Source organism: Vitis vinifera, chromosome 11, assembly GCF_030704535.1.
Source record: "Vitis vinifera cultivar Pinot Noir 40024 chromosome 11, ASM3070453v1".
Lineage (NCBI taxonomy): Eukaryota > Viridiplantae > Streptophyta > Magnoliopsida > Vitales > Vitaceae > Vitis > Vitis vinifera.
Window position 1 is genome coordinate 18810025 of NC_081815.1, and position 72089 is coordinate 18882113.

The 72089-nt window shown below is 34.5% G+C and overlaps 5 protein-coding genes across 6 annotated transcripts in view; 2 read left to right on the forward strand and 3 right to left on the reverse strand.

Annotated features, from left to right (window-relative positions):
* The window catches only part of LOC100252969 (uncharacterized), a 5315-nt gene extending 3576 nt beyond the window's left edge, over positions 1–1739 (reverse strand). Inside the window, exons 1-3 of one of the 2 annotated variants that reach the window (XM_059740504.1) lie at positions 1493–1739; positions 774–888; positions 1–639 (exon numbers count right to left, since the gene is read on the reverse strand). The exon at positions 1–639 is cut by the window's left edge and continues 36 nt beyond it. In XM_059740504.1, coding sequence (XP_059596487.1) covers positions 1–639; positions 774–888; positions 1493–1575 — 837 coding nt within the window. In that variant the 5' untranslated portion in view covers positions 1576–1739. The remainder of the gene's footprint in view (positions 640–773; positions 889–1492) is intronic. The other variant, XM_059740503.1, reaches the window with a different exon arrangement.
* An 18796-nt stretch (positions 1740–20535) lies between these two features.
* On the reverse strand, positions 20536–22797 carry LOC100246245 (AAA-ATPase At5g57480). Its single transcript, XM_002268977.5, has one exon. The coding sequence runs from the start codon at positions 22388–22390 to the stop codon at positions 20846–20848; it is 1545 nt and encodes a 514-aa protein (XP_002269013.2). The 5' UTR covers positions 22391–22797; the 3' UTR covers positions 20536–20845.
* Positions 22798–35281: 12484 nt separating this feature from the next.
* Positions 35282–52432, reverse strand: LOC100247852 (protein YIP4b). The gene is made up of 3 exons (XM_002271715.5): positions 51812–52432; positions 35993–36067; positions 35282–35753 (listed from the first exon to the last, which is right to left on the reverse strand). The coding sequence occupies exons 1-3, from the start codon at positions 52322–52324 to the stop codon at positions 35493–35495; spliced, it is 849 nt and encodes a 282-aa protein (XP_002271751.1). The 5' UTR covers positions 52325–52432; the 3' UTR covers positions 35282–35492.
* On the forward strand, positions 52367–57598 carry LOC100241123 (glutamate receptor 2.2-like). Its single transcript, XM_059740570.1, has 7 exons — positions 52367–52382; positions 54360–55696; positions 56042–56322; positions 56436–56611; positions 56670–56821; positions 56976–57042; positions 57498–57598. Exons 1-7 carry the CDS (start codon positions 52367–52369, stop codon positions 57596–57598), a joined length of 2130 nt encoding a protein of 709 aa, XP_059596553.1.
* Positions 57599–65856: 8258 nt separating this feature from the next.
* LOC132254646 (uncharacterized) lies at positions 65857–69713 on the forward strand. The gene is made up of 4 exons (XM_059740816.1): positions 65857–66886; positions 67121–67705; positions 67829–68961; positions 69062–69713. The coding sequence occupies exons 2-4, from the start codon at positions 67147–67149 to the stop codon at positions 69593–69595; spliced, it is 2226 nt and encodes a 741-aa protein (XP_059596799.1). The 5' UTR covers positions 65857–66886; positions 67121–67146; the 3' UTR covers positions 69596–69713.
* Positions 69714–72089: the final 2376 nt, after the last annotated feature.

The following is a 72089-nucleotide window of genomic DNA, read 5'->3' on the forward strand; positions in this document are numbered from 1 at the left end:
ATGTTCTCCCCACCTTTGCTTCCAGAGGACTGCTTTGGATCCCTTCCCCTTCGGTGTGGCCTCAATACTTGGCACCAGTTTCTTGCTGTGTTCATCTTCATCAGCAATTACAATCTTCCAAGAACCAGGAGGTGAGTTCCCTGTTCTCCTTGTACCAGTTGTTCTATCTGCTTGACAGTTTATATCATCCCTTGTTCCAGGAGCTTCTTTTGCTTCTAGTTCTATGATATATGTAGCATCCTTATTAATTGTAACAACATCTTTAAAACCTTTGATTTCATCAGGCATATCTCTGTTGCAGGCAGCATTAAGATTAAAATCCGTCTCTTTTCTCTTGTAATGATTCTCCCTAGGAGAGCCCTTCATGGAATGTCCAAGCTCTACATGCTCTTCCTTTGCATTTTGCAAGGTCCCGGAAGTGCCAGAGAGAAACAATGCCAAATCATCCCGTTCTTCTTGATCCAAATTTACCCATTGAGGGGGTTGCTTACCTTCCTCATTAAAGGATTCCCTTAATGCTTCTTCAACATGAGAAATTTGGTTTTCTATGGCAGCAATGAATTGCCTATGCCTTGCTGTTGTATTATCATCACAGCGTTGCCTGTGACTCAACCTAACAGCTCTTTCGAACTCTTCCAACTGATTGAACAACCCAATTTCAACAATACAAAACCACTATGTCAAAAAAAGGGAAGTCCTTAATTAAGAAAAAAAAAATTGAGGTTTTCCAATTATCACATGAAGTATTAAGAGAAACAAAAGCAGTAACCTACCTGCCATTTTGCTGTACCCAAAGCAGTTTTCAGCTCTCTATAGAGTTCATCCAAATCCTCATGTGTTAGTCCTTCTCTCCTCTCTCTTACCCATGTCCTATATGCTGATTCCATTCTGAAAAAAGGGAAAATCAAAGAACCGCTTAAACCTCTGAATTATATATCACACAAATTACTTTTCTAGATTTTCAAATCCCACAACCACCCATTCCTTCCTAACCAGTTGTATAGTTCCATAGTTTCTCAGAGTTTTCCTCCCTTTTCTGGGCAACCAAAAGAAAGCATAAAAGAAAACCTAAAATCTCATCACTCATTCAACGGCCAAAAGAAAAACTCACCAATACCCAGAAAAATCTATTGAAATAGCACAAAATATTAACAAAAAAAAAAGGGCAGAAAGTTGCAAAATCCGAACCAGAAATGAACCAAATTCAGCCGAAACACTTCAACAACAAGAACACCAACCCAAAATTAAGCCCACCAATCGCCCCAAAACCAGAAAAATGAAAGCAGAAAAAACATACACGTACAAAAACCAAATGGACCCAGAAAAATCAACGCATAAACAACAGAAAGGTTGAACAAAAACCGCTAAAAAATTACTCAAGACAGACCCCCACTGAAGAAAATTCAACACAAACACCCCAATTAGATGAAACCCAACGCAAAATAATCCACACCCTCGTCCCAAAATCCCATAACATGACAAACAAACATACATATCTGCAGATTCCTGAACCTCCTCAGCTGCAGAAAAGAATGCATCTTTTTGCCATAGATCAAAACTATTTGCAACCATCATCTTCACCACCACCAACACAGCAAATAGAACAAAAAATCCTTTCCAAAAACCTCTGTATAAGCTTACGCACTCCTCTTCTCTTCTCTGCCAAGGAGAAGCAAAGAAGGAAGAGAGAGAAAGGAAAGAGAAGGAGAGAGAGAGACGTATTAGCTATCCTTCCCTGTATTATATCAAATTTTATTCGCTTGCCTTAAAGCCTCTTGCGTGTGAAACATTCACACGGATTCAAGCAATGAATTTCTGCCACGTCGTCACTCTCTTAATTTAGAATTTATCATGATATTAGCATGGTAATATAACATAATTAATCAATTTATTATTTATTTTCCTCAAAATATGATAAATAAAATGTATATTTCAAATTATCTATACATTTACTACTACCTTTTTTTTTTTTTTTCATATTGTCACTTTTAATATAAAATTTTTTGAGAAAAATATATTTTCATACATCCATATTAAAAAAATCATAAAATAAAAACTTAAATTTATAAAATAAAAGTTTCAAGTAATTATTTAAAAATAATTAACATTTTATACACTTTTTGATCAAAGATAATATCATTGACCATTAAGATACTATTTTTTAATAATATATATACTTTGACGATATAAAATTTGAATTATTTTTTATTTTTAAAGAATTTCTATTTTATGATTATTTTTAAATTCCAAAATTTTCCATCTCAAACAACAAATCATAAATCATTAATATGGGTTTAGGATCATTTTTCTTAAATATTTTTCAAATTTTCTAAAAATAAGTAATCACAAGAAGTTAACTTTATCTTCTTACACCTTTAAATGTATGAAAATTAAATTTAATTATTAAATTTAGTAATTAATTAAGATTGATTATTTTGGAAAATAAAAGTACAATTACCCAATAATTGATATAAATTTAAATATAATATCTTGTTTTTGTTCCATCCATACAAAAACTTAGCAAATAAGTAATTAGATTTTAGAAGTTTTCTATAAATTGTTATACAAAATCTAAGTGGCTTTTTGGGTGAGATAATGATTTTGTCAAATCAATATTGATTAAGGAAATGAATGATTAGTTTCCATGACTTTTCTATGAATTAGTATGTAAATTTAATGGTAGTGCTTTGGGATGAGTCATCGAATAATATATCATATCAACATGCACTAAAACCTAATATTTTGTTTTGAACTACTTTGTGTTGCTTAATGTGGGTTCAACAAAATTCCTTTTTAGTACATATGAATTTTGTATGCATTATTATTTAATCCTCTCAGTTTTATTTGAATTATTTTAGAAAAATGAAAACTTTTTTTGAACGTTTTATAATAGTTTATGGGTCAATTTGGTAATTATTTTTTAAAACAGTTTTTAGAACCATTTTCAAAAATTGTTTTGTAAACTTAAAATGTTTTTTTGTATTTTTTAAATATGTTTTAAAAATGACTTTTATATATAGTATTTTATTTTTAAAATCTATATAATTATTTTTAAAAATAATTTTCAATAAATAAATAAAATTAATTTAAAATGTTCTTCGAAAACACTATGATCTTATTTAGTAATAGTTTTAAAAAATAGTTCTGAAAAATACTTTTTGAGAAAAACTTTTGAAAATTATTGTTTGATGTTTTGTAAAACAAAACCTAAAATATTTTTAATGTTTTAAAAATAATTTTTATAAGAATTGTTTTATTTTTAATCCTTTTACATTTGTATAATTATTTTTTAAAATAATTTTTTGAAAATAAGTGAAAATAATTAAATATAACTAAAAATGTTATTTAAAAAGACCATATTTTTTTTTGTTTTTAAGAATAAAAAACCATTTTAAAAATTAATTGTCAAACACAACCTTTATTTCTTATTTTTAAAAACAAAAAATTATTTTTTTGTTTATATCAACCATGTTTTATTATTATTATTATTTTTTTTGTTTTGAAGAAAAAAAATATATCTTGGAAGACAATTACTAAATAGGGTCTATATTCCCATTTAACTAAATCTATTAAAAAAGAAAAGAAAAAGAAAACTAATGTTTTGATGTCACGGGGGAAGGGAGTTTGATTGGGTGTGTAAAGTAGGAAGAAGTGAAGGCATTCACATGAGATGATGAGTCCCAAAAAAGTATAAGGACAAAGAACGCAAAAATCGTCGGCAGTCACAGTCTCACAGAGAGAGAGAGAGAGAGAGAAGACGACAAAGAAGGTGGGTTGGACATTAAGCTGAGCTAGCCACCCACTTTTTGTGGGTCTCATCAGCCACCACCGCCCAATTATTATTTCTTTTTAAATTTTCACGAGTTCGGTGGGATATGCGTGTACCAACAGCCTAATTTTATAAACTATAATAATCATAATGAGAAGGGCCTCGCCATGGACCATGGTACGAAAAGGTTGAAAAGCTCCCAAATTAAGGCCGTCTAACATGGAATTTTGTATTTTGAGCTCAATTTTGTTTTTTTGGTCACATGATGTCCAATGTGGCTAACCTTTCAAATTTAAGTAGTTTCATAATTTGAAATTGCGGCTTCATTGCAAAATATGAAGCCATATTTTCAAAATGCAACTGCAATTTAAATTAAAAAACCTCATTTAAAAAAAATGTAGTTTCAATCTAATTAAAAAATAAATAAGAACAAGTGGCTCTCGAATATGCAAAAAAGTAACTTTAAATATAAGTTTGAGACGGTATTTAAAATTGATGTTTGTTTTACTGTAAATGTCATTTTGTTTTTAAAACTGAGATTTTCAATCAAATTCGTTTCGATATAATAAATATAGGTTTGAGAAACTATCATAATTATTCATAAAATTATGATACCGATTTAATAACATATTAAACACATGATTTAAACCGTTTGAATATATTATAAAATTAGAATCATTGAAGGGTACAACTGTGATATCTCACATAAGATGGACAATAAAATTTTTATTATTACATAAGTATGAATTCTTCTTAATTTTATAGGTATGTTTTAAAAGTTGTCAAAGTCTCTTTGGGGCATAAGTATACAATATTTACATAATTGGGTATGAGTCGTTACAAATGATATTAGAGTTAATTTTCAATCAACCCTAGTGTAGGAGTTTATTTGATCGTGTGAACTGTGAAGATATGTATTTACAATCACATGAACACACAATGAAGACCTTATGTTTGACACTATATAAGTATAAGTTCCTCTTAACATTATAGAAATATTTTTTAAAAATAAAATAAAAAATAATTATGAATATAATATGTCTCGTAATTGACACTACTTTTTTTCTAGAACCGAGTAGCTAAATCCCTAAGAATAAAATAATAATATGAAGATAGATTATAAAATTGAAAACATGGAAGGAAAGATGTAACATCAGTGATATCATCCTTTCCCAATCTTACGTGACTCCCATTATAGTCACCTAGTGGTTGCTTGTTCATCAATTTTAGTTGTTTCTTCCCCTTTGGAAAGTATAATCCTTCTCCATCACCCATTGTTGTTGCTTCATTTTTTGCAACTTTACTTCTTCATTTCTAGACATAGCTTCTGTTGGAACCAATTGGTTTTTTTTGCCTTTGTTGTCTTCCAATAGATGCAGTGGAGGATTCTTAAAATAGAAAAAAACAAAAAATACAAAAATCTCTTCATTGCTTACCAAGTAATGAATCAAAGAAAACATATAGCTTTCTGGATTTTTAAAAAAAGGATTAATTGATTAAAATTGATAAAAATATCTCAAGTTTGTAAAATTAACCTTTCTTATTTTTGAATTGAAAAAGTAACCTATTTTTTATATAAATACTCTCAATAGTTTTATTATTTACATGTGTGTTTTAAAATAAAATGTTATTTTTATAAGAAAAAAATGAGGGCATTTTTTTTTGTATAAAATAGATATGTTTTTGGGTAAAAAAATTGGAAGATTAGATTTACAATTATGTTTTTTTTTTTGTTTCTTTTAATCGGTTATCGCTAAAAAAAATTGAAAAAGGGCATTTTTGCTTAAGAAAAAAAAATTATATTTGATATTTTTAGAATATAAAGATTATTCTTTCAAATATATTATTATTTTATCTATTTTATTAAAGAATTTTATTAAAAAATTATAATTTTTCAAAGAATTTAAGGACAACTCTATGTTGGACTCAATTCAAAGGGCTAGTTAATGATAATGAAAAAGAATTGGAAGGATTTCATAACTTGATATTAGGGTTCCTAAAACTATCAAAGTCATTGCTTGTAATGATTTTTTCTTTAATTTTTTTTCCTTTTTGTCTATGCACTTAGATTTACAAATGCAGCATTTCTATTTTGTTTCGACACTAAGGTATCCATCTTGAGTTTATTTAACTCAATGTTTCTGATAATCTTTATCTTATAGAAAAAAATGCAGAAGCAATCCACCATCGTCGAGAATAATCTTTGATATTGAAAAAACACTTTTTGGTATCATATATAATATTCTTATTTAATGAATATAAATAAAGTAAAAAGTGGTCATAATATGTACAAGAATATGATGAATGAACGAAATTTCGGTATGACACATTTCTAATATATCATTGAATTTTCTATATGTAAATGATTTTATTAAAAATGTCTCTAAATTTAAAAACAAGCAAACATAGAAGTAATAACAATATTCTTTGCCGTGACAAGCCTACTTGACTTATATAAAAAATTGTTTCATGCTTAATAAAATTTTATAAACACGATTCCCTTTTTGAAATCATTGCTTCTATTAGAGCTTTACTTTTTCATAAAAACCCAAAATAATAATAATAATAACATTAAAGAATAAATAAAAGAGCCTAACTAAAGTTTAGAGTTATTTCAATTGATCTACAAGAAGATCATTAGTCATATACTTGTAGGTTTATAAATCCTCGAGTGGATGGTATAATTAAAACAAATGGGGTTGTCTTGAAAAAGACCTCCAAGTTGGCCCATGGCCTACCATTCCACCAAGAGACATTTGAAGCTGCCATGGCCTCTCTTGATGGCATAGGCCAACCAATTTTTATGGTAGTACTTTGCTTATATGCTAGCCCTTGGGAAGGACTGTTTGGCTTGCCCCATCTTTGTTGTGTTTGGGCGACAATGCATTCAGTGCATAGAGGCCAAACTTAATCAATCACAACCTTGGCATGAAGTTTTATTTCCATACACCTAAAAATTAGGTATTTGAATTTTTTAAAAAGATGTAGAGAATCACTTAATTTTCAAACCATTTAATTAATGCAATTTTCTCATTCACCAATAAACATTTGACACCTAATCCCAAAAATTTAATTCTATTTAGTCCATCCAATGATTAGGCAATGACTTTTAATTTTATCTACTTCCCATTTTTCCTTTTTATTTTATATTTTTAATTTTTCAAGTCCATATAGCACATGGGGTGTGATGATGATGATACTAAAAAGTCAACAACTCCCAATCATACACTTAAAACTGCTAAAACCTTCTCAAGATCATGTAGAGACAGTAGCCTTGCAGTCAAAATGTAGAATCCCATTAAAATAATAATAATTAAAAATAAATAAATAAATAAGCCAAGAGCATAATTCCATAATAGACTAAGGCAATTAATTGATAGTTGGGGGTCAAATTTTGGTATCTATACCTTATCTCAAAAGCTTACTAAAAGATTATTTTGACCACTCCTTTAAAGGAAATAGGTATGCCTTTCCTTAAGGCCACTACTTTATTTGGAGAATCAAATGAAAAGACAAATCAATCAAGTATATGTATCAAATAGAAGTCAGTGGACATCATCCACTACATTTAATTATACTATAATTCATTTTATAATTCAAGTAAAATTATAAAATTAATGTGTTAAAGTCACATACATTATCATAAAGATTGAATCAAGAGGATAACATGATTGGATGTGGTGGGTGATGCTTAAATAAAAATGTTATAGAGATGAGCGATTATTAACTTTTTAGGTTATGTTTGATTCGAAAAATTTAGGAAAAAATTGTGAGGGGAAGTAAACATAGATAAAAAGTATAAGAAAAGAAAAAGAAAAAGAAAAAAAATACAAAAAAATTTAAAGTTAATAAATTAATTTTTATATATTTCTTTAAACTCATTTCATTTACTTTTCTTTATTATATAAAGATTAAATAATTTTAAAATACATCAATTTTTAATCAATTTTAATTATATTAGATTTTTTCTGTATTTTTTATAATGAAACTAAATATAAAAAAATCATTTTTCTTAATTTTTTTTTCTTAACATTTTCTAGGAGCCAAACATAACCTTAGAATAATAGAAAATATTGGAAAACGAAAAAAAAAAAAAAAGAAAAAAAAAAGGGAGAGGAATTTGAAATCCTCTTATTTAGTTTGTTATAAAAAACAATAGAAGTTATTTAAAATGTTACCCACATTATTTAGAAGCTTGTGTAATTTCAAAAGTTTCATTTTATCTAAAAGGGAATATTTTAGTACAATTTCTAGATTTTTACTTTTATTTTTTTTTACTTTTTTATATTTTCTGATTTTTTTTCTTTGTCTTCTTTTAAGAAAAAGTATAAGAGGAAGAAGATAAAAAGAAATAAAACGAGAAAAAAAAGAGTAAAAACTTAATGGGTATTTAGTAAAAAACTTAATAGTTTAATTTGAGTCATTAGACAAATTAAGTATGTTTGATAAAATAATTTAATAGAATGATTTAAAATAAAAATAATTTTAAATAATAAATAAAAACATTATATTAAAATTTGAAAATATATAAACTTTTCTATAATTTTTCATTATATTAAAATTTTCTTTTACTTTCCACGTAATTATTATGCCGATATTATTTCCTCTAGGACAGATATTGTTTCCACTAAAACCAAACCCTAATGACTTTAAAATAGATTCACACAGGTCCATTACTTTATATTTTGACCAAACAATTAAAAAAGAGGCAATGAGCATGCCTTTCTTAGGGCCACTAATTTATACTTTGTTGAAAACAAAGTGGAAAAGGTTGTCACTAATGAAGAAGGTACTATTAAATTGCCTGGGAACCTAATGACAACTCAAAAGCAAATTATATTCTATGTTCCATGCTCCATGCTACTTTTAATAAACATAAAAAAAAAAAAAATTAAAAAAAAATGCAAAAAACCTCCACCATGGCTGAAATAGATCCAAGGTACGTTTCTACATCCTTCAATCTATGCATTGTTCACAGTGGAAGTTACAAAAGGCCATTTTCATGGCTTAAACAATGAAAAAAATGGTATTTCCCTTGCCATACAAATTTCGATAAGAAGAGATAGTTTGATGCTAATATGATTCAAATTTCACAGATTTTTTATTTTTTATTTTTTATTTTATTTTTTTTATGGATTTGGATAAAATTTATGTTAACTTATAATATGTTGCTTTCGAGTAATAATAAAAATATTGGTAATTACGGATATATCGATACTTCAATTTTATGGATATATAAAAGATATATCAATGAATATTTTGACATAAAATATCAATGGACTTAAAATTGATCATAACCTATAGAAATGTAAAAAAAAAAACTTAAAAATGAAATTAGAAGTATAATAGATTTTTTATTCAAAAAATTGATATATGTATAACATAATTTATCATATTTCATAATGACATTATATATGTTGATATAAAAAATATAAATTTCATAAATATATATTTATTATTAAATTATATCAAATATTATTCGATAATAATGTTGTGATATTTGATTATACTTTGTCTAATTTAAAAATATATTTAATATTAAAATTATAATTCATTTAATATATGTATAATTTTTAATATTTAATTAATATATTAATAATATTAAAAACACTATGAAGAAAATTATAATGATAATTTTTATATTTTTGGTAATCAATTAAATGAAAAATTTTCATTTAATTATAAAATAATTATAATTAATTTGTTCATTAAAATATTATTTTAATATTATGTTTATATGATGAGTTTTAGGTTATATATGTTTTCATGTGGAATATATATTACCTTCAAATGTTGATTCTAGCATTTAAGAAAATCTCCCATAAAGCTTTTCACTATATATGTTTTAAAAATAACCAAGCAAAGATTTATTTGAAAACATTTTCAAAAATCATTATAAAAAAACAATTCATGAAAATAAGTTTAAAAAATATATTTAATTGTTTTTGGGAACAAAATTATTTGAAAATTTAAATATAAAAAGTAGTTTTCTTGACTTATTTATATAAAGTTAGGGGTTGATTGGTAAAACTTAATTTTTATTACTTAATAATTTAAATTTACTTTAAGTTAAATTATAGTTAAGTTATTGAGTTAAAACTATTACTTAATTTTTATTTTAAGCATTAAAGTTGTTTGATAAAATTAACTTAAAATTTATTCTAAATTATCAAATTGATATATTTATCCTCATGAATTATAATTAGGAAAAAGAAAATCAAGCAACAATAGAGGTTAACAAAAAAGATTGTAAAGTTAATTAGGGTAAATGAGGATAAAAAGTTAAAATGAAGAGGTAGAATTAAAAAAAAAAGTTAATTGTTTTTACTTATTACTTAAAGTTATTTTTTACTTTAAGTTATTTCATTAAGTTATATGCCTGAACATACTTAATTTATTTAATAACTTAAATTAAGTTATAAAGTCACTTTCAGTTATTAAGTTGATTTACCAAAGATTCACTTATTGTCTTCTTATGTATAGTATAAATAAGAAAATGAAATTGATCACCAAATTAAGTTAATGATGATTTTTTTTTGGATAGGAAATGAATAATAACTCACATATTTGAATCACAAAAAAAAAAAAATTAAATATAATAAAACTTAATTACAAATTTATGTATTTTTAAATTCTTCATGTTCTATGGAAAACAAATAAATGGGAGAAATAGGGAAAGTCAAAGGAGAAAATTTTATTAAGTTTAAATATATTATTTATTTTTCTTTCCATTTTTCCTCTTTTATTTTTGTTTTCTCTTAAACCTTTCCTCAAATTCTCAAGATCCAAACAGAACCTAAATAGAATTGTTGCAATACTCTCCATAAGTACATTGCCATGCCCCTCATTGCAGTTATGGATAAGAGGTTGGGCCTATTAATCTTCAGGTTGGGTTGGGCTTGAGCACGACCCAAACTGTATTGGGCCTCAATTAGCGAGTCCAAACCTCAGGCCCATAACATAGAATAATTGTTAACCCAAAGTCCATCTATCTTGGAAATATAAGCCATAATAATCAGTGAATGGGCTTGATAATTTTTTTGGGCCAAAGCCCATTCCTTCCTTACTTTCTTCATCCTCCATGTATCTAGTCTAGTGAGCTGGATAAATTTGCATTGAATATTAGAATTTATTATAATTAATTAATCGTTCATTATAGTATTATTATGTCAAGATTCAAACTTCTAAGGCCTATGATTGGGCCTAGGTTCGAGAAATTTCTAACAAGCCCAATCATAGCTAGGCTTTAGCTGAACTCAAGGTTTGTTAAAGTTTCTGGACCAAGCCCAATCCAACAGATAGAAGGGCTCTACAAAATTAGAAGATATTCAATCCAAACCCAAGCCAAAAGGGCTCAACAAAAGCCCAAACCGATTTGATTTTTACAAACTTGGATTTTGATTGGGTTATAAAAACCAAATTCAAGTTTAATTAAATCTATGCTCATTTCTCTAATCTTCATTTTCTATACATTTAAACCTAAATTTAAATAGTAAATTAGATAATATATCAAAATAATAACAATTTTTTTTTCTAGAAAAATGATATAATACATAATATAATTACTCGAGATTTACAATCACTAATAAGAGGAAAAATCACAATTGAATTATGTGCATACAAGGCCAAATAACCGATATTCCTTCTTTTATCTCCTCTCTTTTATATATGATGAAAATTATAAATATTTTAAAAATATTAAATCGGGTTTAGGTGAGTTCAATTTTCTCGAACCACTAATTTGAGCTCAGTCTAAATTAAATGCAAATAAAAAAAAAATCAAATAAATTTGAATTCAAATGCTAAACATTATTTTTCAAACCTACCTAAAAATCAAATGATGTTGCACCAACAACCTAAATTGTACCTTCAACCATAGAATAAAATTTAGCATTATTTTTAAACTATTACGATCCATTTTGGATCACTTTTGGGCAGATTTTCTTGCAAGAAAATATATTCTTTGCAAGACATTTGAATTTGGAGAGGGAATCAAGAATGGTCATGGATACTCCAAGGTACACGGTGAGAAAAAATATTTTTTAATGACATTTTTCAAAAAAAAAAAAAAATTATATATATATATATATATATATAAATTATTCATTAAAAATGTGACTATTTTGGGCCAACAAAAACAAGTTGTCTTATGATTCTCGTGGGAAAGTTGGTCTTTTACTTTCTTTTTCCCAAACTTTCTTGCAAGAAAATATACTCTTTGAAAGATCTTTGAACTTGGAGGTGGAATAATAATGGTCATAGATGCTCCAAGTCCAAGATTTACGGTGAGAATTGCAACACTATTTTCACATTGAATTTCTCCCATTCTTACATAATCATACAAAGAATCTCATTTTGATTATTTTAGTAATTTCACTCTAATAAATTTCAAATTCTTTTATTTAATTTAGTGAAGAAAGTTGTTTTTTAAATAAAATATAATCAAAATTATATGTATATATATTTTTAATTTTTTAATGTTTTGGATAGTACAAATTATTAAATTTTAACTTTTTTTTTTTATTAAAAAAAATTCAAAACTTTTAATGATACAATTTTTATTTCTATTTTTTATTTGAAGCCACATTAATTATAACCAAATATATTATAAGTCTTTTCTAATTAAAAAAAAGATTATTTTTTACACTTTCAAAAACTATATTATGTAAAATTAGGAGCAACAAAATTTAATATATCCGCAAATACGACATGAACCCAACATACTTTTTATAGGTTTGAGTTAAGTATAAATGAGTTTGGATCAAATTTGTGTCAACTTACGTGACCAATTTAATCAATAGGTAATTTTTGGTAACCTGCATAATACGAACTTAACCTGAATGAACCCATCTAATAATCTCACTATTAACTTAATTATATTTTAAAATTATCTAATCCATATTGAGCTCATTTTAATAACTTAAAAAATAAAATTATTAGATTTAAATTTATTTTTTAATTTTAAAAACTTTTTTTTCCTTTCTTGAACTTTTTGATTCTTCATAGTTTCTTATGATTTAATAACTTAATGATTTGATTTAAATTATCAAATATAATAGATATATTTGAAAAACAAAATAGAAGAAATTTAAGAAAAAAATTTCTATGTTTTTCTCTTATTTTCAAACTAATATTTATATATATGTATGATTGAGATGGTATGCCTTAAAAAAAATCTAATTTTTTATTTTAAGAGAAAAAATCTTTTATAAAATTAGAATAAAAAATACAATTATATTAATTGAAATATAATTATATTACCCTTGTGATACCATTATAACATAGTTGTAGTTGTAACATAGCTCTCCACATAGTTGTACATTTCGGATTTCCTCATAATTTTCACAAATTTTAATATTTATAAAATTAATTTAAATTAATAAATATTCATATTGAAAATAGCAAGTGATTTCATTGCACAAAGGTACTTCTCATAAATCCTCTATCAAAATTATTAGTTTTTTTCTACTTCAACTTCTCCTAAATTTTTTTATTACAATTATAAGCTTTTTAGCTTTCATTAATTTCTTTGTCGTGTATTAATTAATATTAACAAGTTTAAATAGGTTAAATTTAATAATTTTAAAAAAGTTTAAGTAAATTTTATTAAATCAGTTTACTAATACAAAAGAACGCTCTTTAAGTCAAAGAATAATATTCAAATGGGAAAAAGTAAATTTTGCCTCACTAATTCGAAAATATATATTTATAAATTAGTTTTATCTTCATCAATTTAAAAATATTTTTAATATATGCACTTTTTGGAATAATTATTTCCTAAAATGATCATTTACTTGATAATATTAAATAAAATTATCAAAAAATTAATTTATTATTTTAAGTTAATAAAAATATCTTAAAAATATGTATATATGAATTTTTATTATATAATATAAGTTACAAATCATTGTGAAAAAATTCTATAAATTTTTATTATATAATATAAGGTACAAATCATTATAGAAAAATTCGATAGGATCATCAAGTGGTTAATAATAATTTTATATTTTATATTATATAAATCCCTTCATTTCTTATCTTTTTTAATAAAAAGTTTATTTTGGGCCAACAAAATATTTTTTAATGACATTTAAAAAAAAAAGTATATATATATATATATATATATATATATATATATATATATATATATATATATATATATATATATAAATTATTCATTAAAAATGTGACTATTTTGGGCCAACAAAAACAAGTTGTCTTATGATTCTCGTGGGAAAGCTGGTCTTTTACTTTCTTTTTCCCAAACTTTCTTGCAAGAAAATATACTCTTTGAAAGATCTTTGAACTTGGAGGTGGAATAATAATGGTCATAGATGCTCCAAGTCCAAGATTTACGGCGAGAATTGCAACACTATTTTCACATTGAATTTCTCCCATTCTTACATAATCATACCAAGATTCTCATTTTGATTATTTTAGTAATTTCACTCTAATAAATTTCAAATTCTTTTATTTAATTTAGTGAAGAAAGTTGTTTTTTAAATAAAATATAATCAAAATTATATGTATATATATTTTTAATTTTTTAATGTTTTGGATAGTACAAATTATTAAGTTTTAACTTTTTTTTTTATTAAAAAAAATTCAAAACTTTTAATGATACAATTTTTATTTCTATTTTTTATTTGAAGCCACATTAATTATAACCAAATATATTATAAGTCTTTTCTAATTAAAAAAAAGATTAGTTTTTACACTTCAAAAACTATATTATGTAAAATTAGGACCAACAAAGTTTAATATATTCATAAATACGACATGAACCCAACATATTTTTTGCGAGTTTGAGATAAGTATAAATGAGTTTGTATCAAATTTATGTCAACTTATATAACTCATTTAATCAATAGGTAATTTTTGATAACCTGCATAATACGAACTTAATACAAATGAATCCATCTAATAATCTCACTATTAACTTAATTATATTTTTAAATTATCTAATCCATATTGAACTCATTTTAAATTTGCTTTTAAATAAATAAGTTAATTAAGTCATAAATATATTGAGTTAAAATATTAATCATATAAATATGTATAAGGTCTAACTTAATTTGATTATTAAATAAAAGAAATTAATTATTAAATATATTAAATAGGTTATCCATTTAATAATTAAATAATATTTAAATTTATATTTTTGATATAATTACTATTCGTATCGGGTTTAGACAGATATATATAGTAAAATATGTAAGGTTCCTTAAATTCATGGGCATGGAATGAAAGTCAATTTTCGGTTTGTGCAATAAAGAGAAAAGGGCAATGAATTTTCTTTTTTCCTTTACTTATTTATTTGATTAGACCAAGAATATGACATTTGATGGGTCGATGAGGTGAAATTGGTCAAAGATGCTGCACTTGACAAGTCCATAGTATCAATGGCCAGCATTTGTTGATTCCCATTTTAGTATAAGATTCTTATTTTTGACAGTCGATGATTCCGATCAACGGCTACCAACCATTTGGGTCCCATCAAAGGGTTTTACAAGGACATTTTCCTTTTCTTGGGTCACTATCCGTGCATAATGAGTATATTTTTAAATTCTTCCTTGTCAATATAAAAAAGTAATAAAATTTAAAATTTGGGGTACAATAAAATTATTAGATTTAAATTTATTTTTTAATTTTTAAAACTTTTTTTCCCTTTCTTGAACTTTTTGATTCTTTTCATAGTTTCTTATAATTTAATAACTTAATGATTTGATTTAAATTATCAAATATAATAGATATATTTGAAAAACAAAATAGAAGAAATTTAAGAAAAAAAAATTCTATGTTTTTCTCTTATTTTCAAACTAATATTTATATATGTATGATTGAGATCTATGTCTTAAAAAAACTAATTTTTTATTTTAAGAGAAAAAATATTTTGTAAAATTAGGAATACAATTAGAATAAAAAATACAATTAGATTAATTGAAATATAATTATATTAGCGTTGTAATACCATTATAACATAGCTCTGCACATAGTGAAATCACTTCCTCATAATTTTCACAAATTTTAATATTTATAAAATTAATTTAAAGTAATAAATATTCATATTGAAAATAGTAAGTGATTTCAGTGTTCAAAGGTACTTCTCATAAATCCTCTATCAAAATTATTAGTTTTTTTCTACTTCAACTTCTCCTAAATTTTTTTATTACAATTATCAGCTTTTTAGCTTTCATTAATTTCTTTGTCATAAGTGTATTAATTAATATTAACAAGTTTAAATAGGTTAAATTTAATAATTTTAAAAGTTTAAGTAAATTTTATTAAATCAGTTTATTAATGTGAAAGAACGCTCTTTAAGTCAAAGAGTAATATCCAAATGGGAAAAAGTAGATTTTGTCTTACTAATTCGAAAATATATATATATAAAAAAAAGAACTTAAAACTTTATCAATTATTTTTATTTTTATTAATTTAAAAATATTTTAAAATATATGCACTTTTTCAAATAATTATTTCATAAAATGATCATTTACTTGATAATATTAAATAAAATTATCAAAAAATTAATTTATCATTTTAAGTTAATAGAAATATCTTACAAATATGTATATATGAATTTTTATTATATAATATAAGTTATAAATTATTGTGATATTTTTTTATAAATTTTTATTATATAATATAAGGTATAAATCATTATGGAAAAATTCTATAGGATCATCAAGTGATAAAAAAAATCCTTTCTAATGGTTTGGTTAATAATAATTTTATATTTTATATTATATAAATCCCTTCATTTCTTATCTTTTTAATAAAAAATTTATTGGTTGACATCAATAATAAAATAAGAAATTTAAAATTTTTTTAAATATAAAAAAAAAATATTGACTTTCATTTTGCTTTTAAATAGATATCAAGAAAAGGAAATACAATGGGAGCCATTTAATTTAATTTTAAAGATATTTAAGTTATATTTCATTTTTAAACATTTTAGTTTTAATTGTATTTTAAATTTTAAAATTTTCAATTTTCTTAAGGATATTTGTTTTTGGAAAGAAAAACAAAATTCTAAATTAGGTTTCATCGTTAAAAAATCGAGAACTAAGGTGGTATTTGTTTTTTAGTTGAATAGAAAAAGCCAAAATATTTGGTTTTTTCTATTCAACTAAAAGTGACATGTTGACATCATCCAACATAATTAAATTGAATCTATTAATAACAAATTAACTTTAGTTATATCGGATGATGTTAATAGATTACTTCTAACTGAATAGAAAAAGCAAAAAAAAAGAAACAAACATCACCTAATTATCTAACTTATGACATGATAAGTAAAAGAATCATTTCGAGAGATAATTATTTGACTTATGAAAAAATGTGTGTATTTTAAAATATTCTAAAATTGTTGAAAATAAAACCGATTTATAACATTTGAGCTTTTTTTTTTTCTATATTTTTTCAAATTAGTGAGTTATAACCCACTTTTTTGGTATCCAATGAATCAACCTTACTTTTTAAATATAGCAATAGATCTAATACACTTCATAGAGTTATGAAACACAGTAATACTTAAATTAATCGTGCACAAAACTCCATGAATATTTTATTTTCTATGCTGCATCATAAAGATTGTTCTAGATAATAATTAATATAGTACTATTGTATGAGCAAAAATATAACATATAAAGTGTCAACATCATCATTCTATGTGATAAATATGACAGAATATGTCACAAGTAGAGACTTTCTTAGTACCTTCTAATCAACCTCATTTAATACTAGAAGGTCATATAAATTCATATTCATACATATTTATATCCATGTCCAAACATTAGTCAAATATTTCATCTTTATCCATGTTGCTAAAAGCATGTCTTTTTCTTTTGAAAAATTTTGGCAAGTTTTATCAAACACCTTAATAATTAAAGGAGTAAATTAAGTAGAAAAATTCAAACAACAAATTGAGCAAAACCCAAATGCAATCAAGTCACATCAAATCATTAAGTGCTAAATTTTCGATTTTAGGAAATGTTATTTTTTTTATATACCATTCATTTTAATAGAGATAACAAACTTTGTTAAAGACATGAAACACGACTATGTTTAAATTAATCATGTATAATTAATGTATAACTAAAACATAAAGAAAAAAAAAATCTAAGATAGCGAATCAATACTTACCAAACTTTTAATTTGGATTATTCAAAATGAATGATAAAGTCTGAATCATTAAATGAACGTATAAATAAATGAGATCAAAGTATAAAAAAAAATGAGAATATGATCTAAAGAAATAAGATCAAGATATAAAATGATAAGACCATATATAAGGTACAACATAATGAAATCCAAATTATTGTGACATCATTGGATTGATAGTGTCTTTTCAATAAGTATTAAAAAGAATTCTTTTTGGTATTATAGTCTAACCTAAACATAAAGACAATGTTTGGTTCTTAGAAGATATTAAAAAAAGAAAGAAAAATATGAAGAAAAATGATTTTCTCATATTTGGTTTCATCGTAAAAAATATTAAACAAAATCAAATATATTTAAAATTTATACATATTTAAATTGTTTAATCTTTACACTGAAAAAAAAAAATTATTAATTTTAAATTTGTTTGTTATTTTGTTGTACTTTTCTTTCATTCTATTTTTTCTATTTCTTTTTTTTTCCTCACATTTTCTCTTAAATTTTCTAATAACTAATCATTCAATGTGATAAGTCAAAAGTGACCCTAATATTACTTTCTCACCAACCTAATTTGATACCATAAGGTTGGTAGGCTTATCTATTCATGACTTTAAACATACTTAAGAATAGTCAAAGTTTTCACCTTGATTCCTTATCCCTAAAAGCCCACTGTTTTCTATTTTAAAATTTTGGTTTCATGCAAGCAAGCCAAGTCAGTCTAAAATTTCATGCTCCTCACAAACACATGGTTTCCATGAGAAAATTAAGAGGGTGGAGTTGTTCTTATGGTTGATGTTGCTATCATCATGTAGGCCAAGTCTATATAGCAATTTGCCTTTACAACTCATGACCAAAATCAACCAAAAAATTATGTCAACTTTTTCGCATTATAAGAGTAGACATTCTAACTTTGCTTTTCCCACAATTCCTTCTTTTCCCAACATAAAATCTGTGTGGTTGTTGAGTTGTTTCCTTTTCTTTATTGTATCTTTTCTCTATCCATTGCCCCTTTAACCCTATCCATTGAGCCCTGCCCTTAGTTTCTTGCAAAAAGTTTTTTGAACTTCTTGGGCACCCTCAAGAAAAAGTGAGAAAGTTTTTTTCTTTTTCAATTTCCACCACATCCTTCTATGGTAACATGCCCCCAAGAAACTTTTGGCCCTGTTTGTTTTCAGTGGAAAATAAATTGGAAAGAGAAATGTGGTCACCTAGTTTGATTGAGGTTGGCCATCATTCATTGCAAAGAATTTTGTAGCCTGAAAATGACATGTCAAGAGAGAAGCAATCCATTCTTGATTAAAATAAATTTTATATTTTGGATAGGTTCATTGATGTCATAATTCTTTTTTGCCCATTTTATCACATAAATGATTGTTAAAACCCAAAAGAATGGGAGAAGACTGAATGTGGGTCAGAATTAAGGTTAAAAGTGATAAAAATAAAATCCCAAATGAAAGTATTATTATTTCTCATATACCCAAATGAAATTAGATGATGATATTGGCAAAGGAAAGATTGACCTATTATTTGATATATGATAACATTTTAGCAAAAATTTAAAATTCTCAATCCTTTCTCAATCGTGTAAAAATTATCCACTTCAGATTCGAAAGATTCTCATGATTTAAAAATTATACACTTTAGATTCGAAGGATACTTATGATTTTAAAATGCATCTACTTAAGAAAGTTGTTTGCACCTAAAAGAATCAAGTTAAAAGTCCACGACTTTGTCATATATCTAGATGACTAAAAACAAGTTACAAAAACCATATTAGAACTACCCTTTGACATCGGTGGAGGAGTTTATTTAGTCTGACAAGAATTATTTATTTGTTTAACATTACAATCTTATAGAACCTAATGAAAAAACCGTCAAATAGGTGAACAAATTCTTGATAATATACATATATAAATTTCTTCTAATCATATAAATATGTTTTAAAATCACGAAAAATCAAGAAATGAATTGTAATACAAAAAGTAACTACGGAGCTTTTCATACCAACCATAGAAAATACATAATAAATTTTAGATTGTTAGATGAGAAAATAAATAGCAAGATTAAAATATAAAAATAATAAAATTTGATTTAAGATAACATCTCATGTTGACTTCTACTTTTTAAAATATGTACGGAACAAGTATTTCAACCTAAAAAAACTATTACGAAAGGAAAGGCAAAAAGGGGTGGTATTTTTTTCCAAACAAAGAGAAAAGAGGAAGGAAAGAATAGAGGGTGGATGGGCATGTTTTCCCAGTGTACTAAACATTTCATTGAACAGGAAAGTGGGGAAGCCCCAAACTTATGTTGTAAATTCTCATTAGTCCCATCAAGACAAGGACTCCTGCATGTGCACCCCAGGTGCTCCCACTGCTCACTTCCCCCATCCAGTTACCACTCTCAGAATTCAGGTTTCATTTAATTACATATAGATGCTAATACGGGTGACCTCTCTCTCTCTTCTTGGCACCACCATGTGACACCCAACATTATATGCCTCATTTTTGGACCCCAAAAATACCATTTGAAAGGGCAAAAAAAAAAATAGGCCCTCCCATATTGGCAAAACAGCCCACATGCATTTCACCTCTCTCTCATTCTCATATCATCATATAGTATTAATTTTATTATTGAACCAAAACCCAACATAGATATCATATACATACCCTCACATAATAAATGAAATGAGAAAAGTGTATCGCTTTAAAAAAAAAGGTTCATTTTTTTCACCAGCAAAGCTTTGGGATTTGGTACTCCAAACAGCAGTATGTCTGTCTGTGTTCTCTCATCTCTCATCTCTGTCTCTCTCTCTCTCTCTCTGCACCAAAAATAAATTAAACCAAAGACCCATAAACCCAAAAAAAGAAAGGAAAAAAAAATTAAGTACCAATCGATATGGATATTATCAGATTATCAGTTTAGCTTCTCTTCATCATCTTCTTCTTCTTTCTTGCAGCTTTCCTCAAACTCCTCATCACACCCTTGTTTGGGATTCTCTAGAGCCCTCTTCTCCTGCTCTTCCTCTTCCACTTCTGTTGAGTTCTTCTCCCTTGCACTCCTCCAATTCTCCTTCTTCCTCCTCTCCGCCATGTTCCTCAATGCCTCCAGCAGCTCGCTCAAGGCCTTGTCTTTGTGCCGCCGGTTCTTTATCAGCACTTCACTGATATCCGCCGGAGTCATCTGGGCTTTGTCTATTACCGCTTCTATCTCCTCCATTATCTGCAACCCCATGTCGGGTTCGCTGAACCCCAGGTAATTCTGGAGCAGAATCTTCAATGCCGGGAAGGTGCAGTAGCTCATGAATATGTGCATGTCCATCCGGCCGCTCCGGAGCAATGCAGGGTCGAGCTTCTCAATGTGGTTGGTGGTGAACACGAAAATCCTCTCGCTCCCGCAGCACGACCACAGCCCGTCAGTGAAGTTCAGGAGGCCGGAGAGCGTGATCGAGTTCACACCATCCTCGCCGGCGCCGGCGCCGCCTCCACCGCGCATTTCATGGGGGGTGCCGTCGTAGCCCTGCCTCCCGCCCGAATTGCTCTTCTTCCTGTTGCCGAGGTTGATGGAGCAGTCGATGTCCTCGATCACGATTATCGATTTGGAACTGGTTTTCATCAGGAGCTTCCGCAGCTCGGAATTGGTGTGCACCTCCGTCAATTCCAAATCGTACACGTCGTAGCCGAGAAAATTGGCCATGGCGGCGATCATACTGGATTTCCCGGTGCCGGGAGGTCCGTACAGGAGGTAACCTCTCTTCCAGGCGCGGCCGGTCTTCTGGTAGAATGTCTGGCCGTTTGAAAAGTCTCTGAGATCGTCCATGATCTCCTTTTTTGTGGTGGGATCCATAGCCAAGGTGTCGAACGTGCTCGGATGCTTGAACGGCACCGACTCCCACGGGTGGCCCCTGGAATCCAGAGATCCGCCGCGGGAGTTGGTGTACAGGAACCTCTCCTGGTTTTTTCTCCTGATATCGTTGGCCTTCTCAGTGATGTAGTCGAGGTAGGAGTTGAGGATGAGGTGCTTGTCCCCCTTCTTGATTCGCAGAGTGAACCCCCGCTTCTCCTCCGGCAGCGGCCGCCACGAGAAGGTCTGTGACTGCCGCTGCGTCACGACGTGCTCCCAGAGGACGGAGACCCCGTTGAAGGTGTCCACCAGGGAGTCGTTGTTGGAGAGGCCGAAGGTGGTGGACGAGGAATTCAAGGCCCGGGTGAGGCTCAGCCTGCTGCCGGTGATGGAGGCGGAGGAGCTCAGGTAGAGCTGGACAGCGTTGTAGAGCTCGTTGGTGTTGACGCCATCGATTTCAGTGATATCGAAGTAGCAGTAGGAGGAGCAGTTGAAGAGGCGTTTGAAGAGCTTCAGCACTGCAAACCGGAGCTCCGGCGGGAACACGGCGTGGAGGATGCTCTGGCAGAAGGCCAGCACCCCCAGAAGGGACGCAAGAGACGACCAAAACTCCTTCATTCTCTCCCTTCCTCAAAAACAAAAAGTTACAACAAAAGCAAAAAGATTAACACCAAAGATGAAGAAACAAGCACATCTCTTTCAATCCAAGGGAGATGGGCTTGGATTGTTTGATAGAAAAAATAGAGAAAGCAATGGGAGAGAAATAGGGAGAGCTTGTGGGAAGTGGGAAAAATAAAGGAATTCAAAGCCAAAAAAGCCCAAAAGAAAAATGGAAAATGGGGAGAGATGGGAATGGGAGGCTTGGGTGGTGGGTTGATTGGGGTGTGGGGATATAACTTATAAGTAGAAGAAAAACCAAGAACGGAAGGGTGGGGAAAAAACAAAAAGGGTTTTTGGAGTTTTGAGTTGGGAAGAGATCAGATATGGGGCCCTTTTATTTGGGTTTTAAGAGGTGGGGACTTTGGACTTGGTGATTTACAGGGGGTTTTTGCCTTTATTTATTTTTAAATGAAAAAAAAAAAAAGGGTCTGTACACTATTATGGAAGATTTGAACAAGATTGCTGGCTGCCATGAAGGACTGAGATTGTGAAATGAGAGTGATGATATTTCAAGATCTTGGAAAGGGACAAGGAATAAGATAGTAGGGTTTTTACTGCTGGGTACTGACCTCTAAATATTGCCCCAACCCCCCCAATTTATCATTTTATACAAAAACCCAATAATAATGCATAGAAAATCAGAAGCCATTTATTTAGTGGAGGAGTAAGAGAAGAGAAGCGAAGGGAAGATTTGAAATGGGGATTTATGGGGCAGTATAAGGGAAGATTTGGTGATGATTCAGCTCTACATTTCTTGGATTTAGGGCAGATTTTAGAGGCTGAAAACTAGGGGTGTTAAGCCCCACAACCAGGTGTCTTACTCCTAATGGGATAATGGGGCTGACTCTTTATTCATTTACATGTACAAACCCCATCAATATAGGTTTGTTATGATGGGCTCTGTGCAGAAACGCCTGTCTTCTTTGCGTGTCTGAATCGTCTCAGACAGACCCTTTAATTACATTTTTTTTTATGATTCATTTTTTTCCCTTTTTATATTAAATTAAACCACTAAATAAAATCCCATTATTTATTTTTTTTATTTTTTAAGTGGGTGGGTATTTATGATTACCATTAAACCGTTGCAACTACTACAGTAGTTTTAATTGAGCTGCTACGCCCACTTCTTCTCCAATGGCCTCCAATTAACTCTTCAAAATTCAAAAATAAACAAAAATCACATTCATTTAATTTAATATATAATATTTTATTTTTAATCCATTTATATAATTATTTAATAAAAAAAGCTGAAAGTAATTAAAAGATATTATTTAAAAATATTTTATTTTTTTATTTTTAAGAATAGAAAATAGTATTTAGTGAAAAAATGTGAAAGTAATTAAAATGTATTATTTAAAAATATTCTATTTTTTATTTTTAATAATAGAAAATAGAAATCAATTTTTTAGGATTTATTTGGTGACTATTTTTGAAAATAATTTAAAAAAATGGTTTTTGAAAACGATTTTTAAAAATTGTTTTTTGATTTTTACAAAACAAAAAACTAATTGGAAGCTTAAAATGTTTTTAACTTATTTTTTAATATTTTTAAATATGTTTCAAAAATAAATTTTATATTTAGTATTTTATTTTTAACCATTCTATATATTTGTATAATTATTTTTTAAAACAGTTTAAAAAAAAAGTAAAAATAATAAAAAATAACTAAAAATGTTATCTGAAAATACAAAATAGTTTTTAATTGTTAAACGTATTTTTTAATTTAGAGAATAGAAAACTATTTTAAAAAATAGTTCCAAACAAATCCTTAATTTTTTATTTTCATATTTTTTTCTATAAAATAAAAAATTATTCTAAAAAACAATTATTGAAAAATCCTAATATTTTATCACATTTTCTTAGCATACCATAAATACTTATTTTCATTTATAGGTCATAAATGATTTACACTAAAATTAAAAAAAAAAAAGTTGAAATAGTGCAACTCTTTTTAAAACCAATTCCCCTAGTTACATACTACACAAGATATGACATAGAAATATTTTAAATTCCATAGCCAAAAAGGAAAATATTAAAGCATATCCTTCCACCAAAGTAATCCCAAGTGTTAAATTTTGAATTGGATTGAAAAAAAAAACCCAATCCTCAAACCAATCTATAAATTTAAAATTTATTAATAAATTGGGAAAATTAAAAAATATTTTCTTCGTGTACTTGATGTGGGCTAATTTTAAAAAATAGTTATCAAAGTTGCATGAAAACTAAAGCCAGAGTCGTCTACTCATGCATTACCTATATTCCCATTATTTCAAATGGATTTTGCAGGTGGATCCATTTGGAAGCATGGCAAGAGATGAGATATGCAAATAATAAAATATACGAAAGGGAAAAAAAAAAAAAATTGGAAAAAGGAGGACCCACTTAGCTTGTGTCCAAGCAAGCCAAATGTACATTCTACCTAATCTTGACCACAATAAGAAATTTTAAAGTAGAATAACTCTCATAATCCATTATGGTCTATTCATTATTAAAAAAAAAAAAAAAATTTAAACTAGGCATGGGGCTTCAAAAATAAAATAAAAAATTAAATTATATTTGATACTAGCAACGAAGCATGGTGGTCCATGTTCCACTTTTTTAGTTGTTTATTTGAAATATATATTACTTTTTAACTAAATTGGGAGTAAGAAAAAAGAAGTTGAGACGTGGGTCACGTGCAACATCTTTATCCTCTAAAGGTGAAAGATAAAATAAAATTAATTTAAAGTAAAGTTGGAATAATTTTTTTGTTCTAGAAGTTGGAGCCTAAACGAGAAATGATTTAATAATTTTTTTTAAAGTAATTTCTATTGTTAAAAATTATTTTTAAGCAAAGTTATCCAAACATGTAGAAAGTTTTTATTGGTTTTAGTTTTCCTAAAAGTATTCTGCATATATCATGTTAAAGTTTAAATCTTATAAACTTAAAATTTTTAGGAAAATTAATATTTTAATATGATATCAGAATTTATATGGATATAAGACTATACATGTCAGAGGGTGTTAAGGATGTTAAAGAGTATAATATGCATATTGAGTTCAAATTTTTTAAATTTAATTCTTTTTAAAAAATAGTACTTCAATATTTTTATATTAAAAAGAATATTTAAAAGAAGGTAACACCTTAGAAAAATAATATCTTATTTAAACTATTTTTGTTGTTCGGAAAATATAACTTTTTTTTCCAAAAAAAAAGTAAAAAAAAACTTTAAATTGGAATCCTCAAATATGAAAAAAGAATGAAAATTTTATTTAATTTCCATATTGAGAAGTCCTCCTCCTCTAAATGAAAACCTATTTTTAATTTAAAAAATTTTGATTTTTCTCATGTATGTCATATTATACATGAATATTTGATTTCATTTTCATTTCTATTTCCATTTGATTCTCACCTACCAAACGGAACCTTACATTAACTTTAAAAAAAAAAACAAAAAATCAAAACATGGCCAAAGAAAGAAAAAAAATTGAAAAAAAAAATGTGGTGCAAGGCGCGTGGGAATAGAGAGAGTGGAAGAAGCAGTCCATCGGAGAGAGGAGGACGTGAAAAATAGGGAAAGAAAACAAAAGAAAGGAGAAAGGAGAAAGAGAAAGGGTGAGAGATAGTGTTGACAAGTGATAAGAATCAACCTCTATTCTCTCATCCATTTTGTTTTGTTTTCTTGCGTCCCGTGGCTCATTCCCCAAAGGAAAAAAAAAACACCATCTTCACTAAATATTTTTCTTTCTTTTTCCCTCTTGGCAAACAAAAAAATAAAAAAATAAAAAAACAATTGATCTTTGGAGAGAATCCTTTTTGGGTTTGTGTCTATCTCTCTCTGACCCACTTCGCACTTCGCATCATATCATGGTCTGCATGCCCCTCAAAACTACTCAACTTGCAAGTAAAGCTCAGTCCGTAAGTAAAGGTAACCCCACAACAACACAGTTTAGATTTAGAACAACAACACAATAGAAGACAATCCTACTATGATATTTCTCTCTCTCTCTCTCTCTCTCTCTCCCTCTGTGTCATAGTACGAATTCACATTCACGTAAAACCAAACAGTGGGGTGCAATATGCACAATGGAATTCTGAGATGTGTCTGGTTTACGTGAGGAACTAGGCATAATGGTTTCCCCCACCTTTCACATCTGCTGTGAACTGGGTTTTAAGTATTTGTTTGTCCCCTCTTCTGGGGTTTTCTTTTGGATTTTTTTTGTTGGTTGAATTGGCGGTACATTGTGAGTTTACCCTGGTTATGTATTCAACTTTTTTCCATGGATGTTAGCTTGATGTTAATTAAAGCCCTAAGAGCTTGATTTTTATGTCTCGATGAGGATGACAATGGGTCGGGTTTGGAAAAAGTCGTTTCTTCCTAACCCATTCTAGATTATTTAAATTTATTTCCATTCCCTTAAAAAAAAATATTATTGGAGACAAGGTGGGCCCAATATAAGAATTTCTCGACAAAATTTGAATGGTTTAATTTATGATATTCCATCAAATTTTGACTATTTATCCTACAACTATATCCATAAAAATTAATAATACTAACGTACCCTTGAAGAATGGTAGAAGTCAAAATCTTATGTAAAGTTCTATGATAATCATGAGAGTGGTGATATTATTACCTACTATGATTATTTAACAATTCAAGTACAATTGATATTATTAAGGCCTAGTTGAAATATGGTTGGTTTTTAGGGTGGAATTTGTGACTTTGGTCAATAGGGTTTATCATTTTTATAATTTCTTCCCCAATGAAATGTGAAGGATGTAAGAATTTCCTAATTACAACTCATACCACCTGATTTAATTTTACTTTTAACAAATTTTAAAAATTATATATATATATATATATATATATATATATATATATAATATTGCCAAATACATTATATAAAAATATTAAGTAATTTTACGTGAGGAGAATTAATGAATAATGCAAAGAAGAGAGAATCTCTCCATTTGATAAAAAATATAATTTTATTAAAATTTATTAGAATAAGAAGATTCAAATTCAATACATATTGAGGACAAAAGCTTACAAGACTTCGACTTGGATTGAATTGGACATTGGGTCAACTTTGATTTATTTCATGGCCTAAATACAATGTACATGGTGGATTGGTTGCCGATCATTTATACTGCACATGGCCTTCCAAAAGGAATAATTTATGAGATATGAAGGAGAGGAGAGCGTTGATTGTCCATTAGCTAGATTGCCATTTTCATTTTTGTCCCGTTGAGAAGAGTAGTATAGTAAAAAATTGCCTACGATTTATCACATTCATATTTTGTTTTTACTAAATTTAGAAGATCTAATATTTCTAATGAAATTATTCAAGTTCTCTTGTTCATATAATACTTACAAATTTGCTTTCATATTGATCACTTGCCATCACGGTTACTCACATTGCTATTAGGGTAAGGTATAGTATTTCTAAATAGATTTATTATAAAATTTTTGTAAATGTCATCCATTTTGAAGTTATCGGTTCTTATGATTTAAAAATGTATTCACATATATTAGAAGAATCATTCCTTACAAGTGACATGAACTTCTTCCATAACTGATATCAAAGACATCATATCCCTATCGTGGCATGTTAATTTAATAGTAGTTGGACTTTCTTATTTCAGATTGGAGATCGACTTTGATACCATTGTTTTCACTTATAAAAATATCAATTGTTTCGAGTCCATCAATTCTCACAGCTTTAAAACAATCATAAAAACATGTATGACATATTAGATAATTGTTCAAGAATTTATGTTCAAGTACAACATAAAATATCGTAAATTTCAATAGTGCATTCAATTTGATTCATTTTATGATACATTGAAGTATCATACCTTTATATTTTGGATTATGTGTTCAAAAGTCATTTATTCATAGATTCAATTATTAAGATGACATTTTGAATATAAATACATAAGACAATAAAATTGGTAGGGCCCTAAATTTCAACCGTCCACACCTTAAACTCACCCCAATCCTAGAAATATCTTGATAGCTCAATCTTATGTTAAGAGTAGTCCGGAACCACACATTTATAATCTCCTTCTAGGCATCTTAAAATAAGCTCCAATCATCATTGTTGTACTTCTAGACAATAAGCATAATAAAGGAATCACTTCTCATGTGCCATTGTCTAAGAAGCCATTTTAATTAGTGAAAAGAGATCTTTGGAGCTCACATATTAAATTCTATGAACCTTGCTTCTTGATTCCTTCATGATATTTCCCATTTTATTTATTTATTTATTATTTTATTTTATTTTTTTAAAAACCCCTTTATCATGAAGGAGTGTTGTCTTCACTTGAGGTTATGACAACTCAAAGCTACACTTTGTTGCACCAACATTTCTCTCCATAGCTTTAGGATTAATTATTTTTTCACCTTTAAATGGATTGTTTATCATATATGTACTTGTGTAAATGGTGATGTGGCTAAACTTGAGGAAAACGCTAGAAAGATAAAAAGAAAATAATAAAAAAGGTTGTTTGAGTATGTTAAACTATTAATTTGGTTCAAATACTTAAATTAATGGATTAATAATGAATATTAAATTAACTTGAGATTGTAACGCTTGGTTTCATGAAAACTTTCTTTAATTTGTAATTAGCGCAATGAATAAGGAAAATATACCTTATCATCAAACTAACATGATAAAAATTTAAATTATTAAGTGATAAATTTATAACGTGGATCAAGTCTTGTTTGAGAGAATTTTTTAAATTGTAAAACCAACGTCAGAACGTTAAATACATTTTTTTTAAAGCTATTCAAATAGAATTTTTAAATACGAGTCTCACACCTTTTGAAGTGATTTTTTACTTTTTATTTTGAAAAAACATAAATATCAATGTTTTCTCTTAATTTGATAATATGCAAATTTCTATTTCATTAAAAATTTTAAAACTCAAAACGTTTTAAAAACAATTCTCGCACACAAAATTGAATTACACAACAATATTATTTACTTCTACTTTATTTACTACTAAATGCAAAAATGAAAAATTATCTCGAAGTGTCTTAAATAAATTTGAACTAATTTTTAAAAATTGAGAGATATCAAAATTCATGGAAGGATAAGATGAATGGATCAAAGATTAAAAAGAAAAAAAAAACATGAAGTATTATTACATATGGGCTCATTATGGTCAAGTTAAAACCTCACCAACCTCATCTTTTAAAGACCTAATAGGGATGAAGCATCCCACGTACGTGTGAAATGGGTTGTCTACACCCATCTCACTACCAACACATCTCAATAATTAAACCTCATAATCTAAAATTTGATTCCATTGTGAACTAACAAGCATATTAATTTATGCTACTTGTCAAAATCATGTTAGTTGTTGCTTAGTCTTGTTAAGCATAAAGACAATCTCAATCAATAACTAGTGATTGGTGATGCATGGCCAATGTAGCCTCTTACTCATAGGCTTACAATGAATATTAAAATAAAGATTTCATCTTCAATGGAGATGATGAAAGCACTTATAATTCAAAGAAAAGTCTTTAGAATTCTGGATTGTTTTCAAGTAGGGTTAGATTCAACTTTTTCAAGCCCAATCTAAGGGCTTTTGAAAGCACTTGTGAGCAATTTGCTTCGCCGCATCTGGCCATCTCTAAAATATTTCATCCTTTTTCAACCTTTTCTAAATGCTTGTAGGGTGTCATTTTTTGTGGGATGTGAGATTAGAGTCTTTAATTTTTATTTATTTATTTAAATCTCCAACAACACATTTGAGAATTGACTTCAATTTTTGGATAAATTACAACAATCAATCTTGTATTTTCAATTATGTCTCAATTTAATTTTTAATTTAAAAAAAATTAATTTCATCTAAAATATCAAATAGACCATTTTGTTAAGATTTATCATAAACAAATTGATGAAAAACTCATATTTACAATAATATGAGTTTTTATGTAATATATGTTGAATTTATCCTCATGGTGATCATATTAATTTTTTAATCCTTCTTTCTATTTTTTATTTTTTATGAAAAGCATTAATAGGAAGACCCATATGATATTTCTACATGGTTTAGAGCTGATATTATTTTGAAAAAAAAAGAAAAAAAAGATAGAGTGTGTATATATATATACATTTTAATACTTGTTTGATTACATTGATTTCATGCTTCAAATTGAATTTAGATTTTACCTAAAAGGAAAATTTTGTTTCCTTGGACCTCCATGCGTTTCTACCATGGTGATTATTTATTTTCCCCACAAGTCATTATAATCTTCAATTAATGTCTAGCTACCACATAATTGTTTTTTTGAAATTAATCAACTCCAATTCTTTCCTCTTTGGAAGTCAATGAGTTCTTTTATGCACCATAAAACTCAACTTTTTGTCCCCCCCCTTTTTTTTCTTTTTCTTTTTAATTATTATTACATTCTTAATTATGGGCTCCTAAGTTCCTAAATATAAAATTTTGAAATTGTAAAAAAAAGTTTGGTTTTAAACTTCGATTCAAGCAAGTGGAATACACCATACTAATATACCTTAAATGATCCATATTTTAGAATCAAACATTGATGAGTACGTTGAACTATCCATGTATATATATAATATTTAATAACATGAGATTAATAAACTCATACTAGTGTTTCTTTCTTAATCTGCATTTTGAACATGCTTTAATACGATAAAATTTTTCACTATTTTTAAAAATCATATTTATGAAAAAATAAATCTTATAAATGATTAAATTTTTTGCATGATTGATCATACCTAACCTAATAATTACATAGAAAACTTTAATTATGTAAGATTCTCAAATAATAACTTCTAAAACTAACTTGATTTGATTTGATAAGACTAATATTCTCTATGCTTGTTATAAAAGTAAAATGAATCTATCAAATTATGAATCTAGATAATATATATATATTTACTATTGATGCATGCAGCATAAAGCAAAGCAATTGAAATCTCAATTATTTCTTTAATAATAGAGGCAAGTGATCCTTGCATAGAAGTGGAGGCTAGCTATGATGTTGCAGGTAAGGTGAATAAGTTAAATAGACATTCATGATAGCAATTTTTTTGGATATAATTTTAATTTTATTTATTTATTTATTTTGTATTCTATTGTGGTTTGGGAAGTGGGGTTATGGGCTTTTTAAGCTGCCCAAAATAATGACAACATTGATATCGTGTAAGATTATATAGATAGGGGGCAGTATTGGTGGAGGACAATTTTTCTTTGAGTATAGATTTTTTTTTTTATAATTATTTTCTTTATATTATAAAAGTTGGAATGCAAGTTTTGTTGTAATTTTTTTTACCATTTTTGTTCTTATTTTCTTTGAATATTTGCAAAACTATCATGACACAGTCTCGTAACATTATTCATGATCTAGTAAGAATGATATTTATGTAACTGCTCCCAACATCGTGTCCCTACCTATCTTGTTCACGTGCTATCTTGCACGTGGACCAAACCTAGTAGTTATTTATAAATTATGTTCAATACAATATAAAATCTATAATTTGAAGTAGGACAAAAATGAGATTAGAATTAGGGTTTTTTTTGTGGGTCTAGAGGAAAAGAAGATAATGTAGACATTTTTATAATTTCACATATCCTTTTTAATTGAAGAAATTAGAAAAATTAATAACTTCAAACATAAAAAGCGTGAGCTTTAAATAGATCTCTTCGTACCCTCCCTTGTGGAATACTAAGGCTTTATTTAGAGAATGTTTTTGAAAATTATTTTTTAAAGTTTAATAAAAGAAAAGTTTGTTTAAGAATTTAAAATGTTTTTAAATCGTTTTCTAAAATTTTAATATGTTTTAAAAATAATTTTTATAGGTTGTGATTTATTTTTAATTATTATTTTTATATTTGTATAATTATTTTTTAAAACAATCATTAAAAAACAAATAAAAATAATTAAAAATAACTAAAATATCATCTGAAAATATCAAATTTTTTATTTTTAAGAATAAAAAACCATTTTTTGTTTTCTAATTATTAAACATATTTTCTTTCTTTTTTTTTTCTTCTAAAAAATAAAAAACTATTTTAGAAAACAATTATTAAACATGGTATAAGATTAGAAAAATACCCTTAATTTTGAACAAAATTAGGGATGATAAAGAGAAATGAACTTCTATCAATAAATTCCCCTTTTTCGTTGGATTTTTCCTCGCAAACAAATTTCCTCATTGGATTTTCCTCGACAAATAAATAAATTTTCTCGTGTAATAGATTTCTGGCTCCCCCACTACAAAACATAAACATCACAATCCTTGGACACGTTCCATTACAGGTGCTCCAACCCAAGAAAGAATTCGAACTTGTGGTGAAGAAGAGTTCAAATCTAAGACAGTCCAAGTTTTCAAATCGAGGCCGTCTCTACCAGACCCATCAATCCATCTTGTGTCCACATGCTGCTAAAGATTCCATTGATTGTTCTGCTGCCACATACGAATGATTCCAACCCCACTTCCGTTGTGGTCTGCACAAAGGCATTGTGGAATATGCCCTTTGCCATTGTGTAATGTCCTCTGGATTGTTTGGAGACCGGGAAAATGAGTGTGATAGTGGCTGATAATTCTGCCATCTTTGACAGCAACTTCCTCCAAGAATCATATAGAGGGCTCATTGGCCTCTACACTAGATGATTTTTGCTGTTTCCCTCCCTCCCCCCAACAGTACGAATAGACCTTTTGTTTGTTATTCCCATGGGCGGTGCCAAAGTGTTGGAGCTATACCATTGTGGCTAGTACTCCTATACAAAGAGACAAACTCAAGCCTGTGAGCCCTGAGATTGTGATTGAGACGATAGATACAAGTTGGAGAGATGATGCGGAAATTTTTTGTTGAAGCTTGAACTTAAGACCGGCACATGGCATTCATGGCGACGATTTTCTCGGGTTTGTCTATCTTTTTGGTAACCTTCATCATTTTTATCATTTACTGATATGTTAAATAGCTGCCGATAAGCAGAAAAGATGATAAAAACAAAACGTATTTATCACTAACCATAAGGATAAGAAAGTGGCCAAGTCAGATAGCATGACTAAGGCAAGACCAAGTTTGTAAAAGGTGACAGGAAAGGAGGCCAAAGACATTAATCTAAAGATTCTACTAGTATAAGGATGTTTCACATGGAATGACCCATATAGGGCTTGGGATTTTATTACATATTCTATCATTTATTTTTATTATGGATCAATTATTTATTGCACAAAAAGTGATAAAAATAATGCTACAAATGACAACTTAATGTTATTTGAGGGTTTCTTCATTCAATGGTGGAATTGCTTTATATTGGCTCTCTTAGTTGAAGTGATTGGATATGGATTTTGGATTTAGTGAAAATATCATACATAAATACAAAAAAATTAAAGGGAAAATACTTGTCCTTGTTGTGAATGTTTGTTGAATCTTAGATGATGTTTGTTTTTTGATTGAATACAAAAAATCAAATAACTATTTTTATTAAGCTAAAAATAACCTGTTGATATTAACCAATATAATTAAATTGAACTTATTGATAACAAGTTCATTTCGACATGTTGATTGATATCAACATATTACTTTTAACTGAATTGAAAAAACCAAATATTTTGATTTTTTCTATTCAACCAAAAAACAAACACCACCTTAATCTAAGCAAAACTTTTAATCTAAGTAAAACTTTTGCTTCCAACAAATAATTAAATTTGTATGCTAATCAAGGTATCCTACGAATCAAGATATGAATTTGACCAAGGCCAAATTCCAAAACATGGACATGCAATTAAAAGCAACTTTGGCCATAACGGTAACTAAAAGATTTCCTTTGAAAATACATGGAATGAGTTTCTTTCCCTTGTCAATGGAGATAGAAAAACAGGAGGATAGTTCCTCTATTTGCTTGTTGGTTTTAAATTAAGGTTAGATATAAAAATATTGTTATATAGCAAAAATAATTAAAAAGTGAAACCAAAACTTTAAGTTGATTGGATATAAAAATAACCCTTTATGATACATGCAATGTGGTCATTTTTCAGAAAGGTAGGTCACTGAAAATAATATAGCTGCACCAGAGTGAAATCAAAACTTTAAGTTGATTAGATATATGTCATCTCCATTTCATGCCATTATGGGACGGTTGTTTTGACACAATATATATCAGAACCATGGTAGTCTTGGAGGGTAGTGAGTGGCCTTCCAATGTTATTTGGGTATGCTTGGTACTCGAGAATGGGAATGAAAATAAGATGGGAATAGAGGTGAATCATAATATCATCCAATAGAAAAATCAGAACTCTAATAAGAGTGAGGTTTGGTTTCTATTCCAATGGACTTTTGATCCCTATTCTCGTTCTGAAAAACAATTTAACCCCAAAAGTGATGAGAAATGGAATCACTCTTCACTTCCATTCTCTATTCCAGTGTTTCAAACACGGCATTTGTCCTTGTTGTATGGCTAAAAAGACATTGACCCAATAAAGTACATTGAAAACCTCATGAATTCTTTCCATCTAAGAACAATTACAAAAAGAATCCCTTGATGATATCTTCAGCCAAAAAAGAGTAATCCAAGGCAACCCAAATGAACCAACAGTGCACAGGTAAGGGGTATGCCCAGTAAAAATAAGTGATCTAATAATTGTTTATAGCACGGTTTGTGGCTGTGTTATGAAGGTAGGTTCTGGATCCTATTGCAATGCCTAGCTGGTGATTGGGATAAAATTTCATTGACTTCACAGCTTAGCAAAAGAAAATAACAAATTGTACAACAATTACAGGAGAAACCGAATACCCTATCGCCTCTTATAACCAAGATTAAGTGAGAAAAAAAAATTGTTTGGCAAAAAACAAGTGCCCCTTGGGCCTTCAAAGTATAGCACAACACTGGTTCCACTTCCAAGTAAAAATTTCATACAATGAGTATACAATATAATATTGGCAGATTGAGTCTCCAGACATATCAAGTCAGAAGTAGAGAAGTTCAAGAAAATCCACCAGAAGCAAAATAGCACATGTAAAATGCCTACTATTGCATGTGAATTTCATCGTCCTATGGGAATTTGTATTGTGGCCACCAATGGTGCATTAATCAATTGCAATTATGAGAAACCCAACAGATACATACATGAGTAAGACAGGGTAGAGTGCAAGAGCTTTTCTCCGAGGGTTGACTGCTGAACTCATGAATGGATATGCAGCCCATGAGCTCCAAGCCAATGTCACACAAACCACAATTACCTTCACTATCACATTGTCCTTTAACATGCAGATTAGGGCTCCAACATCCAGTGGGAATAGGCAGTAGCCCAGAAGACTAATACTCTGGAAGAAAATTATGTGGCCACCCTGGTAAAATGGAGGCAAGGAACCTTGGTCAAGGCAAAAGCCAAATCTATTTTATGTACAGAAGTGTTTTCGAAAAAAAATTTCATTTTTAATACTATGTTTGAAAAAGTTCACAAAAAAGAAAAGAAAATTTATTTCCATCAGGGTAAAAACTGATATGTAAACCAAAAAACATAAATAGAGCAAGAATTTGTATTTGTGTGTGTGTGTGTGTGAGAGAGAGAGAGAGAGATTCTTACCAATAGTAGTACATTTAAAGTCAGAATTATGGCACCAGCTGCAAGTAGCGCAAATGCAACAGCAAAAACTTCAGACTGGAAGAACAGTTACAAATACAAGCAGTCGTTAGTAAAGGACTTCAATTACACAGTTATTTACATAAAATTGAAAATTATTAGTAAGAAAATGAGGCACGAGGGATGAGTAGACCTTGTCAAAGAGAGTTCTCAAGGATGAAAAAAATGATGAACTAGGCCTATCATACAAGAATAAATAAGAATGCCTTGTGTAGTTTTCTCTCTTACAGGAATACTGCATTCAGTGTTGCATCTTCAACATGTACGAAAAATATGAAGGCAGACAGACAGATGTTAAACAGAAGCATGCACACTCTGTGCCTCTGATTAAGCATTAATCAGCAATTCAGAGTGAATCAAAAGACAGGTTCTCAATCAACAAATTAGCTAATAGTTGGTCCTTTAATTACAATGTAAGGAAAGGCTATATTTGGTATTTAAAAAGTGGTAGATCAAGTTTGTTAAATGGTATCGATAATGTGATGGTGCAACTGTGGCCTTTATATTCTTAAGAAAATGAAAGAAATTTAGAGAAGATGAATACAGAAAAACAAACAACAAATAACCCCTAAAACAGGAACTTTGATTAGTTTGAGTTCAGCTAATGTAATAAATTACACCAAATAATGGTATCTCACCAAAGCCTGTAAAAAAATAATATATAAATTCTTATTCAATCAAATTATAATACACTAATACAGAAACAAGTACCCAGTGGGCATTTGCAACCTAGTACTTTAAGCTGATTAAAGACTCCAAGTATTCCTCCTACATTAATGCTCTATATCAATAAAAAGGAAGAAACCTTCCAAACATCATCTTTATCTTGGTGATGGCCATATGACAAGCTTCAAAAGATAGTGAAGTTTCATTTGCAAAGATCAGGTGGGTCTCCATGTATAAATAGAGGGAACTGAGCTAGAAACTAGAGAATGCTAGACAAGATTTTAAAAACAAAATAAGCATGTTTATAATCTCCAAGATACCAATAAACATGCAATCTAGCTGATGCTGTATAAAGTTTAAAAATGCCTAATCATATGGGTTATGGACTCAATAGTTGATGGGTTCAGTGTTTTAAAAGGCTCTCGAGGCTTATGCCTCGAGATGAGGTGTTAAGCAAAAGCCTCAAGGCTTAAGCCTCTGTGTTGGGTACTCAAGGCTTAAGCTTCACCCTCCTGAGGCACACAGCCATTAGACTGTTGAGGCTTAAGCTTCATATTTTCATACTAGGCCTTTCTTTAAGTTTTGGGTTTCAGCTTAAGTAGGCTTGGGTTATATATTTGAGCATTGTATGTAGTGAGTTTTAACTTCACTCGACTTCTATTTTATGGCTTGTGGGTGAGTGTTTGGGTCTCAGCCCAAGTTATTCTTTTATGGGGACCAACATTCTCCAACTTTCCAACAACTGAAATAAAAAACAAGAGATGAGATTTGTTGCTGCCTGTTGAAGAAAAGTGAGAGTTTGTGCTGGGGTTGAGCCTACCATGGAAGAGGTACTGTTGCATGTTGCAGATTTGATGCCTTGTAGAGTTGCTGCTGCCATGGAAGAGCTATTAGTATTGGTAGATCTTCTTGAACTTGGTACTAACAAGTTACTAACCTAGAAAGAATTCTTCTTCTTCTTCCTTTTTTTATTTTTTTCGTTAGATCTATCAGTTTTTTTCTTTCCTGAATACAGAATTCCTGTCCTAAGTCTAAACGCTTGATCTACAAGACTAGATATATTTTTTTCTTCTCATTCTTAATTTTTTAAACATATTTTTCTTTTTAAATAAAAGTAACACCTTTTTATACTATTAATTCATTTCATATTTTTATTTTTATCTCTTTTTATTTTAAAATTTTCTGTTTTTAGAACCTTATTAACAACTTTTAAATTGCCAGCGTATTGGAATTCTTTTGCACCTGTTTTTTGTTTTCCAAACCCTAACAAACAATTTTTTCTAATCATAATAAACAGTTAATTTACTTCTACTTAATTATTTGCATTTAGTGCTAATTGATAATTACTTTATCACTATTGAACTGTTATAGAAAAATGGGGAAAAGTTTGAAAGAAGGTCAAGGAACTTCTACTAGTCATGACAATAGAAAGGATCTGACATGGAAATATGGTATTGAGGTAAAAGGTCCCTGGAATGGAAAACCATATGTTTATATTTAGTGATTTTTGCAATAAAGTTAATAAGGAAGGCGTTAAGAGGATGAAATATCATTTTAGGAACACTCATAGGAATGTTGCTCCTTGTGTGAAAGTACCAGAAGATTTTTTTTTTGATAAGTAAAGTAAAATTCATTTATAAAGAGACGCCAGAAAAGCGACTCAAGGTATACAAACCTATGCATGGTATACAAACCTATACACCCACCACCAAAAAGGCCAAAGAAAAAGAAAGAGACCCAAAGACCAACTGGTCCAAAAAACAGCCTTAAAAGGATCCCAACCAATTAATAAAATTAACCAAAGATTGAGGGCATTCTACTATAAACAGCTTAGCCTCAGACCATAGAGAGAGGATAAGGGAATATTTCAATGTCTAGATTGACAACTCATCATCCTTGAAAGCCAATCTATTCCTCGCCTTCCAAGCTGTCCAAAAAATATGAAGAGGAGCAGCTTTCCACACCTTCCTGTGCTTTTTGCCCACAAATGTACCATGCTAGCTAAGAAGTGTCTCTCTAACTGAAGAGGGCATCACCCAAGACACCCCAACCAAGGTAAAAAGTAACTCCCATAAGGTCCTCCTTGTTTTTGAACAATGAAGAAGCAAATGGTCTATGGTCCCCTCATTCTCAAGACACATAAAGCATCTATTTGCCAAGGACCATCCTCTTTTCTGAACAAGATTTAGGGTTAAAGCCTTACCCCATGCAGTCTCCCACGCAAAGAAACTAATTTTGGGTTGTACCCACACATTCCAAATACAACTAGATGGAAACAAAACAGGGTAGTTCGCTTCTAGAGCACGGAATAGAGACTTGGCCGAGTATTTTCCGCTCTTTGATTCGTTCCAGACCACCATATCCTCTACATCCTCAAGCACTCTCCTCTCGTGAAGACGCTCCAAAAAATTTCCGCCTCCTCCACCTCCCAATCATTTAGGGCTCTTGAAAAGCAGGGGTTCCAACCCCCCCAACTCCCCTCAGCCAAGGGATCCCGAACATCCGCCACCCAAGCTTCTTTTTCAGCAGACAAAGCAAAGAGGGAAGGAAAAGACTCACACAGAGGGGAATCCCCACACCATTTATCCCTCCAAAATCTCACCCTCCTTCCATTGCCAACACTAAAAGAAATCCGTGACCCATTAACTCCCAGTCCATCCTTATTCCTTTCCAAAGCTCCACGCCATGTGTCTCTCTCACTTCCCGAGAGCACCAACCCCCTCTATTTTCCCCATATTTTCCTCTAATCACTTGATTCCACAAAGCCTCTCTCTCATTTGCGTATCGCCAATTCTATTTGGAAAGGAGAGCCTTATTGAGAATTGAAAGACATTTGACCCTTAATCCCCCTTTCTTTTTACTTAAGCATACCACCTCTCCCATCTTACTAAATGTGGTTTTCGCTCCAGGTTGCCACCACCCCATAAGAAGTCCCTTTGAATTTGCTCTAGTCTTCGTCTAACCGAACTTGGTAATCTCAACAAGGACATAAAGTAAATAGGCAGATTCGACAAAGTACTTCGGATTAGAGTTGCTCTCCCTCCCTTGGATAAGTATTGTCTCTTCCACATAGCTAATCTTTTACGGAAGTGCTCTTCCACTCCATCCCACACTGATACTGACTTAAACGGAGTACCCAAAGAAAGACCCAGATAAGTGGACGGGAGACTACCCACTCTACAACCGAAGTCCAAGGCAAGGTCATCAATATTCTCTACCCTCCCTACTGGAATGAGTTCACTCTTCTCCAAGTTAATTCTCAACCCTGATATGGCTTCAAACCACATGAGTAACCAACTTAGGTAAGTCAGCTGATCTTGAGAAGCTTAGCAAAACACCAAGGTGTCATCAACAAACAACAAGTGGGAAATCTGAACCCCTTCTTCGTTCATCACCAGAAAATTTTTAAAATGAAATGAAGGATTATATAAAAAAATGGAGAATTGACAATGCAAATGGCCTAAGAAAGATATGATGATATGGTTGATTTCGGGGCTTATTATGTTGGTCATGAAACCTTGAAAGATGTTAGTTCTTGTTTGGGTGTAAGAGTAGGCTCAAATAGTGAGTGATATCCCTTTAAAGGGAATTCGAGGACCCATGGACAGATTTCTTACCAATGTTGATGATGGTAAAACTGAGAATTATGACAAGCACTGCTATGAATCCTATAAGTGCAAAGGAGGCACGAAATCAAGTTTGTTTAGTTATCGGGAGGTTTTTCTATGAAAATGGTCTTGCTTTTAATGTGGGAAATAGTTTATTTGTGAATATATATCAATCCATTGGTTCTTATGGACATGGTTTGAAACCTCCTTCCATGCATGAACTTAGCACATGGATATTGAAGGAGAAAGTGAAGACTGCTGAAACTATTATTAAGGAGGTGAAGAAGACATGAGCACAAACAGAAGTTTCTATATTGTTACAATGCTGGACCAACAAGCGATGCAGAAGTTTTGTCTTATGCTCTTAAGACTAACAATAATAATTAGACCACCTCATGATTAATAATAATAATAATAATAATAATAACAATAATAATAATAACAATAAGCCACACTGGCCCCAAAAGGCGTCCTTCAAAATGATTTTTTTACTTTCCCTTTAGACTTATTGGCCCATGCACTTTTTTTTTTTTTTTCTTTTTGATAGGTAAAAGCAATTGTATTAAAAAGAGAAGAGTACACATGGTGTATACAAGCAACCAAAAAGCAAGAAGGCGTGAATACACAAAAACAAGAAACCGCACCCTACAAAGTTCCTAACCAATCCAAAAAATAAAGCATCGACATGAAGCCATCCCCAATATACAATCTTACTCAATCCCAAAATAGATACAAACAAACAAATAAATAAATAAATAAATAAAATAAAAATTAAAAACCTTTTAAAAGAATGATTTAAACATTCACAATTCTCAAAGGCTCTCCTATTTCTCTCCCTCCAAATGGTTTAAAAAAGGCATAAAGTAGTAACCTTCCAAGCCTTTTTCCTTTTTTACCAACAAAAAAGCCTCTCCAACTTAAGAGTAAATCTCTCACCAAAGAGTGCATCACCCACTATAGCAGGTGCCACAAAATACGAGCCTTCAAACAATGAAGAAGAATATGATCACTCGTTTCTTCTTCTTCCTTGCACATGTAGCATTGATTAAGCATCTTTCAATCTTTCTAAGTTGATCCAAAGTCAAAATCTTGGCCCAAGTTGCCTGCCAAGCAAAAAAACTAACTCTAACAGGAGCCCAGGAGTTCCAAACTATACCATGGGGGAAAGGATCCGCTCCCCTGCTAGCCAAGGAGGAGTAGGACTTAATAGAAAAAATACCACTCTTTGTATTTACCCACTCCACTAAGTCCTCAGAGTCCATAGAAAGGGAAAGATCATGTAGCCTCTCAAAGAAGTTGTCTAACTCCTTCAACTCCCAATCATTTAACTATCTAATAAACCTAGGATTATAGCTACCACCCTCCCAAGCATCAACCACCCGAGTGTCTTTAAAGGAGGCTATAGAGAAAAGATTCGGGAAAGCATCCCTTAATGACAAATCCCTACACCATCTATCCTTGTAGAACTTCACCATGTTCCCAAAACCAACCCTAAAGCAAGCTCTAACTTTGAAATCCTCCCAACCATTTCTAATTGCCTTCCAAACCCCCACTCCATACCTCTCTCTCACCCCATTTGTACTTATCTTTCTTGCTTTTAACAAAGCATTTCTGTTTTGAGATAGCTCTCCAATCTTTTCCAGCATTACATTAAGACAATGGGCTATACACAAGCTCCAATAGATATGTTGCCTCCTCTCCATTAACTTTTGTCCTACCATCTTATAAGCCAAAACATTAATTGTTACTAATCGAACAACATGTTCCTCTCCCACTTCATCAACAATGTCATCAAGATATTTAAACAATAAGTTGACATCTTTGACTACATCAGACACAAGAATAACCTTTAAGAAAATGTTGCCATGTGGGTTATTAACAAGAAAGTTAATCAAACTTCTGACTCACATATCTTTCTGGCCATCTTGTCTTCTTCACCTCGTAAACAATAATTTCAGTAATCTTCACGTTCCCCTTGAATATCCATGTACTAAACTCATGCATGGGAGGAGGTTTAAAACCATGACCATAAGAACCAATGGATTGACACATATTCACAAATGACAAACTATTTGCCACATTAAAAGCAAGACCATGAAAAAAATAAAACCTTCCTAATATCTAAATAAACTTGATTTCGAGCCTCTTTTACACTTGTAGGATTCATAGTGGCTTGCTTGTCATAATTCTTAATTTTACTATCAAGAAGTAAAAAATTTGTCCTTGGGTCCTTCAATTCCCCATAAGGAGATACCACTCACTACTTGAGCCTCTCATTACACCTGGACAAGAACAAACATCTTCCAAGAACTCACATCTTCAAGGTTGCTTGACCACCAAAATAAATCCTAGAATCAACCATATCATCATATCTTTCATGGGTCATATGACTTGTCAATATAATCCTTCATTTCATTTTTAACATTTTTCGGTACTTTCAAACATGGAGCAACATTTCTATGAGTGCCCCTAAGATGATCTTTCATCCTCTTAATCTCTTCCTTAATAACTTCATTGCAAAAATTACACTGAATATAAACATATGGTTTTCCACTTTCGAGACCTTCCTACCTCAACACTATATTCCCATGTTGGATCCTTTCTAGTCTCATGATTAATGAAAGTTCTTTGACCTTCTTTCGAACTTTTCCTTATTTTTCTATATCAATTCAATAGTAATAAATAAATCATCAATTAGCACTAGATGCAAATATTTAAATACAAGTAAATTAATAATATATTATAATTAAAAAAATTATTTGTTAGGGTTTTTTTTTAAAAAAAAAAAAAAAAGATACGAAAGAGTTCAAATATGCTTACAAGTTAGAAACTGTTAATAAGGTTCTTAAAACACAAAAATTTAAAAAAAATGTAAAAATAAAATTATAAAAATGAAAAGAGCAAAAAACGAAAATAAAAATTTGAAATGAATTAATAAAATAAAAGATGTTACTTTTATTTTAAAAAAGAAAAGAACTTAAAAAATAAAAAATTAGAAATAAAAAAAGAGAAGATATGCAGTCTTGTAGATTAGAAGTTAGGACCTAGGACATGAATTTGGTATTTAGGTAAAAAAAAAAAAGGATAAATATAAGGATTAAAAAAAAAAAAAAGGAAAGAATTTTCGGCCGATAATAATAGCTCTTCCATGGCAGTAACAATTCTACAAGGAAGCAACACTCCAACATGTAGCAAGGCAGCAAATCTGCAACTTGCAGTAGCATCTCTTTCATGGTAGACCCAACCTCAGCACAAACTCTCACTTTTCTTCAACGGGTAGCAATAAATCTCATCTATTGTTTCTTATTTCAGCTGCTGAAAGAATAAATTGGGCTAAAACCTAATCCCAAACCCAAAAGCCATAAAATAGAAGCCTAGAAGCCTAGAAGCCCAATAAAATTAAAATCCACTACATATGATGCTCGAATATATCACCCAAGCCCAGTTACGCTCAATCCCAAAACTTAAAGAATGGCACAATGTGCAAAAATGCTGTGTAAATATGAGACTTAAGCCTTAACGGCTCAAGGCTTAAGCCTCAAGGTTGTATGCCATAAGAGGGTGACGCTTAAGCCTCGAGTACCTTGCATAGATGCTTAAGTATCAAGGCTCTTTCTTAACTTGTCACCTTGAGGCAAGCCTTAAGGTGCAAGCCTAAGCCTTCTAAAACACCAGACACGAAGAACAGAAACATGGCTCATACTTACAGCCCTTAATATCTTGTTGACATGGCAAAAAACTAGTCACCTTCCAGAAAAGATGAGAGAGAGGGAGAGAGTGTCAGCCGAGCGGAGAACCGTAGAAAACGGAAGACAAGTAGCTTTGGGGTGGAGTCGAAGGTCTTTGAGGTCGAAATGGTGGAGAGGAGAGGGAAACCCCAAGTAATCATAATGGAAAGCAAGAGAGGGGTGTCATCATGGGTTCATCTGGGGTCGGCCAGTGTAGGGTTCTTCCTGGAACGTCTGTATCAGTGCCTCGAGGACGTAAAGGAAGGAAAATGGGAAAAGGGTTGGAAGGAGAAGGGGAGAAGCTTCTCCTTGGTGCGCGACGCTAACAGGGCGGGTAGTTTTCTTCGACTAGGGGTAGTCGATTCGAAGAAGAAGAGATACAACATATGTATCCCGAAAGGCAGAGGGGAAAAGGGGGGTTGGCTGTCGATGGTGGAGGCCCTTCGCAAGCTGGATGATAGTCTCGATAAAAAGGAGCAAAAACAGGAAGAGAGGGCATCGGGTAAATCGTTTGCTGATATGGTGAAGGGATCGTGGAATAAGGGTTCTAATACTCTTAGAGTGGAGGTGAAAGGGGAGGAAATAACCAGAAATTTAAGTAGATTGGAGCATTGTTTGATTGGAAGTTGGAACCCTAGCGGTGCAGAAGGGGAGGATTTGGAAAGGTTGGGATGGGTAATGGCAAAATCTTGGGGGTTGAAAGGCAAGCTGGGTTTGGCAAGTTTGGGAAAAGGACGGGCATTATTGGAGTTTGAGTTTGTGGAAGAAGCCAGGCGGGTCCTCATCTCTGGAAAAAGGGCGATGGGAGGAGTTCAGTTGGGCTTGGAGCGATGGAGCCTAAGATCGGGGTGTTTGGAAGAAAGTGAGGCAAGAAATGAAGTCTGGGTGAGGATCTTGGGTCTCCCAATCTCGCTATGGGTCCCGTCAGTACTGAGGAGAGTGGGGGATGTGTGCGGTGGTTTCCTAGCCATCGACCCATAGACGGAGAGCATGGAGGATCTACAGTGGGCTAGGATATTAGTAAAATCGAATGGCGAGGATCTTCCTTGTTCGCTGGAGATAGGGGTCGAGGAGGCGACCTATTTTCTAACTCTATGGTGGGAGGTATTGCTGTTGCTAAGGCAGGAATCGGGGATGAAGCGTGGTCTGTGGAGCTGATCAAGCGGGGAGGCCAGGGGTGATACAGATGCACAAGCCGGGTCGTGAGTGGAAGAGATGGCGTGTGCGGGGGTCGAGGAGCAGTGCCAGTCAGTGGATGGGACTGGACGATAGGCGCAGGGAGTGGGCTTCGACGTGACAGGCCCCCAAGCTCAAGTGGGTCCGCTGACCCGACCTTTCTCGGATGCTGGGTCGTCGTCGTCAGGCCTGGTTTCGAAATGGGCTGCTGGGCTGTCATTCCCCTCAGTGGGTGAAGCCTCAAAGGGAGTTGAGATTGGGCCGTCGCGTCCCATGGGCATGGGGTGGGTCGTAGCTTTTGGGCCGGCCATTTCTTATAGGGAAAGGCCTGGCCCGTCTTAGGCCCAGCCTTATGAAAGTGGGCTCCTGTTAAAAGCCTGTCCCCCAGATATCTCTAGCTACAACAAGGGATGCAACTTGGAGTTGGTGTTCGCTAGATTCCGTGAGAAAGAAGTTAGGAGGAGGCAACAACCGAAATTACACCGCACAATGGCAGATAGTGTGCTAGAGGAAGAAGCCGCGAGGTATGGGTTAGTTATAAATTCGGGGGGTATAAGGGCACCATGGTCTTCCTCTTCTAATTTCTTTTATTTTGGTCGGACTCCGGAGAGGGAGTATTACAACAATTCTGGGGCGCTAAGGGAGGGCATTCAGGAAGGAAGTGGGTTACGAAGACCAATAGCAGATGAGCACGCTGAGAAAGGGGATGGTTGTTGGGACTTGGTAGAGGTCAACAACGTCGACCCTTTGGAAAGGAGTTCGGGATGGACTATAGGCTAGACTGAATCCCAAGAAGGAAGGAAGGAAAAGCAGCTTAATTGGGAGGAAAGCAGCCTGGTTAAGTTCAGTCATTTTTTGGGCTTCTCAATCGAAGGTTTGGAGAAGGAAATTTTGAGTTTCTTGGGCAAAATTAGGAAAAGGAGGGAGAAGATACACAGTAAAGGCCTTCTGAAGAATTCAAGATTTGAAAGGAAGCTTAAGAGGTTGGAGTGTTCAATTAATTATGTGGGGGATGTTAAGAAAAAAGGCACTATTCAGGGCAGAGGGAACCAGATTGCAGTTGCCTAATGAACATAAAAATCTTGAGTTGGAATGTGAAGGGAGTGAATGACAGTTCCAAAAGAAAATTAATTAAGTCTGTTGTAAGAAAACAAAAGGTGGATTTGTTTTGCATTCAAGAGACAAAGATGCAAGTAATGTCTAAAGGGGTGGTGAGAAGTTTAGGCCTGAGGAGATTTCTAGACTGGAGGGCCTTGAATGCTATGGGATCGGCAGGGGGTGTTTTGATATGCTGGGATAAAAGGTCGCTGGAGATTTTGGAATGGGAAGAGGGCCAATTCTCCATCTCCTGCAGATTCAGGAATGTGGGAGATGGTGTGGTCTGGGTGTTTATGGGGGTCTATGGCCCTTTCTCTAAAGAAGAAAGGGAGTGTTTGTGGGAGGAGATTAGGGCAATCAGAGGATTGTGGGAGGAACCTTGGTGCTTAGGGGGCGATTTTAATATGATCCTTTACCAATTTGAAAGGAGTAGAAATGGGAGAATCACCTCAGCTATGAGGAGATTTGCCCAGATCATAGATGATTTAGGGCTAATTGATCTCCCATTGCAAGGAGGATCTTTTACCTGGAGTGGGGGGCTCAATAATCAGTCATGGGCTAGGTTGGATAGATTCCTTGCGACTCCCAGTTGGTTTGACCAGTACAGTAGAGTCTCTCAAAGAAGATTACTTCGCCCTACCTCGGATCACTTCCTTGTTCTTCTTGAGGGGGGTGGGCTAAGAAGAGGACCTTCCCCATTCAGATTTGAAAATATGTGGCTCAAAGTTGAGGGGTTTAAAGACTTAATTGGGGGTTGGTGGCAAGGGATTGTGGTTAGAGGCAATCCTAGCTACAGATTGGCTATTAAGTTGAAGGAGTTGAAACAAAATCTAAAAATTTGGAACAGGGAGGTGTTCGGAAGTTTGGAGAGAAATAAAGCTGAAGCTCTCCAACAAGTGGAGCTCTGGGATTTAGTGGAAGGGGAGAGAAGCTTAACAGAGGAGGAATTAAGCCGTAAAAAGGAAGCCAAGGAGGGTTATGCTAAGTGGGTGTCGCTGGAAGAAACCCACTGGAGGCAGTTATCAAGGGAAATATGGCTAAAGGAAGGGGATAGAAACACGGGGTATTTCCACCGTATGGCTAATGCCCATAGAAGAGTTAATTTCTTGGATAAAATAAAGATAAATGGGGTGAGACTTTCAGAGGAACAAGAAGTAAGGGAAGGGATTGTGAACGCCTATCAGCAGTTGCTCTCTGATAGTTCGGGTTGGAAGGCAGATACAGGAGGTCTACTGCTAAAGCAGATCGGTCAGTCAAAAGCGGAAGTCCTAGAGTTCCCGTTTTCTAAGCTTGAGATTCATGCAGCCTTAATGGGGATGAATGGGGACAAAGCCTCGGGTCTGGACGGGTTCACAGTGGCTTTTTGGCAAAGCTGCTGGGAGACTGTTAAGGAGGATGTTTTGGATATGTTCAAGGAGTTCCATGAGCAAAACTCCTTCATTAAGAGCCTAAATAATACGTTTCTGGTTTTGTTACCGAAGAAAGAAGGGGTGGAGGACCTGGGCGACTATAGACCCATCAGCTTTCTGGGGGGATTGTACAAATTGTTGTCTAAGGTGCTGGCCAACAGACTTAAAAAAGTGATAGGAAAAGTGGTGTCACCCGATCAGAATGCATTTATTAAGGGGAGACAGATTCTTGACATCTCCTTAATCGCAAATGAGGTAATAGATTCATGGCAAAAAAGGGGAGAGAAATACCTAATTTGTAAATTGGACATAGAGAAGGCGTACGACAACATCAATTGGCAATTTTTGTTGAAGGTTATGCAAAAAATGGGATTTGGGCCAAAGTGGCTGGGATGGATGTGGAGTTGCATATCTACTGCCAAATTCTCAATGTTGGTGAATGGTGTGCCAGCTGGATTCTTCTCAAGTTCTAAGGGGTTGCGTCAAGGGGACCCTCTATCCCCCTACTTGTTCGTCATGGCAATGGAAGTGCTAAGCGTGCTTATCACGAGGGCTCTTAAAGGGGGTTTTATCTCTGGGTGTAGCACTTGGCGAGGTAGAGGGCAGACTATCAATATATCTCATTTACTTTTTGTGGATGATACAGTAATTTTTTGTGAGGCAAAGAAAGAGTACTTAATGCATTTGAGCTGGATACTTTTTTGGTTTAAAGCGGCTTTAGGGTTGAAGATCAATTTGGACAAAAGTGAGGTTATTCCGATAGGGGAGGTGGAAGAGGTGAATGAAATGGCTGTTGAGATAGGGTGTAGGGTGGGACAGCTACCTGCCGTCTACTTGGGGCTGCCTTTAGGGGCGCCTAATAAGGCCACTTCCGTGTGGGATGGGATGGAGGAGAAGGTGAGGAGGAGACTTGCCCTTTGGAAATGCCAATATATTTCCAAAGGTGGGAGAATCACTCTTATAAAGAGCACGTTGGCCAGCATGCCCTTGTATCAAATGTCTTTGTTCCGTATGCCAAAATCAATGGCAAGGAGGCTTGAAAAGTTACAAAGAGACTTTTTGTGGGGAGGAGCCAATGGGGAAAAAAAGCCCACTTAGTCAAGTGGGAGGTGGTGTGTGTGGATAAAGAAAAGGGAGGGCTAGGATTAAGGAAGCTTGCTTGTTTGAACAAAGCCTTGCTAGGCAAATGAATTTGGAGGTTTGCTCGTGCTAAGGAGGATCTTTGGAATAAGGTGCATGAGGCAAAGTATGGGTAAGAGGACTTTGGATGGAGGACAAGGAAGGCAAATGGGATGCTTGGAGTAGGGGTTTGGAAGGAGATTTTGAAGGAATCTGATTGGTGTTGGGAAAATATGGTGTTCAAGGTGGGAAAAGGCAATAAAATCATATTTTGGACAGATCCTTGGTGCGGGAATAATGTGTTGTCCCAAAGTTTCCTGAATCTCTTTGCCATGGCTGCCCAAAGGAATGCCACGGTGGAGGGAATGTGGGACCATAATTTTGGCCAAGGTGGGTGGAATTTAAGGTTTTTAAGGGCCTTTAATGACTGGGAGTTGGATACGGTCGGCAACTTGTTGGATGTGTTGAGGGAGCATAGAGTTATGCTGGAGGAAGATTCCGTGATTTGGAAGGAAGGAAGAGACGGGTTGTTTAGAGTCAAGATAGAGTACAGTGTGTTCGCAAGCCCCATTGTCGCCGAGTTCCTGAATAGCAATATATGGGTGGATAGAGTTCCAACCAAAATTGCTTTTTTTGCATGGGAAGCCACTTGGGGGAAGGTTCTCACTCTTGATAGGCTTTAGAGAAGAGGGTGACAGTTCCTTAATTGCTGTTTCTTGTGTGGTTGTGAAGAGGAAACGATAAATCATATTTTAATACATTGTACAGTTGTCAGAGTATTGTGGGAAATCATTCTTGGGTTGTTTGGTGTTCAGTGAGCCTTTCCAAAATCTGTAAAGGAGGTTTTATTTAGCTAAAAAGACTCTTTTGTGGGAAAAAAAAAGGAAAAAATTGTGAAGTCCATCCCGCTGTACATTTTTTGGACAATTTGGAAGGAGAGGAATAGACTAGCTTTTAGGGGGGAGGGGTGTTAGCAGTTTAGAAGTTAAAAACTTCGTTTGTGTGTAATGTTTGGGGTTGGGCTAAATTGTACATTGGTGTGGAGCCGATCTCCCTTATAGGCTTTTTGGAGTGGTTAGCCTCCACTTAGGGGTTGGGGTGTTTTGTTCTTTTTTTTGGTTGGGAGGCCTTAGTCGCCTCGTATATCCCCTGTATGTTTTGCGGCTATTTAGCTTCCTGATAATATATTCTGCGCTTACTTATCAAAAAAAAGAAAAAAACATCTTGTTGACATGGCATTGCATCCAACATGGGTATGTAAAACATTTTGAGATGTACACATAAATATTTCAAGAGAAAACACTGAAGTTCCCTATAACACTTTTCAAGACTACTCAGTTAATGGAAAAACTATAATGTCTTTTACTAGTCCTAAGTAGCATACTTTGAACAAGAACAAAAACATGTAATCAAAGATGCCAATTTTGAAATAAAAGTCTTAATCCATACCCAGTTCCAAGTAACCAGTTTCATGCCATGTCCTCAATTTGAGGATCAGAGTTTATCCTTGTACCCTAGCCCCTTTCAGCCATTTCCCTCCCCCCCCCTCCCCCCCCCCACCCCCCCGCCCCCCCAGTTTGCAGCTCCAGGTTAGACAATACATTCACACAAAACACAAAACTGGATTCAATCTCAGCGCTGGCCCAGACCCAGATGAACAAAGATATTATGCCTAAATCCAATTTTCCCAGGCCAGCCAAGGTCAAAGAAACTGGTTATAGAATAAATTATGATATTTATCCCTTTTGGGCAACATTTTTCTGAACAACTTTTCATTAAATCGAGGGAAAGAATGCAGAAAAGATATCAATTGAGTGCCAAAATAGAGCACCAAGAAAAAAGAAAAGAAAAGAAAAACTAGTTCAACCTAAGAAAAGAAAAGAAGTACTATATATTAACCATCAAGTGATGAAATCATAAGGAATTCTTGGATTCTGCTCCTCCCAGATTGACAATCAAATAGGCTGAGTTTCCTAATGAAAGGACCATGATATGCAGGATGGGAATCCTGTCTAGCATTGTAGCAGAACAAATAATTCTGGTTAGGATTTCTCATATGATTTCAATACTGATGAAACATGAAGGGTCCACTCTATTTCAAAGCTTGGCTGATGAGTACCTAATTTTTAGGCCTTGTTTTGCCTTTCAGAGAGGTAATCCTTGATGTAGATCTGCTTCATAAGTTCTAAATTCCTAATTTTATGGATCTCATCGTTACTTTTTTTTTTAATACAACAGATGTTGTTTGATGGCTTGTCCTCGTCAAATCTGTGAATACAGCAAGCAACAAGAACTTAGGTACAGTTTTCTGAAATACTTGCAACATAGGCTCACTTAGTTGTCTAACATATTACTTACAAGGTTGCATATGAATGCTAAAGCATTTCCCTGACGCCTATGGCATTTTCTTATTGAATACCAGAGTCAACCAATCTAAGTGAATCCCTCTCCAGCTTCTAGTTTCCCCCCTTCATCCAAGCTTCTTTTTTCAATGATCATAATGTCAAAATAATATGGCTTACATAGTATCGAAAGGTAAATTTTCTATCAGCCTAGAGCACTTGTGCCATTTCACCTTACTCATGTTGGCCTTTACCAAAATTTTCACGCAACATAATCTTTGTCATCGAGTTCCACTTCCTCAAAATTTTGATATTATACTACAGGTAATGTTGATATCAATAGATCAAACAATCTGCAATTGAGCTTCTAGCCGCATAATAAACCCTACTGAGCTACCTTAATCCCATGCGTTACAAGCTTAATTATGCATTCACCAATCATCAATAGACATTTCTAGGATAAAAAGAAGAAGCATTTAGTTTGACAAGCCACAGAATTTTCTATAGAATTCCTGTAAACAAGCATTTATACCACAAATCAAAGAAACCCCATTGAATTTTATACTAAAATGCACAAAAACAAGAAATTAACGTATTCAAATTCCAGTTCTCTCACCTTCTTCACCGAAGCCGACCACGACAGAGTAAGACCCAGAAACACAATGAAGAAAAACGGTCCCCAAAGATCCCAGTCCCTCAAAGCCTTTCCTGGGTCTTCACGATACGGGTTCGGAAACACCACCAGCTTCAAATTACTCACAATCCGAGACAGATCCCTCTTCACAGTGTCCCACACCGGCTCCGTCAAAGTGTTCGCCTGAGAACCGAACCCGCTAGCTCCGATACTCGGGCGGGTAGAACTCGAATTCGAGGTGTTTGGCAACGGCGGCGGCACCGCCGCCGGAACCACAGCCGGAACCACGGGGGGTTTGTTGTAGGTGGGCGGTGGAATATTGGATTGGATGAAGGGCGTGGAAGACACCGGAATCGAGGCCCGCGGAGGGCTTGGCGGTCTGGCAGGCAAGACGGTGGCTGGGCCAGATTGGACGCTGGCGTTGATGAGGTTCTCGATCTCATCGATGTCGGATTGGGAGGAGGGGTGGAGAGGTATGGTGTCGCTGTGGGACATTTTCTCGGGAAGGTGGTGGAAAATGGGGTGGATCTGGGGGAAATGGGTGTAGATCTGGGTAGGGCGAAGTGGGCAAGGGGTTTATTTGCTGCATGGGATTGGAAATTTGGAACTATGAATGACTTTTTGTTGGAAGCGATTCTTTCTTGGTGAAATTACGAGAATACCCTTTTAACTTTCAAAAAATAAAGAAAAAAGGAAAAAAAAAACCATTTTCTTGAAGTCTATGTCAAAAAGTATGACAATGGATATACATTTGGGAGAGACTTTGTAAAAATATAAGAAATTTAATTACAAATTTCAATTTTACTTTTATTTTATTTTATAATATAGTTTCTAATAAAGTCACATTTTATATTGATGAGTTTACTTCTATTATAAGAAATTGATTCATTAATAGTCCAATTGTTGGCTTGTCGTCATGTTCCATGCATTTTTGTTATTTTTAATTTCTAGTCATTACTTTTTCTTTGTATTTCTCTATTTAGTTTTTTATTTTTTATTTGTTTTATATAATTATTTTACTCTAATTGTTTTTTTCCCTTTTAAATTTATTTTTACTTATAAATGCTAGGATTTTTTATTGTTTATTTTTTTAATTTTCCTTTGCATCATAAAGTTCTTGTAAACTATTGAAATGTGATATTTTTTCATTTAAAATTTTCAATGAAAATGATGTTATTAGAATTTCATTCATTTGATTTTTTATAACGAAAATAATATTATTGGAACTTTATCTACAAAGGTATTATGTATTTATGTATAATGCAAAAGTTTCTAATTTAATTTTTGCGTTCCTAATTATTTTTTTAGAATATTATACAAAATAAATGAAATTTATTTTCAAAAAACTATTTTCAAAATATTGTTTTCAATAAAAACATCGTTTTCTTCTTGAATACCTTAATCCCATAGTTTTTCAAAATCAATTTTCAAAGAGTCTCATAGTTTCCTTCTTGGGTATCTTAATCCCATATTTTTTTTCTTTCGTGCTTGAGGGTGTGCTATTTTTTCATAGTGTATTTGATGATGTGCCAAATCTTAGTGCACTTAAAAGGTATGCAACTTCAGTATACAAAATTTTGAATTCTTAATAAAATAAAGAGAAAATGAATATAAAATAAAAAAATAAGTTTTATTAAAAATAAATTTTATTTTATTTTATAATTAAAATTTTAATAAAGTCAAATGTTAGAATCATGATCAAGTTTTTATTTTATATAAATAAAAAATTTAAACATTTTAATCAAGTAAAAAGTTAGAATTACAATCAAGTTAGAGTTACTATGACCACTAATTATAAATAATTATTATAGAATATCATTTAAAGGTGGCATTAATTTGTTTTATAAGTGACAGCAACAATCTTTGAATGGTAGAGTAGTATCCCTTTAAAAATAAGAAATTAATGGTTAATTAGTTGACATGCATGTAGTTGTATATGCTTGAAATTTTAACACTAACATCTTAATTTGATCATATTTTGCTATATATGCGTGCGTGAGATGATGGTTTATTTTGCTAACTCATTATATACTTTGTCCCCACTTCACTTCAAGGATTGTGAGTTCGTCTTCTTAGTTGAGTGAAAAAGATTTTTTCAAATCAGCTAGCAGCATAAGAAAAAGTGTTCACCTTAAACACTAAACACCAAATCAGTTGGAGAAAGAAGTTCTTGATACTAGATCTATAGTGAATGTCTCCTAACTAAATAAACATGTTTTGAGGTCTTAATGACTCATGGGCTTTGAAAGGATAATATCTATAAGGGAGAGAGTTGATCGTTAAAGTGGGACACATTATTGTATATAGTAGATTCCTTTCAACCATGTAGACATGTTTTAAAGGCTAGTTCAATGCTAAACAAATTTGTTACTAAATTTCAAGGCATGACACAAAAATTCCACTTCCCCACCCCTCTCAGTATTTCATGTTTAATGACAAGCACGCAATATTTTTTAACTTTCCTATTTTCTCTTACCATTGTTGCTTTGCAGTGCATCATTATAATTGCTTAAGTTCAATTTTTGTGTAGCTATTGATCTTTTAGAAAATAAAGATGTCTATGCAATTCTGGGGCCGCAAACGTCTGAAGAGGCCGAGTTTCTGGTTCATCTAGGAGACAAAGCTAGAGTGCCCATAGTTACCTTTTCTGTGACCACTCCCTTCCTTTCTCAGGAGAAAACTCCATACCTTGTCCGTGTAGCAATCAATGATAAAGCTCAGGTAAAAGCTATTGCTGCAATTGTTCAAGCATTCAGATGGAGGCAGGTGACTCTCATACATGAAGATTCGAATTATGGAAATGGAGTCATACCATACCTAATTGGCGCCTTTGAGGAGATTGATTCACGTGTCCCGCATAGAAGTGTCATTTCTCTGAGAGCTACTGATGACCAGATTACTATTGAGCTCCAAAAACTGATGACAATGTCCACCAGAGTATTTGTGGTGCACATGTCTTCCTCCCTTGCTTCGCGATTTTTCTTAAAAGCAAAAGAATTGGGGATGATGAGTAAAGGGTATGCCTGGATTATAACCGATGGGATAACGAGTATCTTGAATTCAATGGATCCGTCAGTCATTGATTCAATGCAAGGGTTAATAGGCCTAAGGCCTTATATTCCACCTTCAGAAGAGCTTAACAATTTCACTGTGAAATTGAAAAACAAATTTCCCAAGGACAATCGAAGCCCTATATTGAATGAATTAAATATATTTTGTTTGTGGGCATACGATGCAGTCTGGGCTCTAGCAAGAGCATCTGAAGAAATCAGCCCCAGAAAGTCCCAACCTGAGAAACTGAAATCTTTGAGTAAGTTTACAAACCTAGCTTCCATTTCAGTATCACAAACTGGCTCAAAGATTCTCAAAGCTGTTTTGCAAAGTAAATTTAATGGTTTGAGTGGCAAGTTTCAGCTTAAGGATGGACAGTTGGAACCAGTGGCATTCCAACTAGTAAATGTAGTTGGAAATGCGGTCAAGGGAATTGGATTTTGGACACCAAAACATGGAATTTCACGAGAACTTAACCTGTCAGATAGCCAGCTCTATTCAACATCTGCGAACGGTCTTCAACCTACCATCTGGCCTGGACTATCTGCTGTTACCCCAAAAGGTTGGACAATGCCAGTGAGTGGAAAGAAATTGAGAATTGGAGTTCCAGTGAAAGATGGTTTTACTGAATTAGTGAAGGTGGATCGCGATCCGCAAACTGGTGCAGTTTCTGTATCTGGCTTCTGCATAGATGTGTTCAAGGCTGCAGTTGAAAATTTACCTTATGCATTAACTTATGAGTTCATCCCCTTTGACAATTCTAATGGAAGCAGTGCACTAACCTACACTGACCTTGTATTCCAAGTCTATCTCCAGGTTAGTTTTTGCCTCAACCTATTCTTTGAACTCATTTAGCAACTCCATGCCTTCTTTTTTCTAGATGCTTAGAGCATTCACAAGCTATGTTGATGCAAGCCCATCAAACGAATTTACCAAATATGAGTCACTAAAACATATTCCATGATCATAATTGAACTCTATATGGAGGGTTTGGGATCACTTGCTTCTGAAGTTACTGATTATGAACATTTTTATGGAACATATGTTGTCCCTTAGTAGATATTGACCTAACATCACCACATGTTTGAAACCATATCAAACTATCTTCCCTCTAGCATGTTCTCATATGTCATATTTTGTTTTGGCAAGGGAACCAATTAGGTTTTTGATGCAGTGGTGGGGGACGTTACAATCACATCAAACCGATCTTTGTATGTGGACTTTACTTTGCCTTATACAGAGTTAGGTGTGGGCATGGTGGTGCCTATTGAGATTGGAAAGGCCAAGAACATGTGGATCTTTTTGGAGCCTTTGACAGTGGACCTTTGGCTTGTTAGTGGTGTTTTTTTCATTTTGACAGGGTGTATTGTTTGGTTCATAGAATGCAAAATCAATGATGAGTTTAAGGGTTCAAGGGCTCAACAAGTTGGAATGATATTCTGGTATTCATTCTCAACCCTGGTATTTTCACAAAGTAAGTAACACTTGATAAGTGTTTTGTATTTCTATATCTATAAATCACCATCAAAGACTTCACATTTTATGCATTTGACAGGGGAAAAGTTGATAAGCAACTTGTCCAAGTTTGTGGTGATTGTATGGCTATTTACTGTGCTCATACTAACTTCAAGTTACACTGCAAGTTTGAGTTCAATGCTAGCTGTCAATCGACTTCAAATGCTTCGGAAAGGGAGTTTTATAGGTTATCAAAAGGGATCATTAGCCAGAGAAGTAGTTAATAATTTAAATTTTGCAAATTCCTCGCTTCAAACATATGGATCTATTGAAGCCTATGCTCATGCCCTAACAGAAGGAAGTAAAAAGGGTGGAGTTTCTGCTATCATTGATGAGATACCTTACATTAAGCTCTTTCTTGCACAATATGGTGACCAGTACACCATGATCGAACACGAATATCTTACCACCAATGGATTTGGCTTTGTAAGTGCATAGCTTTCTTAAGAAAATCTTTTTAATATTTCTTTATCTGCTTCTATCCTCTGAAGTTAATAAGTTTTTGTAGGTAGGATCATAAATATGATCATGTCCTCATACACTTCTTTGTTGGTTCCCTTTTTCTGCATCACCTCTGTAGGCTTTTCCAAAAGGGTCCCCTTTGGTCCCTGATATTTCATGGGCAATAGCAAAGCTAAGAGAAGATGGTAAACTTGATATGATACAACAAACTTGGTTTCAAGACCAATCGGTTTTTAAGAAGCAAGAGTCTCCAACAAAACCAAGCATCTTCGACTCCTATAGCTTTCGTGGCCTCTTTCTAGTCACGGGTACCTCTTCAACTCTAGCCTTGATCATATTCTATGTTTTCCTGATCAGGAACAAATTAACCAGTGAAGGACAACCTCAGCTTAGCAATCGGATTACGCAAGAACCTTTATCTAATGATAGTATTAGTATGTCTGCAGCTGCACTAGACATTTCAGACCATCCAACTGATAACAATATCTCAACTGAAGGAGAAGAGAATTTGGGTGACACTAATAATGGAAACCAACCTTCATAACTATTAATTGCAGAAATACAATTCAAATGACTAATAAGTTTTAGATAACAGTTATCCTGTAAATGAATTCTAGTGATTTATATGAACTTTTTAAAGTATTTGATCCAACTTATGATGAAAATGTGTGCAAGAGGGAGTGGAGATCAAAATCACTGACAACTGTTTCTGGAGAGTATGACTCCAAGGCCAACCATTGAGTCTCCAAGTTAGGTTTTGCCCTTGCTCTGAAACCTAGACATGGGTAACGGTGCCCTTTCTCTTGTTTAATGAATTGCATTTGTTGCTTTGAACTTGCAACAATTTTTCAACACTTGATAGGGTTTATGCTTTAACCGGCTTCACCCGGAAGAATCAAATGAAGATTTGTTTGACGATATTTTTAAAAACAGTCTCAAAATTTGTCAAATGTGTTTTTATATGTGAAAAAATGTTTTATGTTCTTAGAACACACACACACACACACACACACACACACACACACACACACACACACACACACACACACACACACACACATATATAGATATTTTTAAAAATAGTTTTGGAAGAGGCCCTTGTACTTGTATTGATGAATGTATTTTTGAAGGACTCCTAGGGTAAGTGGTCCCAATTTTGAAACTTGTCATAGAAACATCAAACCATTTTTCCCTCCAAATTTCTACCATGGTGTTGTAGCCTGCCTATGGCCTACTTTTATTTGGATAAAGGTGGTTCTTCCATTCTTAAGTGTATGATGATGGACATTCATTCCATTATCACAAAAAACACATACAGGATATATGTATATGTATCAATTCATTCAAACATGCCTTCCTTTGATTAGAACATACCCGAGTCCATTTTTTTTTTGATGAAGAGGTATGGATGATCTTCTAAGGCTATGGAGGGCACCGTTTTTCTCTGAATTCTCTCTGAAGATGGGAGCGGGAGAGAACGGTTCTACTCTTTTATTCAAAAGATGTGATATATCTCAGAACAGAGACTTTCCTTAACATTTTATACCCTCATGCCTTAGGGACCTTCTCGTTTAAAAGATTGGGCCATATGTGTCTCAGACCCATCAGCTGAGACACACATGGTATTGGGCTCTACACATGAGGTGGCCCACACTTTAGTACGACCAGTTAATAAAATACTAAAAATTTGAATAGCTTGATCATGAATAATTGTTAAAACATGTGTGAGTCCATATCTTAACAATCTCCCACTTGGACCACATATATTACAAAACAATGTTCATGATAGTACTTTATTGAGCTCATCTTGCTATTCTACTTTAATATCCTTAAACAATCCGATCTACTAATTATGTTAACATAGGATCAAAGCGGCCTTCGTTAATCATAATTATAATTAGACCCATCAATGATCACAACATTAACAAAATCAGCAACATGGATCAAGTGTGGATGTGTAGCATGGAAATTACATATAATGTGATCTTTAATATGTCTATTTCCAATTGGTCCTACTTTATGACTAAAAATAGTCAAATTCCACTTTCAACACTTGATGCTAAACTGTTTCTGAAAGTCATCATTTCAATTCAGAGTGTTCAAATACAATAGTCTTTACAATCAAGGTCTGTACAGATAACACAAACATAATATCACATCAAGTAAACAAACACAAAATCTAAATAAAAACTCCCACTATACTAGCACATCATCAATGTGTACAACACCCATATGTGTGACATGCTCATGATATACTTTGGGCGGCAAACCCTTAGTGAGCGGATCCACAATCATGGAGTTTGTGCTTATGTGTTCAATTGATACTTGAAGACTCTGAACTCTTTCTTTCACAACAAAAAACTTGATGTCAATGTGTTTGGACTTTGACGAACTTCGGTTGTTCTTAGAATACAATTCTACGGCTTTATTATCATAGTTGATTCTCAATGGTTTCTCAATCTCATCAACGATTCGCAATTGAGTGACAAAATTCCGCAGCCATATCCCATGGTTTGATGCCTTGTAGCAGGCTATAAATTCTGCTTTCATGGTGGAAGAAGCAATAAGTGTTTGTTTAACACTTTTCCATGATACTGCTCCTCCAGCCAACATGAAGATGTAGCCTGAAGTGGATCTCCTGCTGTCAAGACATCCCACGAAATCGGAGTCCGAATATCCCACGATATCTAAATGATTGGATCTACGATATGTGAGCATATAATCTTTAGTTCTTTGTAAATACCGCATAACCCGTTTTGCCTTTTTCCAATGATCCATACCTAGGTTACTCAAATATCTGCGTAACATTCCAACAATGTATGCAATATTCGGACGCGTACAAACTTGTGCATACATGAGACTTCCTACTGTCGAAGCATAGGGAAACCTCTCCATATCCTTATTCTCAAGTTCATTTTTTGGACATTGATGCAAACTAAATTTATCGCCTTTCGCCACAGGCATGTCTCCTGGTGCACAATTGCTCATGCCAAATCTACTCAACACCTTATCGATGTAGCCTTTTTATGATAGCCCAAGTATACCTCTTGAACGATCCCTATGGATCTGTATACCCAGTACAAAAGATGCATTACCAAGATCCTTCATGTCAAATTTACTGGATAGAAATATCTTGGTTTCATGCAAAAGTCATACATCACTACTTGCAAGTAGAATATCATCAACATATAACACCAAGATAATGAATTTGCTCCCACTGAACTTGAGATATATGCATTAATCAACGGTGTTTTCTTTAAAACCAAATGAAGTAATCACCTGATCAAACTTTCGGTACCATTGTCGGGATGCTTGCTTTAAACCATATATGGACATTTTTAATCTGCATACAAGTTGCTTTGAATCATTTGACTCAAAGTTCTCTGGTTGCACCATGTATATTGTCTTATCAATGTTACCATTAAGAAATGCAGTTTTAACATTCATTTGATGCAACTCTAAATCATAATGAGCTACAAGTGCCATGATGATTCTAAAGGAGTCCTTTGATGAAACCGGTGAAAAGGTCTCCTTATAATCAATGCCTTTCTTTTGAGTGAAACCTTTTGCGACTAGGCGTGACTTATACCTAACAATGTTGCCTTTTGAATCCCGTTTGGTCTTAAAAATCCATTTACAACCAATCAGTTTTACACCTTCAGGCAACTCTACTAGGTCCTAAACACTATTGTCTTTCATTGATTTCATCTCATCCTTCATGGCTTCTATCCACTTTTTAGAGTCAGAACTTTGTTTAACTTGACTAACTGAAATTGGATCGTCTTCCAGACCCATGTCAAACTCATGTTCCTGGAGATATACAACATAATCATCTGAAATTGTACTTCTCCTTTCTCTAGTGGATCTCCTCAGTGGCACTTGTACTTGAGGTTGTTGAGTTTCCTCTTCATGAACTTGAATCAGTTCCATAACTTGAGCAGGAGGAATCTCAGGTGTGTCTTGAATTTCTGTTATTGACTGTACATTTTGAATAGTGTCATCAAACATAATGTGACCATGTCCAGCTGTAATAATAGGAATATTAACAAATTCCTCTTCAAAGACCACCTTTCTTAATGGTCCTCTCCCACTTAACTCAACATCCTCAATAAACTTAACATTACCCATTTCAAAGAAGGATCTAGTTGAGGGGTCATAAAATTTAAAGCCTCTCGACCTTTCAGAATACCCTACAAAGTAGCAACTCACTGTTCTAGAGTCCAATTTCTTTTCATTTGGCTTGTAAGGCCTAGCTTTAGCTGGACAACCCTAGACATGCAAGTGCTTAATACTAGGTTTCTTGCTAGTCCATAGCTCATATGGGGTTTTGGCTACTGCTTTGCTTGGGACTCTATTCAAAATGTAAACTGCAGTTTTGATGGCTTCGCCCCAAAGTGATTCTAGTAAGGTGGAATGACTGATCATACTTCTTACCATATCCTTAAGAGTACGGTTTCGCCTCTCTGCTACACCATTTTGGCTTGGAGTCCTCGACATAGTGTACTAAGGAACGATACCACATTCCATCAAATATTTAGTGAATGGCCCTGGACGTTGTTCACCGGATCCGTCATATCTACCATAGTATTCATCTCCACGGTAAGATTAGACGACCTTTATTTTCTTGCTTAATTGGTTCTCAACTTCAGCTTTGAAATTCTTGAACACATCCAATGACTGAGACTTCTCATGAGTCAAATAAAGATAGCCATATGTGAGTAATCGTCAATGAAAGTGATAAAATATTGTTGTCCATTCCAAGAAGGGGTAGGAAATGGACCGCAAATGTCCGTATGTATCAATTCCAAGACGTTACCGCACCTGTTGGCATTTTTTTTCTCATATTTGTTTGTTTACCCTTAATACACTCTATACAGACTCGAAAGTTTGAGAAATCAAGTGGATCAAGAATTCTTTCTGACACAAGCCTTTGAATTCGTTGATTTGAAATATGACCCAAATGCCTATGCCATAACATTGATGAATTCTCATTCGTTAATTTTCGCTTAATGCCATAATTACTTGAATGCAAGGTTTCATTTCCATTAGTGGCCTTTATATTCAATTTGTATAATTTGTCTGTTAGACTACCTGTACCAATGACATTTGAATTTCGATAAAGACTAACCATTCCATTTCTAAATGAACAACAATATCCAAATTTGTCCAAACATGAAACATAAATTAAATTCCGTCTAAATGACGGTACTACAAAAGTCTCTTCAAAATCCAAAGTACATTTAGAGTCTAACTGTAATATAAAAAAACCAATAGCCTTGACTACAGCCTTGTTGCCATTTCCCACATAGATGTATCTTTCACTATCAGTTGGCATTCGACTTCTTAGGCAACCCTACATAGTGACACTTATGTGAGTAGTTGCACCCGTATCTATCCACCAAGTGTCAGTAGGCACTACAACTAAATTAATTTCTAAACAAACAAAGTTGAGAAGTGTACCTTTCTTTTCACGCCAAATAGCGTATTTGGTATATGTTTTCTTCATATGACCAACCTTCTTGCAAAAGAAACAAGCGATCTCCTTATCTTGTTTCTTCTGCACCTTTTGCTTTGATGTCCCAGAAATTGCAGTTTGTTTTCCTTTATTGTCCCTCTTTCTTTTCTTGCTAGTACCAAATCCCTGAGATGTGGAATCCAAGTGAGCACTTTTTATCTTTTCTTGTTTCAATCTCTCCCCCTCGGTGTGGAATTGATATGTCGGGAAAGATGTATGATGCTACAGGCTGAGAAGCCTACCTCCTTGGCCAGGGGAGATGGTTAGAGTGTGACCTGACTTTGTGATGAGGTAAGAGATCCAACAGGGAATCCCGTTTGGTCTTGGTAGACAAGACTGGTCACGTCTCTTATGATAAGGACCAACTGATCTCTGGACCAATCGAGTAGTCCTTGGATCATTTACTGGCGACGAGGCTTAGGTTTTACGTTGATCAAGCAACCCTTGTTATAGGGAAGTGCCCAAACTTTCCCTACCTCAAGAATTTTCCAGCAAACGCAAACACTTATGCAGGTCAAACACTAGTTTTATTTATGTAGGCACAATGTTTTCAAGGATACATAAAAAAAACATAGTTATAAGGATAACCCTTAGGTATAGTACCTTTTAAGGTGCGCTTGATTCCAAGGCCTGGGCAAAGTGGTGTTGTCCAGGAGATCCAACCAGCAGGCCTTAGTTGGAGTGATCTTAGTAACCCTGTATGGACCTTCCTAGGTTGGCGCGAACTTCCCATCGGTAAAGGTTTTCCCCAAGTCTAGCATGGTTTACAACACCAGGTCTACTATGTTGATCATTCGATGTCTTACCTTTTGGTTGTAGGCGTCGTCGATAGAATGCCATGCATATGGTCTCCATTTCATGTTTCTCCTTAAGAAAGTCGTTTGAGGCTACCATTGCTTGCTTGTTTTACTTGCCATGGTAGGATTAAACCCTTAAGGAGGGCTCTCCAACCTCTCCTAATACCACTGCCTCGACCTCATAGGCAAGAGAGAATGAGGTTTCTTTGGTAGCTAAATGTGGAGTAGTTTGATAGGCACACAGAACTGCAGGGAATTCATCCACCCATTTTGTCTTTGGCATTTCCAATCGTTTTTTAAACATGGAAATGAGAGCTTTGTTGCTGGCCTTGGCTTGCCCGTTACCTTGAGGGTAGGCTAGGGTAGAAAAATGGTGTTCTATCTTCAATTCCCAGTATAGATTCTTCACTTCTTTAGATTCAAATTGTGTTCCGTTGTTAGTAGTTATTTCCCTCGGGATGTCGAATCGACATATGATGTTTTTTCATAGGAAATTTCGTATATTCTGCCCAGTGATTCGGGCTAATGGCTTTGTTTCAATCCATTTGGTAAAGTAGTCAGTGGTCACTAACATATAGCGTCTTTGGCCGGATGAGATTGGCAAGGGCCCTACCAAGTTCAACCCTCAATATGAAAAAAGACCATGCCATGGTGGTTAGGTGATAGATATCTAGAGGGATGTGTTGCTGTGGAGCATGCCTCTAGCATTTTTCGCACTTCTGGACAAACTAGGTAGCATCCTGCTACATATAGAGCCAATAACAACCCAGGTTGATGGCTCGGTGGGCTAAGCTCCGCCTCCCATAGTGATTCCCACATTGGCATTGGTGTATTTCAGCCAAAACATATTGTGACTCAGGTTGGGACAAGCATTTTAGATAAGGTCATAAGGCTGAGCTCCTATACAAAGACTCGTTGATGAGAGTATACTTGGCTACTCGAATACGTAATCGTTGGGCCTTCCATTTGTCGCCTGGTAACTTTCTGCACTCGAGGTACTCGTGAGAGATTGTCTCTAGTCCCCCTTGTGTGATTAGGTGACCGCGGCTATACCTACCCCCGGGGCAGTGATGCTAGGTTGGTCTTGGAATTCTAAGTGGATGACTCTTGGATTTTCAGCTTCATGGTGTATAGCCAAGTTAGCCAATTGGTTGACGACGATATTGTTGTTGAATATAATGTATGTATAGTATACTATCTTTCCTTGTTAATATAGGTCACATGTATGGTAGTTAGGACTCCTAGCCTTGTATATATATATCTCTCAATTGTAAGTAGAGATTAGATGAATGAAAATAAGGTTTTTCTCCTTTCTCTCTCTCTCTCTGAACAATTGTGTTCTCTTGGAATCTACTCGATGTTGAATTCATCAAACTTCTGAATCATATTCTCGACTTGATCGAGGTATAATGACATGAATTTGTCTTTAGCCTCATAATGGGTCAGGACCTAACATACCACTAGTTTTGAGTTGGAATAAAATTTCACCATTCGGCATCGAGATGGTGAGTCGTTTCTAGCCCATAAAGCACGACTTCATACTCAACTTTGTTATTGGAAGCTTCGAAGCCCAAAGTCACGCTCTGGTCGACACATCCAAATGGTGTCTCTAGGTGCACGCCAATCCCCGACCCCTTCTGGCTCAAAGCTCCATTTATATAGACTATCCAAACTTGAGGTTTTTAGGTTGAATCATAGTCTTTGTCTGCTTGCTGGTCTTCTTGAATTTCTTCCGTGAACTCAGCGATGAAATCCACAACAACTTGCCCTTTTAGCATTGGCCAAGGTTTACAATTGATATCATACTCACTTAACTCCACTGACCACCTGAGCATTCGTTTGAAGAGCACAAGTTTGTGGAGTATTCCCTTGATTAGATAAGAGGTCAGGGCCACGATGGGGTGAGCTTGAAAATAGGGCCTGAGTTTACATGCAATTACCATGAGAGCAAGGACCAGCTGTTCCAGGGGATGCTATCGCTGTTCAACTTCCTATAGAGATTTACTCATGTAATACACTATTTTTTCGCTATGTGCTGCATTCCGGAATAGTACCACACTTACAGCTTGCTTAGTTCTTCTTATTGTGACCAGATAGCCCAAAAAATTTTCGTTTGTGATGGCGAAGGTGCATTTGGCCGAATTTAGCTTTATGTTGTACTGTTGGAGTGTAGTGAATACTTGCGCTAAGAGTCGGGTGTGTTGGTCTGCCATTTTTCTTTTTACAAGGAGGTCGTCCACATAAACCTCAACATGGTGTCTTAGTTGTTTTTCGAATATGCGGGCCATCATTCGTTGGAAGGTGGCCCTCGCATTTTGAGCTCGAAATGCATCACCTTATAACAGTACGTCCCATATGATGTGATAAATGTTGTCTTCTAGACGTCATCAGGATGCATCGGGATTTGGTTGTACCCACTGTAAGCATCCAAGAATGACAACACCTCATGCCCCGATAGTGAACCTTGTTGTCGCCTCGCGTATCCGATGGTCCACGTTGCTGCTATATGGATGGACACGTGATTCTCAACACACAAGGGGTTCTTGATTCAGTGGTTGCACCTGCAAAAGGCATCCGGACAGGGTGTCCGGACACACCCTCCGATGGTTTTGTTAGCCATGGTGGGAAAGAGATATATAAATCAGTTGGCCTTTTCTAGGTATCAAGAGGTTATCAGAAGATCCCCTTTCTTCTTCGTGCGAAGGTATATATATCCAGCTTCAGGGGTACTGTTCCTCTCATTAATGGTGAGGAGATCTTTTCTGTTGTGATGATGACAATAGGTATTAGTAGGAGCACTATCATCCTATGAATGGCTGTCAGAGACTATGGTAGGTGATGCGGCCGTCAGAGATCGTGGGAAGCGATTATGCAGAATGATCGTGGGAAGTGACTTGCTGTCACTTCCTCTTGTCTTCTCATTCTGCAGGTGATGGGATGTGGGCCATGGCTGCTTGTTGTGATTGCGTGTAAGACTCGCTTTACTTTAATTGACCATCCAGAAGATTTATATCCGGATGGCTCATGCTGACTATCCGGATGTGTTGTGGAGACTATCCGGATGTGTACGCTCTGCCAGCGTCGTTTGCTCTTCCTTGGATAGGAGAAGATGAAACGTCGTTTGCCTTTCCTTGAGGCGGTCCGGATAGGATGTCTACACCATGCATATCCTTAGGGGAATCCGGATAATGATGGTCCGGCTGATAACACGTGCCACGTGTCACTATGAGCTGCGTGCCACGTGTTTCCCAAGGGGAGGGGTCCCTACATTGCCCCCCTTTTTAACTTGCCTATTTTGCCCAAAAAATGGGCGGGTTAAAAATAACTGGCTTTTGAAAACTGAAGAAGTCCCTTCGTCTGACTGGGCCACGTGGCGAGTGGGGGTGCGGAAGCCAAAAAGGCTTTTATGACGAGCCGCCGACCCTGCGTATCCCCAGACAATATGTCGTTTCAATGATAATATGGCTGTTGGTTTGGCTTTCCGAGGGGCTGTCCTGCTATAAATAGGGTACTGTACCTCTTTTTGTATTTTTTCCTACTGCATTCTCTTGAGAGTCTTTCTTCTTACTGCTTTTTCTACGCCCTTTGCTTTTCTGAGAGAAAAAAAACTCCGAAAGCTCTTTTGTACCAGTGCTTTTGTATCGCGACTTTGTTGGTTTGCTGCTGGTGATTTTGTATCGAGGCGGTACCCGTTCTTCTTCTTCGGTGCTGTATTTGGTACGTATCTCTTTGCTACTGCCGTTCCTTTGGTTGCGTTTGCTGGTTCTTTACACTTGCTTTCTGGCTTGCTTGGGCATTGTTTTGGACGAGTCGTTTGCAATTGTTGTTGAATGTTGGTACTTTGTTGTTGTTTGGAGGGGTTTTTGAGGGGTTTTTCTGACGGCTTTGAGTTAGGGTTTGTGTATTTTCTGATTGCTTGGTCTGAACCGTTTGCATTGTTTTTGCGTGTAGATTTTGCTTTGGCTTTGTGGTAAGGAATGGCTCCAAAAAAGACTGTTTCGTCTGTCCGGGTCAGCGAGGCTAGCGAAAAGGCGATAGACAAATTAAATGCGAAGGAGTTCCGGGAGCGATTCCTGATCCCCCATGACGTGTTGATAGACCTGGTGAACGAGGAGGCGGCTATGCCTACTGAGAAAGGTGGAAAAAACGCTATCCTCTTCACAAAGGAACAATTCAACGCGGGGCTCCGGTTCCCTCTGCCGGCGTTGTTCAAGGAATTCCTCCACTTCTCTCAAATTCCCCCTATCTTTATTCACCCCAACCTTGTCCGGGTGCTGATGGGATGCAGCATCATCAACATGCTGTACAGCCTCGACCTGACGCTACTGGAGGTGTTCTTTGTCTATTCCCTGAAGAAAGCAAAGAATGATATCTTCAGTGTGTCCGCTCACCTGCCCTCCCTTCAAATGGTGACAGAACTGCCAGATTCGACAAAGGGAGGGGCGAAGGGGCTGGTGGCAATCTGGGGTGGATGGGCGGGGCTATCGCAGCATCCGTCGAGGCCTTTTTCTCCGAATTATACCCTAAAAATTCCGGGTAATCTTGTTTTGCGATTTTTTTTTTTTTTTTTTTTTTTTTTTTTTTTATCCAGATTTTGCTTTGCTGATTTTTCCAGATCTTTCCGGGCGGAATTCTCACCTTTTGTTGCTGACAATGCAGGTTTGGAATTGAGGGGCCACCTTGTGGATTGGGTGGAAAAGGCATCCTTTGCCTGTGTCTGCAAATTATTTGAAATAGATCCCAAGGAGAGGGCCTACAAAACATTGCTCTCGGCGCGGAATTTGACAGAGGTCGTCCGGGAGCCCCAGGAATATGTTATCAACATCCTTCCTAGGAAATTGGCAAAGGATGAGATAGTGCCTGGGGAGCATTATACAGTGAAAGAGCTCCCCCTCTATCAGGAAGCTAAAGAAGCTGACGCTGAAAGGCGGCGAAAGCTCCTGGAGGATAGAGATCAGAAAAAGACTGAAGGCACTATCCGGAAGGCTCCCGGACAGAAGCGGGGTCCGGACTCCCCTCCGAAGAAAACTTCAGGAAAAAGGGGGAAGCTGGTGAAGAAGCATGGGAAGGATGCGAAGGAACCCACTCCTCCCAAGGAGTTTCCTCCTCCACAAACTACCTATGAGGGGGAAGTAATGATAGAGGAGCCAGTAAATGCTGCTCCGCACTCTATCTCAAGCGGCCCCGGGCGCATGTCGGGGTTGAATCACTCAGGTCCCTCCTTAGTCGCGGCTGCGCGTCTAGCCAACGTGGCTGAGGAAGCTGCATCTATCAACCATCCGGGCAACCTCAATCCGGATGCAGCTGAAACGGCCCCGTTGGAGGAAGCGGGGGCAGAAAGCCAAAGTCAGCCTTCCGACGACCCGGATCGCTTGGCTATAGTCCTGGTGAAAGGGCCTCCCCTCAAGAAGCCGCGTTTGACGCGCGATCTACAGTCCGGACTCTTTGAGCGGCTTCAAGAGCGGCAGCAAGAGATTGAAATTAGCTGCGCTTCTGCTCATGACGCTCATCCGGATGGAGGCGAGGTGGAGATGGCTACTGAGACCTCAGCCGTTCCGGCAATAATTCCGGCTGAGGATGCATCCGGACCTATGTGCCCGGACGAAAATATGGGGGCTCCGATTCCGGGACACGAGCTACCCTCTCCTTCCTCATCCGAGGAGGAATCTGCTGATGATGCCGCTCCCGCTAGCCCTTTCAGCTACGCGGAGTTGGAAGCTAAGTTAAAGCAGATTACTCCTGACTGGAAAGCCATCAAGCCCTCTGCTAAGATGTTTGATATGATAGAAACGGTACGCCGCTGTCTTGTGTTTTTGCTTTTTGACTTTTTGTTGCACTGATGTGTTTGTTGTAGTATGATTTATGTTTTTGCTTTTCTTGTTTGTGTGTTAGCTGGTGAGGGGCCTCCGCAGCATGTCTCAACAACACGCTCTTTTTACTCAGCTGCTGCAGACCGCAGACTATATGAAGACCTTCTCCTCTCGGCACCAAGAGATTGAAAATCAACTACGTCTGAGAATGGAGGAGGCTGAGGCCAGTCTATCCACCATGCGAGAGGAAAATGAAGCCCTCCGGGTGGAGTTGGCTGAGGCAAAGGGTCAAGAAGAATCAACTGCGGGCCGCCTTCATGAGGCGGAGGGTGAGGCAGCCCGGCTAAGGGATGAATTGAGTCGACTCCGGACAGAAGTTTTGAATGAAAAGAAGCAGAAGGAAGACTTGCAGCTGCGTCTGGATGTGCAAAAAGAGGAACTTGAACGGGAGTTTGCTGTGGAAAGGGAGGACCTTGCAGCGGATTACCAGAGACAAGTGGATGATACATTTATCTTTGGGTATCGCTGCTGCATGAAGAAGAACGGTATAAAGCGAGATACCCCTTCAATTCCTCCAAGTGAAGAAAAGAAGCTCCATGAGAAACCTGCTCCCTGATAGTTTATCTCTTCTTGCAATTTTTCTGCTGTAATTTTTCCTTCTGTATATTTTTGTGGTCCGGATGTCTCTTTGTAATTTACATTTACTCATATCAATAAAACTTACTTCTTTCTCATTTGCACTTGTGTACTCTTTCTACTGATAATACTGCTTTAAATTAAACACATTCCATGGTCTGAGTAACGGAGTGCCATCTAGCTTTTGTAAATGATAGGCTCCATTTTCATTTGCCTTAGACACTATGTAGGGTCCTTCCCAATTGGCTTGGAATTTTCCTGCGCCTACTTCAGCAGTATTTTCAAAAACTTTTCTAAGTACTAGCGTACCATTTTTGAAGTTTCTGGGCCTGACTTTTCGATTGTAATGCGCTGATGCTCTTTGTTGATAATCTGCCATCCGGATGGATGCGCTTTCTCTGACTTCGTCTGCCCAGTCCAAATTTCTTCCTAGTTCTGTGTCGGCATCTTTTTGCTTTGCTGCATCAGTCCGGATAGTAGGAAGACCTATTTCAGTGGGAATGACTGCATCCATTCCATATGTGAGGGCAAAAGGAGTATTTCCTGTTGGTCGTCCGGGTGTGGTCCGATAGGCCCACAGGACGCCGGGTAGTTCCTCCACCCACCTCCCTTTGGCTCGCTCCAGCCTTTTCTTCAAGGCATTGACTAGAGTTTTGTTTGTGGCTTCCGCCTGGCCATTGCTTTGAGGATAACGTGGCGTGGAGTATGAATTCCGGATATTCAATTCCGAACAGAAATTCCTGAATGCAATGCTGTCAAATTGTGGACCGTTGTCAGCTATGATGATTTGGGGAATCCCATAACGGCAAACAATGTTCTTCCATACGAACTTGGTAACATCTTTATCTTTGATGCTTGCATATGCTTCAGCTTCTACCCATTTACTGAAGTAATCAGTGGCGACAAGAAGGAATTTCTTTTGGGCGGGTGCTGCTGGGAGGGGTCCCACTATGTCCATGCCCCACTGCGCGAAAGGCCATGGGCTTGAGACCGATTTTAATGCGATTGATGGTATATGTGGAATGGGAGCGTATCTTTGACATTTATCACATTTTTGGACATATGCTGCCGCGTCTTTCTTCATTGTTGGCCAATAGTATCCTTGTGAATGAGCTCTATGTGCTAGGGATCGTCCTCCCGTATGATTTCCGCATACTCCTTCATGTAACTCAGCTAACACATACTGGGCCTCTGAATGCCCAAGACAGCGAATATAAGGCCCTGTGAAGGATCGCTTGTACAGGTGCCCCCCAATCAGGGTGAAACGGGCAGCTTGCACCCGGATTTTGTGCGCTCGTTTAGGATCTTCGGGTAAAGTTCCTGTCCGGAGATATTCTGCAATATCATGCGTCCATTCTTGATCATCCGCTTGGTCTGCTTCAATGGAGTTGCAAGTGGAATTTTCTGCGACAGAGGGATTGGCTTGTACATGGATAGGCAATAGAATGGCTTCTCTGATGGGGAGGGAAGCAGCTATACCGGCCAAGGCGTCAGCGCGCCCGTTGTCAGCTCGCTTAATTTTTTCAATTGTCCACTCGGTAAATTGCTGTAAGGTGCTTCTTACTTTGGCCAAGTATCGCGCCATGCGTGAGTCCTTAGCCTCATATTCTTTCTGGACATGCCTTACCACTAGTTGCGAGTCGCTGTAGATTCGGAGTTTGGAGACGGATAGCGCAAGAGCGAGGTCCAATCCGGACAGGATGGCCTCGTATTCTGCTTCATTGTTAGACGCGGAGAATCCCAGCCGGATGGCCTGCTCCAGATGTTCCCCAGTTGGGGACTGCAATAAGAGCCCAACTCCAGAGCCTGATGAGCGTGAGGCTCCGTCAACTCGTAGAGTCCACCACTCCTGTTCACCTGATTCGTGGTGCTGGTCGGGTCTTCGTGAATATTCGAGCACGAAGTCGGCCATTACTTGGCCTTTTTTGGATAATCTGGGTTGGAATTCGATTCCAAATTCGCTCAATTCGATGGCCCACTGTAGCATTCGCCCAGTTAAATCTGGCTTGTGTAGAATGCTACGAAGGGGCTGGTCGGTCAGTACAATCACTGGGTGAGCTTGAAAATAGGGGCGGAGCTTTTGAGCAGCACTTCGAAGAGCTAAGGCTGTTAGCTCCATTTTTGAATACCTGGTTTCTACATCTACCAAAGCTCTGCTGACATAGTAGACAGGTTTCTGCTCCTTTGGCGAAGGGCAGCGGAATAGAACGGCGCTGATTGCCCATTCTGAGACAGCTAAATACATATATAGCTTCTCCTTTGGCATGGGGCTGCTCAAGATGGGCGGATGCATAAGACAGTGTTTAATTTTTTCCAACGCGTTTTGGCAATTGTCCGTCCATCCCTGCGTTCCAGCTTTTCGTATCGCTAAGAAGAAGGGTCGCAACTCGTCAGTGAAGCGGGCTATAAAACGTCCTAACGCAACGAGCTTGCCTGTGAGGCGTTGTAACTCCTTTTTGTTCCTGGGAGGAGGT

What these genes read in the sequence shown, in the direction of transcription:
- LOC100246245 (XM_002268977.5), bottom strand. Translation starts at nt 22,390, where the DNA reads ATGAAGGAGTTTTGGTCGTCTCTTGCGTCCCTTCTGGGGGTGCTGGCC.
- LOC100241123 (XM_059740570.1), top strand. An exon ending in CAAGTTGGAATGATATTCTG is followed by an intron (nt 56,323 to 56,435) that starts GTATTCATTCTC and finishes TGCATTTGACAG; the next exon opens with GGGAAAAGTTGATAAGCAAC. An exon ending in AGGGATCATTAGCCAGAGAA is followed by an intron (nt 56,612 to 56,669) that starts GTAGTTAATAAT and finishes GATCTATTGAAG; the next exon opens with CCTATGCTCATGCCCTAACA.
- LOC132254646 (XM_059740816.1), top strand. Translation starts at nt 67,147, where the DNA reads ATGGCTCCAAAAAAGACTGTTTCGTCTGTCCGGGTCAGCGAGGCTAGC. An exon ending in TTATACCCTAAAAATTCCGG is followed by an intron (nt 67,706 to 67,828) that starts GTAATCTTGTTT and finishes CTGACAATGCAG; the next exon opens with GTTTGGAATTGAGGGGCCAC. An exon ending in TGTTTGATATGATAGAAACG is followed by an intron (nt 68,962 to 69,061) that starts GTACGCCGCTGT and finishes TTTGTGTGTTAG; the next exon opens with CTGGTGAGGGGCCTCCGCAG.
- LOC100247852 (XM_002271715.5), bottom strand. Translation starts at nt 52,324, where the DNA reads ATGTCCCACAGCGACACCATACCTCTCCACCCCTCCTCCCAATCCGAC. An exon ending in GGTCGGCTTCGGTGAAGAAG is followed by an intron (nt 36,068 to 51,811) that starts GTGAGAGAACTG and finishes CTGTTCTTCCAG; the next exon opens with TCTGAAGTTTTTGCTGTTGC. An exon ending in CTTTAAATGTACTACTATTG is followed by an intron (nt 35,754 to 35,992) that starts GTAAGAATCTCT and finishes CCATTTTACCAG; the next exon opens with GGTGGCCACATAATTTTCTT.